General features: G+C 47.1%; 2 protein-coding genes and 1 pseudogene across 4 annotated transcripts; all 3 read left to right on the top strand.

Annotated features, from left to right (window-relative positions):
• Positions 1–1,005: 1,005 nt before the first annotated feature.
• On the top strand, positions 1,006–9,584 carry LOC130392395 (phosphatidylinositol 4-phosphate 5-kinase-like protein 1; annotated as a pseudogene).
• Positions 9,585–10,493: 909 nt separating this feature from the next.
• LOC130392020 (endophilin-B2-like) lies at positions 10,494–33,046 on the top strand. Of its 2 annotated transcripts, none has more exons than XM_056602415.1 (11): positions 10,494–11,245; positions 11,633–11,774; positions 14,720–14,848; positions 15,573–15,706; positions 15,948–16,040; positions 21,783–21,845; positions 23,808–23,831; positions 25,025–25,129; positions 25,237–25,337; positions 31,434–31,581; positions 32,123–33,046. In XM_056602415.1, exons 1-11 carry the CDS (start codon positions 11,183–11,185, stop codon positions 32,228–32,230), a joined length of 1,110 nt encoding a protein of 369 aa, XP_056458390.1. In that variant the 5' UTR covers positions 10,494–11,182; the 3' UTR covers positions 32,231–33,046. The 2 variants fall into 2 exon arrangements, with proteins under 2 accessions (XP_056458390.1, XP_056458391.1); XM_056602416.1 differs by having other exon boundaries at positions 25,040–25,129; positions 32,123–33,045.
• A 16,480-nt stretch (positions 33,047–49,526) lies between these two features.
• Positions 49,527–52,370, top strand: LOC130392445 (uncharacterized). 2 transcript variants are annotated; one of them, XM_056602938.1, is made up of 4 exons: positions 49,527–49,893; positions 50,161–50,194; positions 50,613–50,663; positions 51,192–52,370. In XM_056602938.1, exons 1-4 carry the CDS (start codon positions 49,765–49,767, stop codon positions 51,608–51,610), a joined length of 633 nt encoding a protein of 210 aa, XP_056458913.1. In that variant the 5' UTR covers positions 49,527–49,764; the 3' UTR covers positions 51,611–52,370. The 2 variants fall into 2 exon arrangements, with proteins under 2 accessions (XP_056458913.1, XP_056458912.1); XM_056602937.1 differs by having other exon boundaries at positions 50,610–50,663.
• Positions 52,371–58,289: the final 5,919 nt, after the last annotated feature.

Here is a 58,289-nt window from a genome sequence, read left to right as displayed (position 1 = left end):
CCCCCCCCCCCCCCCCTCTCTCTCTCTCTCTCTCTCTCTCTCTCTCTCTCTCTCTCTCTCCCCCCCTCTCTCTCTCTCTCTCTCTCTCCCTCTCTAGCCACACCCTTCAGCGCACACACCTGGGCTCCTTGTCCGTCCTGTCCTGACTCACCTGCCTGGAATGCTGTCCTGAGTGGGAGCTCTGAGCCACAGGTTGGGCGCTGGGTTTGTTCTCCACGTCCTCCCCTCCAACACCAGCGGCTGAACGCAGCACCGGGTAAGGTCGTCTAACTTTATACCATCAGGTTCGATACGGGGGCTAATCTCTGCCCTAAACAGGACTGAATTTATTATTTTCTATTCCCCTTTGAAATTCTTGCAACTTGTATTTCAGGTTGAACCATTTCAAAACCACCATTCAAATATTCACTGTTCACAAATTCAAAAATGTGTGAACATTTGTGATATTCAAATATGATATTCATTATCATAATGATATGTAGGCTAAATGCATGTGCGTTTTTGTGTTTATCCTGAGTTTTACTGCTTCACTATTTTAATACAATAGCAGGTGGAACAGCTTGTCATCAAACCAGGAAGAGTCACACCCTCATGCTAATATGAGCCAATAAGAAACAGGTTGTGACAGCAGCTGCCTGCTCTGTGTAAAAAATAAATGGGATGCTGCTGCCCAGTCTGGATGCTATTTTAATTTCAGTAACATAGCCACTATTATCAACGTAGCATACAGTAGCCACTTATTATCAACGTAGCATACAGTAGCCACTTATTATCAAACGTAGCGTACAGTAGCCACTTATTATCAACGTAGCGTACAGTAGCCATTATTATCAACGTAGCATACACTAGCCACTTATTATCAACGAGCATACACTAGCCACAGTATGAAGGAGTCATAAGGAGCAGGTTGGGTTGTGGGCCATGCTCAGGGCGGGGCTGGGGTCAAACCCCTAACCCCCCGCCCCCCCAGTCAGTGTGAAACCAGGTCAGCGGTCAGAGGCGGAGATGCCGGCCAAGAAGAAGGCGTCAGCGTCTGGCGCGACGCGGCGGCGGCGTGGTGGCAGCGCGGATGCTGTGGAGCATGCTGGGAGTGTTCGAGATCAACCAGGACCACGACTTCTACGACCTGGCTGCTTCATCAAGACCGGACTACAGACGGCCCTGACGGACAACCTGGACCCCCCCCCCCTGGTGAGGCCGCCACCACACACAGGAGGGAGGGGGGAGGGAGGGAGGGAGGGGGTGGGGGAGGGAGGAGGGGGAAGGAGGGAGGGAGGGGGAGGGGGGAGGGGGGGAGGGGGGAGGGAGGGAGGGGGGGTGGGAGGGGGGGAGGGAGGGGGAGGGAGGTAGGGAGGGAGGGAGGGAGAGAGCGAGACTCACCAGAGCGTCCAATTAGTATGATAACAATGTAAATGTGACCAACCAAGTTAGTATTTACGGTTATTATTGTTTTATCATTGGATGAATTAAATGTGATTGGTGGTGGTGCAACATGTGACTCAGACTCCACCCTCCTCCCCACACACCCCAGGAACAACTGACAGCTGATTGTTTCAAAAAACAGGAAATCAGGTCCATGAGGTGAGTGACTTTACCTTCACAGGAATAAACATTAAGTTAATGAACTTAACTTGACAGTTTATAAACATTAAGTTAATGACTTAACCTAAGGTATTATCTAAACATTACCGTTTATAATCATTACAGTGATACTTAACATTACAGTTCATTCACATTACTACTATCCACAAACAATACAGTTTATAAACATGACAGTATATCTACTCATCATTAAAGTAATCTTAAACATTCCAGTTATATGAACAATATGGTAACTCCACTAGACATCCCTGTCATGTTATATTAACAGGGAGAGGTTAGGGTTACTTAACATGTCGTGTTCTTATAAAGGGAGAGGGTTAGGGTATTAGTGTAGCTCTCCTGGAGAGCTTCAGCCTGGAACTTGTCTCAGACTGGACCTTGTCGCTGACTGGACCTTGTCTCAGCCTGGACCTTGTCTCAGCCTGGACCTGTCTCAGCTGGACCTTGTCTCAGACTGGACCTTGTCTCAGCCTGGACCTTGTCTCAGCCTGGACCTTGTCTCAGCCTGGACCTTGTCTCAGCCTGGACCTTGTCTCAGCCTGGACCTTGTCTCAGCCTGGACCTTGTCTCAGACTGGACCTTGTCTCAGACTGGACCTGTCTCCAGGGCTTCCAGAGCGGACCTTCTCGGGCCCGGTGTTCAGCTCCTTGAGGAGGTCCTGGGTCTGAGCGAGGAGGAGTATCGCTCCTCCCTCAGCTCCGACGACTTCTACCTGCAGTTCATCAGCAACTCCAAGAGCAAGGCTGACTTCTCATCACGTACGTAGACCTCCCCTAGACCCTACAGATCAGGAACCGGTTCTTCATCACGTACGTAGACCTCCCCTAGACCCTACAGATCAGGAACGGTTCTTCATCACGTACGTAGACCTCCCCTAGACCCTACAGATCAGGAACCGGTTCTTCATCAGTACGTAGACCTCCCCTAGACCCTACAGATCAGGAACCGGTTCTTCATCACGTACGTAGACCTCCCTAGACCTACAGATCAGGAACGGTTCTTCATCACGTACGTAGACCTCCCCTAGACCCTACAGATCAGGAACCGGTTCTTCATCACGTACGTAGACCTCCCTAGACCTACAGATCAGGAACCGGTTCTTCATCACGTACGTAGACCTCCCCTCTAGACCGACTGGGACGGTTCTGAAGAGCTCACTCAAACACGCGTGACAGCCCATCTCCTCTGAGAACGTCTGGGGGTCTTCAGCTCTTTGGAAGGAGAGCGTATGGTCAGGTGAGCCGTGGCTCCTCCCCGTTCTGCTGGGAGCTCAGCGAGTTCTACCAGATGTTTCAGCTGGGCGGTCAGAGGCCTGCTATCGTCGTTTCATCATGGTTGGTTTGACTGTGAGTTGCTCTGGATGAGAGCGTCTGTGAACGTCAACGTTAGGAGCACATGTGAACCAGACGGTCAACACTTGTCTGAACACGGCTCTCTCAGGAGCGTGCACCTGAGCTCTACACCAGGAGTAGAAACCAGCCACCGTGAGGTCCTCACGCCTGGTGTCTCTCTCCTGCAGACACGACAAGAGGTTCTTCTGAAGACCCAGAGCCATCGAGAAGTGAAGTTCCTCCTGTCCAACCTGCGCTGTACGTGGACCACCTCAACAGATACCCCACTCCCTACTCGTCCGCTCCTGGGTACGGCTATATCTTCTGTATCTTCTGTGTCCTCTATATCCTCCATATCTTCTATATATTCTGTATCTGCTATATCTTCTATATCTTCTACATATTCTAAATCTTCTATATCTCCTGTATCTACTATATATTCTGTGTCTTCTATCTCTATATACTCTATATTATCTATATTCTATATCCTATATATCTTCTGTATCCGCTACATCTTCTGTATCCTCTATACCTTCTGTCTTCTATATCCTCTATATCTTCTGTATCCTCTGTATATTCTGTCTCTTCTATATCCTCTGGTCTATATCTCTTATTCTGTCTCTTCTATATCCTCTATATACTCTATATCTTCTGTATCCTCTATATATTCTGTCTCTTCTATATCCTCTAGTCTATCCTCTATATCTTCTGTCTCTTCTATATCCTCTATATCTTCTGTATCCTCTAATATTCTGTCTCTTCTATATCCTCTAGTCTATATCTCTATATCTTCTGCCTCTTCTATATCCTCTATATCTTCTGTATCCGCTACATCTTCTGTATCCATCCACCTTCTGTCTCCTATATCCTCTATATCTTCTGTATCCTCTATACCTTCTGTCTCTTCTATATCCTCTAGTCTATATCTTCTATATCTTCGTATCCTCTATATTCTGTCTCTTCTATATCCTCTAGTCTATATCTTCTATATCGTCTATATCCCCTTTATCCCTATATCTTCTATCCTTTACGTTGTGAACCTCTCTCCCTCAGGTGTCCATAAGATCACCGTCCCAAACCACACCAAGGTAACCAGTGAAACCAAGGTAACCAGGGTAACCAGGTAAACCAGGGTAACCAAGGGAACCAGGGTAACCAAGGGAACCAGGGTAACCAGGGTAACAAGTGAACCAGGGTAACCAGAGTAACCAAGGGAACCAGGGTAACCAGGGTAACCAAGGGAACCAGGGTAACCAGGGTAACCAGGGTTACCATGTAACCAGGGTAACCACTGCTCCCTCAGCATGTCTGTACACTGGCTTCTATTCTCTGCTGGTATTCTTTACTACAAACTACGGTTTTCTACTGTATTTACTGTATACTTCTATATTGTAATGTATAATACTGGAAAGGGCTGCATTGTTCTGTATTTTATATATACTACTATGTACTACTGCAGAGTATTGTAGTTACTGTGTAAGACTATATACTATACACTCATATACTACTACTACTATCTACCCCCCCTGTCTCCCCAGAAGTACTTCATCATCATGCAGGTGTGTCTTCCCTGACGACAGAATCAGCAGCAGGTAGGGGTTAGACAGTACAGAGATGGGTCATTAAGGAGCAGGTAGGGGTTAGACAGTACAGAGACAGGTCATTAAGGAGCAGGTAGGGGTTAGACAGCACAGAGCCAGGTCATTAAGGAGCAGGTAGGAGTTAGATAGTACAGAGACAGGTCATAAGGAGCAGGTAGGGGTTAGACAGTACAGAGACGGGTCATTAAGGAGCAGGGGGGTTAGACAGTACAGAGACAGGTCATTAAGGAGCAGGTAGGGGTTAGACAGTACAGAGACAGGTCATTAAGGAGCAGGTAGGTGTTAGACAGTACAGAGACAGGTCATTAAGGAGCAGGTAGGGGTTAGACAGTACAGAGACAGGTCATTAAGGAGCAGGTAGGGGTTAGACAGTACAGAGACAGGTCATTAAGGAGCAGGTAGGGGTTAGACAGTACAGAGACGGGTCATTAAGGAGCAGGTAGGTGTTAGACAGTACAGAGACAGGTCATTAAGGAGCAGGTAGGGGTTAGACAGTACAGAGACAGGTCATTAAGGAGCAGGTAGGGGTTAGACAGTACAGAGACTGGTCATTAAGGAGCAGGTAGGGTTGAGACAGTAAATAAACAGGTCATTAAGGAGCAGGTAGGGGTTAGACAGTACAGAGACAGGTCACTAGGGAGCAGGTAGGGGTTAGACAGTACAGAGACAGGTCATTAAGGAGCAGGTAGGGGTTAGACAGTCCAGACACAGGTCACTAGGGAGCAGGTAGGGGTTAGACAGTACAGAGACAGGTCACTAGGGAGCAGGTAGGGGTTAGACAGTCCAGAGACAGGTCACTAGGGAGCAGGTAGGGTTAGACAGTCCAGACACAGGTCACTAGGGAGCAGGTAGGGGTAAGACAGTACAGAGACAGGTCACTAGGGAGAGCAGGTAGGGGTTAGACAGTACAGAGACAGGTCACTAGGGAGCAGGTAGGGGTTAGACAGTACAGAGACAGGTCACTAGGGAGCAGGTAGGGGTTAGACAGTACAGAGACAGGTCATTAAGGAGCAGGTAGGGGTTAGACAGTCCAGAGACAGGTCACTAGGGAGCAGGTAGGGGTTAGACAGTCCAGAGCAGGTCACTAGGAGCAGGTAGGGTTAGACAGTACAGAGACAGGTCATTAAGGAGCAGGTAGGGGTTAGACAGTCCAGAGACAGGTCACTAGGAGCAGGTAGGGGTTAGACAGTACAGAGACGGGTCATTAGGGAGCAGGTAGGGGTTAGACAGTACAGAGACGGGTCATTATGGAGTAGGTAGGGGTTAGACAGTACAGAGACAGGTCAGTAAGGAGCAGGTAGGGGTTAGAAAGTACAGAGAGGTCACTAAGGAGCAGGTAGGGGTTAGACAGTCCAGAGACAGGTCACTAGGGAGCAGGTAGGGGTTAGACAGTACAGAGAGGGTCATTAGGGAGCAGGTAGGGGTTAGACAGTACAGAGACAGGTCATTAAGGAGCAGGTAGGGGTTAGACAGTCCAGAGACGGGTCATTAGGGAGCAGGTAGGGGTTAGACAGTCCAGAGACAGGTCACTAGGGAGCAGGTAGGGTAGACAGTACAGAGACAGGTCATTAAGGAGCAGGTAGGGGTTAGACAGTACAGAGACAGGTCACTAGGGAGCAGGTAGGGGTTAGACAGTACAGACAGGTCACTAGGGAGCAGGTAGGGGTATATAACCTGTATCTGACCTCCAGGTACGACATTAAGGGCTGTGAGCGGGGACGCTGGACGGCGCCGACCCACAGGGCAGCCCGGTCATCAGCGTGCTGAAGGACAACAACTTCAGGGACAGATCACACTGGGTACACTTTACTAAACTACTGCACTAGATCACACTGGGTACACTTTACTAAACTACTGTATAGATCACACTGGGTACACTTTACTAAACTACTGCACTAGATCACACTGGGTACACTTACTAAACTACTGTACTAGATCACACTGGGTACACTTTACTAAACTACTGCACTAGATCACACTGGGTACACTTTACTAAACTACTGCACTAGATCACACTGGGTACACTTACTAAACTACTGCACTAGATCACACTGGGTACACTTTACTAAACTACTGCACTAGATCACACTGGGTACACTTTACTAAACTACTGCACTAGATCACACTGGGTACACTTTACTAAACTACTGCACTAGATCACACTGGGTACACTTTACTAAACTACTGCACTAGATCACACTGGGTACACTTTACTAAACTACTGCACTAGATCACACTGGGTACACTTTACTAAATACTGCACTAGATCACACTGGGTACACTTTACTAAACTACTGCACTAGATCACATGGGTACACTTTACTAAAACTACTGCACTAGATCACACTGGGTACACTTACTAAACTACTGCACTAGATCACACTGGGTACACTTTACTAAACTACTGCACTAGATCACACTGGGTACACTTTACTAAACTACTGTACTAGATCACACTGGGTACACTTACTAAACTACTGTACTAGATCACACTGGGTACACTTTACTAAACTACTGTACTAGATCACACTGGGTACACTTTACTAAAATACTGCACAGTACTAGATCACACTGGGTACACTTTACTAAACTACTGTACTAGACACTGGGTACACTTTACTAAACTACTGTACTAGATCACACTGGGTACACTTTATAAACTACTGTACTAGATCATACTGGGTACACTTACTAAACTACTGTACTAGATCACACTGGGTACACTGTTCTAAACTACTGTACTAGATCACACTGGGTACACTTTACTAAACTACTGTACAGTACAGTAGTTTAGTAAAGTGTCCAGTGTGATCTAGTACTGTGCAGTAGTTTAGTAAAGTGTACCCAGTGTGACTAGTACAGTACTAGATCACACTGGGTACACTTACTAAAATACTGCACAGTACTAGATCACTGGGTACACTTTACTAAACTACTGCACTAGATCACACTGGGTACACTTTACTAAACTACTGCACTGTACTAGATCACACTGGGTACACTTTACTAAACTACTGCACTACTAGATCACACTGGGTACACTTTACTAAACTACTGCACTGTACTAGATCACACTGGGTACACTTTACTAAACCACTGCACAGTACTAGATCATACTGCATACACTTTACTAAACCACTTAACATACGCTACCATACTATACTGTAATCTACCGTAACATACTCTACTGTAACATACTCTACTGTACTCTACTGTAAGATACTCTACTGTACTCTACTGTAACATAATCTACTGTAAGATACTCTACTGTGCTCTACTGTACTCTCTGTAAGATACTCTACTGTACTCTACTGTAACTACTCTACTGTAAGTACTCTACTCGACTGTAATGTACTCTGCTGTACTGTACTCTACCGTACTCTACTCGACTGTACCGTACTCGACTATACTGTACTCTACTGTACTGTACTCTACTGTACCGTACTCTACTGTACCGTACTCTACTCTACTCTACTGTACCGTACTACGTACTCTACTGTACCGTACTCTACTGTACTGTACTCTACTGTACTGTACTCTACCGTACTCTACTGTACCGTACTTACTGTACTGTACTCTACCGTACTCTACTGTACCGTACTCTACCGTACTCTACTGTACCGTACTCTACTGTTACTGTACTCTACTGTACTGTACTCTACCGTACTCTACTGTACCGTACTCTACTGTACCGTACTCTACCGTACGTACTTACCGTACTCTACTGTACCGTACTCTACCGTACCTACTGTACCGTACTCTACTACCGTACTCTACTGTACCGTACTCTGACCTTACTCTACTGTACGTACTCTACTGTACCGTACTCTACTGTACTCTACTGTACCCTACTCTACTGTACCGTACTCTGTGCAGGGCCGGAGCGGTCGTGGTTCGAGGAGCAGGTGGAGCTGGACAGCGCGTTCCTGCGGAGCCTCAACGTGTTTGGACTACAGCCTCCTGATTGGCCAGCAGGCTCTGCACCTTGACGAGCTGGACCAGAGGCACTCGCTGGCCACGCTCGTCAACCGGACCACAAAGTAGGAGCTGTGGTGTCTGTGTGTGTGTGTCTGTGTGTCAGTGAGTGTGTTTGTCTGTGTCTGTGTGTGTTTTTGATGTTCATGTGTGTGTGTGTGTGTGTGTTACCGTGTGTGTGTTTGTCTCTGTCTGTGTGTGTTTAATGTTCATGTGTGTGTGTGTGTGTGTGTGTGTGTTACCGTGTGTGTGTTTGTCTCTGTCTGTGGTGTGTTTATTATGTTCATGTGTGTGTGTGTGTGTGTGTGTGTGTGTGTGTGTGTGTGTGTTACGTGTGTGTGTGTGTTGTCTCTGTCTGTGTGTGTGTTTATTATGTTCATGTGTGTGTTTGTGTGTGTGTGTGTGTGTGTTACCGTGTGTGTGTTTGTCTCTGTCTGTGTGTGTGTTTATTATGTTCATGTGTGTGTGTGTGTGTGTGTGTGGTGTGTGTGTGTGTGTGTGTTTATTATGTTCATGTGTGTGTGTGTGTGTGTGTGTGTGTGTGTTTATTATGTTCATGTGTGTTTGTGTGTGTGTGTGTGTTACTGTGTGTGTGTTTGTCTCTGTCTGTGTGTGTGTTTATTATGTTCATGTGTGTGTGCGTGTGTGTGTGTGCGCATCTCTCCCCCCCCACGAGCTCATACTGATCATGTGACCGCAGGTCTCTGGATCTGGACGAGGGCCCCCCCACCCGGCCCCTATGAGAGGCAGCGCTCCCTGGATGAGGAGCAGGACTCGGGGGTTCCCGGTGGTGGGGGGGTCCCCCTGGGGACCCTGCCAGGCGGGGGGGCAGAGGGGAGTTCCACGCTCGCCACCGCCGGCTGCTGCCGGACTTCCAGAACGCGGTGCACGTGCTGGACGGGCCGCAGCGGCGCTACTTCGTGGGCATCATCGACGTGTTCACGCAGTACGGCTGGAGGAAGAGGCTGGAGCACTGGTACAAGGCGCTGCGCTTCCCCGGGCGCAGCTTCAGCACGTCAGCCCCCACGCCTACTCCCTGAGGCTCTGCCAGTGGGTCCGCAGCCGCACCCAGTGACCCCCCGGGCCGCCCAGTGACCCCCCCGGCCACCAAGTGACACCGGCCACCCAGTGCCACCCCCCCCCCCCCGGCCGCCCAGTGACCCCCCGGGCCGCCCAGTGACCCCCCCCCGCCGCCCGCGACCGACCCCGCCCAGTGACCCCCCCCGGGCCGCCAGTGACCCCCCCCCCGGCCGCCCAGTGACCCCCCCGGCCACCCAGTGACCCCCCCAGGCCGCCCAGTGACCCCCCCAGGCCGCCCAGGGACCCCCCCGGCCACCCAGTGACCCCCCCGGCCACCCAGTGACCCCCCCGGGCCGCCCAGTGACCCCCCCGGGCCGCCCAGTGACCCCCCCCCCCGGCCGCCCAGTGACCCCCCCAGGCCGCCCAGTGACCCCCCAGGCCGCCCAGGGACCCCCCCGGCCACCCAGTGACCCCCCCGGGCCGCCCAGTGCCCCCCGGGCCGCCCAGTGACCCCCCCCCCGGCCGCCCAGTGACCCCCCGGCCCCCGGTGACCCCCCCCCCGGCAGCCCAGTGACCCCCCCGGGCCGCCCAGTGACCCCCCCCCGGCCACCCAGTGACCCCCCGGGCCGCCCAGTGACCCCCCCGGCCACCCAGTGACCCCCGCCCGGTGCACCCAGTGACCCCCCCCCGGTGCACCCAGTGACCCCCCCCCGGCCACCCAGTGACCCCCCGGCCACCCAGTGACCCCCCGGGCCGCCCAGTGACCCCCCCCGGTGCACCCAGTGACCCCCCCCCGGTGCACCCAGTGACCCCCCCCGGCCACCCAGTGACCCCCCGGGCCGCCCAGTGACCCCCCCCGGTCACCCAATGAGCCCTGCTGAGGCAGTGACCCCACTTCTGAATATTATTAATATATCTATATCTATATCTATATATCAAAGTATGTATATAAATAAATAATTTTTGGACTGCTTAATAATACACTGCATAATCTAACATCATGTTATCATTAAGTCTCTGAAAGTGACATTAGAAGAGGAGATGGTTTTGTAATCTGATGTTATATGTCTGTTCTTACATTGTATGTTATCTTTTATTATATGTTGGTCCGGGTGTTGTTTAACAATAAATGTTGTTTTAGTTTTTTTGAAGCCAAACTAGTCATCTTGTCGACCGTAGTAGTTCATAAAAGATAAGAAAAAAAATAATCTTGAATTAAAAAAATTAATAACTACAGTAATATAATCATAACAAAAAATTGTCATTTAAAATCCACGGCCATAGGACATTTCATTGCTATGAACAAAAAAGTAATACTTTACAATTACTAGTATTATTTATTTAATTTGTTTTTTTCCTGACTAAATGTTAAAACTTGGTTCCTTGTACTTCCTTTTCTTTATGCATGTAAAGTTCCAAATAAGGGCAGTGGGTGGCGGAAATGCAACAATGTGCTCCCACTGCAATAAAGCAGAAGACTAGCTAGCCGTCCGCGGTGTAGCCTGGCGGCTCACCGTCCGACTGCAGCCTGACCGCGGCGCCCCCTGGAGGCTCACCGTCAGACTGCAGTCCGCGGCGCCCCCTGGCGGCTCACCGTCAGACTGCAGTCTGCAGCATCAACAGACGCAGCAGAAACAAACTTCCAGTCGCAGCATGGATTTCAACATGAAGAAACTGGCTTCTGGCGCCGGGGTGTTCTTCACACGGGCGGTACAGGTAGGAATAAGGACTTCATATGTTTCGATTAGACAAATGAAGTCCTTTGCGAATGCTATAAAACGAAAACCTTTCCTTGAGCATTAGCAGGGAGCTAATCACGATCTGTCTGGGATTTGAAACACATCTGGATCATATTAATATATTATGGGATGTTAGACTGCGCTGTCCTTGCTTACTGTACACCACAACAAGTCGTTTTATAAAAAAGGAGCATCTTATAATGTCTATGGAGTCAATAGTTGATGTTCTGACTGCAGTAGTTCTCAGTCCCATGGTTGTAGTTTTAGTAGAACTAGATAATGAGACCCAGGTTGAGTTTGGGGTCTGGTGTGTTATCTGTTCTCTCAAAGTACTGCTCCCTTATTTTATGGTCCAACTGTCCAGTTCACGGAGGAGCGGCTCGGTCAGGCCGAGCGGACCGAGCCGGACGCGGACCTCGAGCGGCTGGCGGGCCGCGCCGACGTCACCCGGCTCTGGACCGAGAGGATCTGCCGGCAGACCGAAGTGCTGCTGCGGCCCAATCCCGGTACGGAGCCTTCCTCCCCTCGGTCACTGGACTAATAACACATAACAGCACGAAGGAACCTTATCCACCTTATTGTGGAACATGGGCGGCATATGGTTCAGGAGGTAGAGCGGGTTGACTGGTAACCGGAAGGTTACTAGTTCGATCCCTGGCTCCTCCTAGCTGAGATTTTCCTGAGCAAGTGACCCCCCCCCTCCCCCTTGACACACCCCCCGGTGAATGTGAGGCCTTATTGTAAAGCACTGAGTGGCCACTGGTTAGAAAAGCGCTGTATAAATGCAGTCTATTTACCATAATTACACATGGAACATAACATATGGTGAAGGATAATAACACGTCATACCAACACCGACTGCCCCTAAAGAGAGGGATCTGGAAACTAAACATCCTGTCTGCTCCCTGAACCCTTCATGAAAGAGGCTCCCTGATTGGCCTAAACTAGGAGCCGGGGGCAGTCCTCAGTTTGACTGGCAGCACATTCCTCCATTAATGGCTGACGGATGGCCTGCCCTCCTCATCCAAACCCACTCACAGAACGGCCCAAAAACTACACACAGCTCTTAAAGTGGTAGTTCGGAATTTTGGACATAGGGCGAGATTCCCAAGTTAGCCTTGGTGTTCTTTATCATTGGCGACAGTTTGACACATTTCATTCAGTCCTTCTAGTTGCAGAGTTTGCTTGTGATAAGCTAGCGCACGGTAACGGGCAATACTAGCCTGCTAATAAAACAGTCTTACCCACTCCGCAGTACACCCGAGGCAAATCTACTATAACGCCAGACTATAGATGTAAATGTCTGTGTTGATGGAATAATGTTAGCAATAAAACCAACCTTGCATTGCGTTGCATTTTGGGGGACTTGCTGTGTCTCAGCAGCAGTGTTATACTCCTGGTAGTAGGCTACGGCAGCGGCGGACTGATACCTAGGTTAAATTCCGCTGCTGCTGAGAAAGTAGTCCCTCAAAATGCGATGATTCATGCAATGCAAGGTTGGTTTTATTTCTAACATTATTCTATCAACACAGACATTTACATCTATAGTCTGGCGTTATAATTGATTTGCCTCGGGCGTACTGCGGAGTTGGTAAGACTGTTTTATTAGCAGGCTAGCATTGCCCGTTAACGTGCGCTAGCCTAGCACGAGCGAACTCTGCAACTAGAAGGACTGAATGACATGTGTTCAAAACTGTCTCCAATGATAAAGAACACCAAGGCTATTTTGGGAATCAGGCCCTGTGTCCAAAATTACAAACTACCCCTTTAAGTATTAAATATGAGGCTTCAGTCTTACCTACTGCCACGTGATCCGATGCTATCATAGTTGTCGTTATTCAGTGATTCATCTAACTTGTGTTTTAATCTCCACGCTTCAGTGGACTACACTGGTGAGTACTGCTCTGATGATGTCAGTGTTCTGATGATGTCACTGCTCTGACGATGTCACTGCTCTGATGATGTCACTGTTCTGACGATGTCAGTGTTCTGATGATGTCACTGCTCTGATGATGTCACTGCTCTGATGATGTCAGTGTTCTGATGATGTCACTGCTCTGATGATGTCACTGCTCTGACGATGTCACTGCTCTGATGATGTCAGTGTTCTGATGATGTCACTTCTCTGATGATGTCACTGCTCGGACGATGTCACTGTTCTGACGATGTCACTGCTCTGATGATGTCACTGCTCTGACGATGTCACTCACTGCTCTGACGATGTCATTGCTCTGACGATGTCACTGTTCTGACGATGTCAATGTTCTGATGATGTCACTGCTCTGGTAATGTCAACACCCAACATAATTCCATTCAATTTTATTTGTATAGCCCTTAATCACCATGAGGGCTTAACAGGCCAAAAATTATGACCATCAATCATGTAATGTTCTGATAATGCCCTTTTCTACACAGACAGACAGTGTGTACACAGGCCAGACAAACTGATTCCCATGAATATATTACAATATATATACATATATGTTCTTGCAATATCGATTCATAGGGCACGAGATTAATTTTTTTTGTTTTGTTTTGCTACCATTATTATTATTTTTGCACTTTAATAAATGCCTTAATGCAATTTGCAGTGATGGAATGTTGTAGTTCAAGTACACTTTCACTTGCAATTCCTTTCTAATTTCAAAATTGCACTTTTGAGGCTTGAGACAGTTTTGTTTACAGCTCAAGTTTAAACTGTCCAATTTACAAGTTTGCACTTAAAACCTGTTGTTTAAGATGGAGAGGAAAAAATAAAGTACATTTGTATTTTGTAACACAGTTGAGCCATTTTCATTATTTAAGAGCAGATTGAATTGAATCGTGATCAATCGATTCAGAACCTTATGAATCGAAATCGAATCGATTTAGGAAATTGGCCACGATACCCAGCCCTATACACATATATACTGTATATCTATATATATATATAGATATATATTAGTGCTGTCAGTTAAACGCGTTATTAACGGCGTTAACGCAAACCAATTTTAACGCCGTTAATTTTTTTATCGCGCGATTAACGCACTTCTTTCATTTTTTTTACAGATATATATATATATATTTTTTTTTTTCTTTGGCTCAAAACAAAGGAGCAGTAGCCTGACTGCTATGTTCAAGGCAGTATGTTTGTATGTTCATCGTTTAATTGATCAGTATATGCCAATGTTTTTATCCATAAAAAAAAATTTGCACAAGGCAAGCCGATGCACTTCTCCATGTTGATAAGAGCATTAAAATATAAATAAATAAATAATCTGATAAAGAAATCAAGGGATTTTTAGCATAGAAAAAACATTTGCGATTAATCGCGATTGCTCGCGATTAATCGTGAGTTAACTATGACATTAATTAAATATTTGAATCGCTTGACAGCACTAATCTATATATAACGGTGTGTTATGGCGCCACACCCCTGTGTCTCCTGCCCACCTCTGTTGTGGTTCTCCAGGTGTCCGGATGGAGGAGTTCCTGTATGAGAAGCTGGACCGCACGGCGCCGCAGAGGCCAGCCAGCGGCCAGCTGCTAGGCCGCCACATGGAGGACGCCGCCAGGTCCCTGGGCCCAGAGCTGGCCTACGGTGAGCCCTGCGGGGAAACTGTAGCGTAGCTCTTAGTAGCTTGTAGCGTAGCTTTTAGTAGCTTGTAGAATAGCTTGTAGAATAGCTTGTAGGGTAGCTCTTAGTTGCTTGTAGCTTAGCTTTTAGTAGCTTGTAGCATAGATTGTAGCGTAGCTTTTAGTAGCTTGTAGCATAGCTGTTACTAGCTTGTAGACGATAGCGCATGTAGCATAGCTGTTAGAAGCTTGTTGTGTATCTGTGATTAGCTTGTAGTGTAGCTTTTAGTAGCTTGTGGTGTAGCTGTTAGTAGCTTGTAGCTTATGTAGCTTGTGCCATAGCTCGTAGCGGATGGGGCTTTTAGCTTGCAGCGTAGGTGTAATTAGCTTATATCGTAGCCTTAAGTAGCTTGTAGTGTAGCTGTTAGTAGCTCATCGCTTTTGTATCTTGTAGTGTAGCTGTGATTAGCTTGTAGTGCAGCCGTTCATGCATAGAGGGTGCTGTCTAACCTTTTTTTTCCTTTTAGTTCTCCATATTTTTTCATCTCTGAATGAGAAATACTGACTCCAGAACTGAATCATCAAAATGAACTTTGTACACATAAACCGTGTGACCTTTATACGTACTTTCAGTTCATCCGGCGGACTGCAGTCTCCCATCCAGCTGTTATACAGTCTGTGTTTCGTCATGCTACTGCAGAGGTCTGGTGATATTTTGAGCTACATTAATGGTTAAAGAATGTGTGTAGGCCGGGGCCTGCTCCTGGTGGGCGCGTGTGAGCAGCGTCTGGGCCGGGCGGAGCGGGAGTTCTCCCAGGTCTCAGCCGTGGCTCTCATCGGCCCACTGAGAGACTTCCTGGAGGGCGACTGGAGCCTCATCACCGTGAGCAACAGACCCATTTGCCACATTTCTTTTGTTTCACCTTCTGTTCTGTACCTTCTATGTGACACCCACATATCTTTAAAGTAGATATTAACCTAACATTAAAGTTAAGGAGTGCCTGGATGGGTTGGGTTAAGGTCTGGGTTGTGATTGGACCTCATGATGGGTTGGGTTAAGGTCTGGGTTGTGATTGGATCTCGGTGATGGGTTGGGTTAAGGTCTGGGTTGTGATTGGGTGCAGAAAGAACGCCGTCTGCTGGAGAACCGCCGTCTGGATCTGGACGCCTGCAAGGCCCGACTGAGGAGAGCCCAGGCCGCCGAGAGCAAGGCTGCAGTGAGTCTGTCTGTCTGTCTGTCTGTCTGCCTGCCTGTCTGTCTGTCTGCCTGTCTGTCTGTCTGTCTGTCTGTCTGTCTGCCTGCCTGCCTGCCTGCCTGCCTGCCTGTCTGTCTGTCTGTCTGTCTGTCTGTCTGTCTGTCTGCCTGCCTGCCTGCCTGCCTGCCTGCCTGCCTGCGTGCCTGCCTGCCTGCCTGCCTGCCTGCCTGCCTGTGCCTGCCTGTCTGTCTGTCTGTCTGTCTGTCTGCCTGCCTGCCTGCCTGCCTGCCTGCCTGCCTGCCTGTCTGTCTGTCTGTCTGTCTGTCTGTCTGTCTGTCTGTCTGTCTGTCTGTCTGCCTGCCTGCCTGCCTGCCTGCCTGTCTGCCTGCCTGCCTGCCTGCCTGCCTGCCTGCCTGCCTGCCTGCCTGCCTGCCTGCCTGCCTGCCTGTCTGTCTGTCTGTCTGTCTGTCTGCCCGTTTGCCTGTCTGCCTGTGTGTCTGTGTCTTCCTCTCTGTCTGTCTCTCTGGCTGTCTGTCAGTCTCTTTCTCTGCCTGTCTGTCTCTCTTAGTGTTTGAGGAATAAAAAGGAAAAGCTAAGTAAAGTTAAATGTAAACTATTTTTTCAGATCTATCTTCTTTCTTGTTTAATCCCCCTGGCCCCTTTGGGAGCACAGGGCATCCACCGTGGATCTCCGCCTCACCCTCCTCAGGGCGATGGGCTTTGCTTCTGGCCAGGAGGTTCGTCTTGGTCAGTTCATCAAGCGTGGACCGCCTCCAGTTGGATCACTTCCTCTGGCCTTTGGAGATTATAGTCCAGAGCTTGTCTTGCTATATTCCTCGGATCCTTGCTAAGTGTATGACCGATCCATCCGCACTTTCTTGATTGATTTCAATGTGGATTTGCTCCTGGTTCATGCGTCTCTGCAGGTCTACATTTGATATATTGTAGGCCAAATCCTCAGTTTGTATCAGGGTGTCCGCGCATCCTTAAAAAAATCTTAAAAAGTCTTAAATTCACGTTTTAAATTTGAGGCCTTAAAAAGTCTTAAATTCGTTACAAATGTCATATGCTGGTCTTAAATACTGTAACTCAAGGTCTTAAATTTGTCGGGGCAGGACTATTTTTATTTATTTTTTTCTCAGAGAGCTTTTCAGGAAGGACATGTAGAGAGGCTTCTTTCTTGCTAACAGCATATACAAGGACAGTTTGCTGGAAGACGTCCGTTACCTGAAGTCGGCCCGCTTTTGCCAACCCCCAACATCGTGTGTTTTAGGTGGTATTAAAAAGGTCTTAAAAAGTCTTAAATTTGACTTGCTGAAACCTGCAGGTAGACAGTTGTTAATAATCACTTGTACTTGATGATTGGTTTGGTGGTTTTCCAGGTTTCACACCCATAGTGAAGGACAGATTTTACATTTGTGTTGAAGGTTCTGATGTTGGTGTATTTCTGGAGAGCTGGGAAGAGAGCCATACAGGTCAGAGTGCTCTAAAGGCATGTCTTGCTTTGCTGATGCGTAGCTCGACATCTTCATCAGCTCCTCCAGCTGTGCTGATGCTGCTCCAGGTATACCGACTTGGCCACGCCTTCCACGGGTTGCTCCTCGATCACGATAGTTGGTGGGTTTTGGTGTTGAGCATCATGGCCTTGGTCTTCCCAACATTTATCCTGAGTCCTATCTGTTAACTGTGTTCAGTATGTTATACTTCCCTGGTGCCCTGCCCAGATTCAGTTTTTTGCTGGCTCTCCTTATTTCCTCCATAGTTATCCTACCACAGTGGTCTTTTTCTGCTTCCTCTGTCTGGGGGCAGTCTATGGAGGACTTCTTCACAGTGTCCAGCTCCTGGGGGCAGTCTATGGAGGACTTCTTCACAGTGTCCAGCTCCTGGGGGCAGTCTATGGAGGACTTCTTCACAGTGTCCAGCTCCTGGGGGCAGTCTATGGAAGACTTCTTCACAGTGTCCAGCTCCTGGGGGCAGTCTATCTATCGAGGACTTCTTCACAGTGTCCAGCTCCTGGGGGCAGTCTATGGAGGACTTCTTCAGTGTCCAGCTCCTGCGTTGCTGTTTAATGGTCCCTCTTGAAGCTTTCACGGACCACCCTGTTCTTTTCTTGGAAATCTTGTCAGAGGCGTTTCTTCCTGTTATGAGCGTTGCTATGATTTCTCGCCTAGATTAGATCTCAATCCATGTTGCATCTGTCAGGGCGTTTTCGTGCTGAGTCATTATCCGGTAAATAAACAAGTAAGAACTCAACAGGGGGGTATACCACGAACCTCGCTGAACATACCCAGACTTTCTTGGGAAAACCTGGCTCGACAGAGACGCAACTCGCAATCAGAGTTAAATGGTTCCACAACGCTCACTTTAGATTCAATTAGTTGAACCAGGTTTTCCGCTTTAGGTTCAATGTGCGTTCACATAAAAGGGGCGATATCGCGTCATTTGACTCACTCTTACGCAAAATTAATCGAGCGAGAGCGGTGTGTTTCTCCCAAGGCGAGCAGTGTTATTATGAACTCCTACGAGGAATTCAAAGTTCAAATCACAGCCAAGGGGAACACGGTTGCCCATAATATGGCTAGGGTGGCGTGCTGGCAAAAAATAGCCGACCGTGTTAATTTGTAAGTGAGAGATTCTGCATATTGTCTAAAAAATATCATGTATCATCATGTATCATCATGCCTTTTACCCCCATAGATGTGGTGCCAGCACGCTCCTACGAACATTGGGCCAAGTCAAAAATATATATAAAAATATTATTCAATGTGGTAAATTGTAAGCATCCATTTGAATAATTTCAGGTGAATCTAGCCTATGATTTGGTTTTCCGACTATGGAGGTGATTTTTCTTAACAATTGTCACAGCTATAATATGAAGTTGTACAATTAAAAATGATTAGGCCTAATTGTGTCACTGACATAGCGGTTATATAAGGGATAATGGACAACACGGCACTTGACTATCCAAGGTTAATATACATGGAACGTTGGGCCACCTTCGAACTTGAAACACAGACACACTACAGACATACTACAGTACACTTATTGTTGCACGCAAATCTCTCATAAAGAATATCGTCAGACAATGCCAAGGGATCGGTTCTGTCCCAAAAAACCCTCTGTCTCCGGAGAGGCGCCTGTACGATAAGTGCGCCGAGGTCCACGGGAACACCCACAAATGGTGACTCCATTGTCGGAGGAGGGGCTAGGAAGCTGCGCACGCCGATATAAGTAGCCGATCTCCGGGTAGACTAAGCTGAAAACCTGCTCCCGACCAGGTTTGGTTGTGAACATAAGTCACCCTGGTGATACAGCGACGCTTAAAGAGATCGACTTTCATGGTCCAGCTAACCCAGGCTTTGAGCTCAACATACCTCGCTAACCCTCTAATCCAGCTTCGTAGTACAGGCCCCTGGACGTTTAAAATGCATGTAAACACCTTTACCTGATCAACTTCGGACAGATATCGGTACATGAACTGACAAGCGAGATCGGGTAAGAACACCTAGATAACTCGTTCATAGTCGGCTTTCTACCTGCATGTAAACCAGCATCGTATCGCACATCGGATTTCGCGTTCTGCACATGCGCGAGATCTTGCGGCCGGGGGACGTGAGCCGGAAGTAGAAGGAGACGAGGTCGTGTTGTTGTCGCCATAGACATTTCTTTTTTTTTTCTTTTTGTTTATGGTTGTCGCCGTCGGGAAACGAGAAACTTCGATTCATTAAAAAGCTGACGCAGAAGATGGAGGAAGCCGTGTCATGCCCTTATCGCCTGAGGGCCCAGCAGCTGGCGGAGGAGAGCCGTGTCATGCCCTTACCGCCTGAGGGCCCAGCAGCTGGCCGAGGAGAGCCCTGTCATGCCCTTACCGCCTGAGGGCCCAGCAGCTGGCCGAGGAGAGCCCTGTCATGCCCTTACCGCCTGAGGGCACAAGCTGGCCGAGGAGAGCCCTGTCATGCCCTTACCGCCTGAGGGCACAAGCTGGCCGAGGAGAGCCCTGTCATGCCCTTACCGCCTGAGGGCACAAGCTGGCGGAGGAGAGCCCGTTCTCCCCCCGCTGCCCCGGTCCCTCCGTCCCACCGCTCTTCTCCAGTCGGCGTTATCCTTTCCAATTCTGGCGTTCAGATCTCCCATTACAATCTTGTCTTTTTTGGGAGTGCTCTGGAAGAAAGCCTAGTGTTGGTAAAAGGTCTCTCTTACTTCATAAGCAGTGTTGGCGGGAGCATAGCATTGGATGAATGTGATACTGCGTCTTTTGATGTAAACCTGGCTGTGATGTCCTACTCCCTGTGTGTGTGGGTCTTCTTCTTTGGGGTTGCCTGAATAGAGAGAGGTCTCTCCAGTGGCATGTGTTACTTCTCCAAAGGTATCCACCCGGCTCTGACATACACCAACAATGCTTCGGTTGTACCGCTGCATTTCTTTGGTCAGTTGTGCCAATTTTCCAGTTTGGTATAGTGGTCTAACATTCCCGCATCCAATTCTCGATCTTGACTTCAGCTTCCGCAGACATTCCCCCCCTGGGGTCGCTGATGAGGTTGCTTCAGGCGGTGCAGGCATCCCACTTGTCGGTAAGGCAGTCAGAGGTACTAACTACCCGTCCCTCAGCCCATCGCCCAAGCCCCGACCTGCAGGGCCGTTGGGAGGGGTCGTTGTCTGGTCTCTACCCGGGGCCTGTTCAGCCCGGGTCACCCTGTCCGGGGTACAGGACTCTGGTCTCTACCCTAACCCTGTTCAGCCCGGGTCACCCTGTCCGGGGTACAGGACTCTGGTCTCTACCCTAACCCTGTTCAGCCCGGGTCACCCTGTCCGGGGTACAGGACTCTGGTCTCTACCCTAACCCTGTTCAGCCCGGGTCACCCTGTCCGGGGTACAGGACTCTGGTCTCTACCCTAACCCTGTTCAGCCCGGGTCACCCTGTCCGGGGTACAGGACTCTGGTCTCTACCCTAACCCTGTACAGCCCGGGTCACCCTGTCCGGGGTACAGGACTCTGGTCTCTACCCTAACCCTGTTCAGCCCGGGTCACCCTGTCCGGGGTACAGGACTCTGGTCTCTACCCTAACCCTGTTCAGCCCGGGTCACCCTGTCCGGGGTACAGGACTCTGGTCTCTACCCTAACCCTGTTCAGCCCGGGTCACCCTGTCCGGGGTACAGGACTCTGGTCTCTACCCGGGCCTGTTCAGCCCGGGTCACCCTGTCCGGGGTACAGGACTCTGGTCTCTACCCTAACCCTGTTCAGCCCGGGTCACCCTGTCCGGGGTACAGGACTCTGGTCTCTACCCTAACCCTGTTCAGCCCGGGTCACCCTGTCCGGGGTACAGGACTCTGGTCTCTACCCTAACCCTGTTCAGCCCGGGTCACCCTTTCCGGGGTACAGGACTCTGGTCTCTACCCTAACCCTGTTCAGCCCGGGTCACCCTGTCCGGGGTACAGGACTCTGGTCTCTACCCTAACCCTGTTCAGCCCGGGTCACCCTGTCCGGGGTACAGGACTCTGGTCTCTACCCTAACCCTGTTCAGCCCGGGTCACCCTGTCCGGGGTACAGGACTCTGGTCTCTACCCTAACCCTGTTCAGCCCGGGTCACCCTGTCCGGAGGTCAGGACTCTGGTCTCTACCCTAACCCTGTTCAGCCCGGGTCACCCTGTCCGGAGGTCAGGACTCTGGTCTCTACCCTAACCCTGTTCAGCCCGGGTCACCCTGTCCGGAGGTCAGGACTTGTTGATGTTGTTTCCATCTAAGACTCTATTTCTGTTTCTGTAGACGCAGCCTGACTTCCAGGAGACCAGACCTCGGAACTACGTCCTGTCTGCCAGCGCCTCAGGGGTAGGTGGTGTCTGACTCAGGGTAGGGTGGTGTCTGATTGGGGGTAGGTGGTGTCTGACTCAGGGTAGGGTGGTGTCTGACTCAGGGTAGGTGGTGTCTGACTCAGGGTAGGTGGTGTCTGACTCAGGGTAGGGTGGTGTCTGACTCAGGGTAGGTGGTGTCTGACTCAGGGTAGGTGGTGTCTGACTCAGGGTAGGGTGGTGTCTGACTCAGGGTAGGGTGGTGTCTAATTGGGGGTAGGTGGTGTCTGACTCAGGGTAGGGTGGTGTCTGACTCAGGGTAGGTGGTGTCTGACTCAGGGTAGGTGGTGTCTGACTCAGGGTAGGGTGGTGTCTGACTCAGGGTAGGGTGGTGTCTGATTGGGGGTAGGTGGTGTCTGACTCAGGGTAGGGTGGTGTCTGACTCAGGGTAGGGTGGTGTCTGACTCAGGGTAGGTGGTGTCTGACTCAGGGTCGGGTGGTGTCTGACTCAGGGTAGGGTGGTGTCTGACTCAGGGTAGGGTGGTGTCTGACTCAGGGTAGGGTGGTGTCTGACTCAGGGTAGGTGGTGTCTGACTCAGGGTAGGGTGGTGTCTGACTCAGGGTAGGTGGTGTCTCACTCAGGGTAGGGTGGTGTCTGACTCAGGGTAGGTTGTGTCTGACTCAGGGTAGGGTGGTGTCTGACTCAGGGTAGGTTGTGTCTGACTCAGGGTAGGGTGGTGTCTGACTCAGGGTAGGTGGTGCAACATGTAGAAAGTGTATCTGTGGAGAGCAGACAGGGAGTTGAGGTTTGTGTCATATTTCAATGACAAACTATTAATTCAAACGCACAACTTAAATCATTACACAATTGTATTTTCCATAGTTGGTTATCAGCCCAAACAAGTACGACCTAATGGGACCTTCTTCATCAGACCCCATCCTTGGTCTTCCTCAAAGGCTGCCGTGGTTTGTTATGCCGACGAGACTGGAAAAGGTTCTCTCCCCGGGGGTAAAGCGTGCATCATTTGGTCTGCGTGGTGCCTGGTATCTTATGTTATATACCAGTGTGTCTGGTCCTGATACCGGGGCTCCTGTTTGGTTAGGGTTAGGGCGAGGGTCGGGGTTGGGGTTGGGGTCGGGGTCGGGGTTGGGGTCAGGGTCGGGGTTAGGGTGGGGGTCGGGGTTAGGGTTGGGGTTAGGGTTGGGGTTAGGGTTGAGGTTAGGGTTGGGGTGGGGGTTGAGGTTAGGGTTGGGGTTGGGGTCAGGGTTGGGGTTGGGGTCAGGGTTGGGGTGGGGGTTGGGGTTGGGGTTGGGGTGTTGGAGCCATTTAGAGGTCTTTTGTGTTGAATATTTGTCAGTAAATATATTTTGAGTCTAAGGCTAAAAGTATGAGTTAAGAATTATAAAGTGTATGAAATATTAATCAAACTTTCATTCATATGTATATTTATGCATTTTGTGATTAGTCCGTTGTGTCACCTGGGGAAGTAGGTGTGTCACGCTCTACCTGGAGCCTATTGGAGGCCCTCACAGAGGGCAGGCTAATTACTGTTGTTCAGGTTTGGAAGGCAGAGAGCCAACAGTTTTCTGACCGCATTAGTTTGCATTAATTCGCATTATTTCGTATTATTGGACGCATTTTTGACAGATTATTTTACATTGAAAAGCCCTTTTTGTCCAATACGAAGGACCCTGTTTTGGCCAGTTTCAGTTACATTGTTTGGAGTTTTTATGTTTAGTTATTTCCTGGAAAGTCAACCGGAGTTATTGCTTAATAAATGAATCAACACCAAGTTAAACACTCTCTGTGCGTGCTTCCCAAGAAATGTGTGTCGGACTACCTCTGCCTCAGGAATACATAGGGCGAACAAAGGGTTCGCCACTTCAGTGGGGTTGGGGTTAAGGTCGGGGTTGGGGTTGGGGTTAGGTTGGGGTCGGGGTTAGGGTCAGGCTCCTCTTCTTTTTCTGAGAACTGCTCAAAATTCTTCTCATCCTCCAACAGCTCTGGACCCAGGAAGTTGAAAAGGTGAGTCTGACCCTGAACCTCATGCTTCAACAAAAAACCCTACAACAGGAAGGGGCGGGAACTACAACAGGGAGGGGCGGGAACTACAACAGGGAGGGGAGGGAACTACAACAGGGAGGGGCGGGAACTACAGCAGGGAGGGTAGGGAACTACAACAGGAAGGGGAGGGAACTACAACAGGAAGGGGAGGGAACTACAACAGGGAGGGGAGGGAACTACAACAGGGAGGGCGGGAACTACAACAGGGAGGGGAGGGAACTACAACAGGAAGGGGAGGGAATTACAACAGGGAGGGGCGGGAACTACAACAGGAAGGGGAGGGAACTACCACAGGGAGGGGAGGGAACTACAACAGGGAGGGAGGGAACTACAACAGGAAGGGGAGGAACTACAACAGGGAGGGGAGGGAACTACAACAGGGAGGGGCGGGAACTACAACAGGGAGGGAGGGAACTACAACAGGAAGGGGAGGAACTACAACAGGGAGGGGAGGGAACAACAACAGGGAGGGGAGGAACTACAACAGGGAGGGGAGGGAACTACAACAGGAAGGGGAGGGAACTACCACAGGGAGGGGAGGGAACTACCACAGGGAGGGGAGGAACTACAACAGGGAGGGGAGGGAACTACAACAGGGAGGGGAGGGAACTACAACAGGGAGGGGAGGGAACTACAACAGGAAGGGGAGGGAACTACCACAGGGAGGGTAGGGAACTACAACAGGGAGGGGAGGGAACTACAACAGGAAGGGGAGGGAACTACAACTGGGAGGGGAGGGAACTACAACACGGAGGGGAGGGAACTGCAACAGGGAGGGGAGGGAACTACAACAGGGAGGGGAGGGAACTACAACAGGGAGGGGAGGGAACTACAACAGGGAGGGGAGGGAACTACAACAGGGAGGGGAGGGAACTACAACAGGGAGGGGAGGGAACTACAGCAGGGAGGGGAGGGAACTACAACAGGGAGGGGAGGGAACTACAACAGGGAGGGGATGATAAACTACAGCGGGGAGCTGATAGGAAGGAAGTGCATTGATGATAAACTACTGCCTCAGGTGAAGACCGGTGTAAACTTTGCTTACAACCCAACCAATTGGTTGCAAAACGTAAACATTCTATGTAGCCCATTTAGTTAGTGCTGTAGGCACGGTTTATTATCTTCATTATTTGAGTGTGTTCTATTTCTAAAAGGCTTCTGGTCTGCAGGCTGGAGATGAGCTCCAGCGAGCGCAGGCGGAGTTTGACCAGCAGGCGGAGGTCACCAAACTACTGCTGGGGAACATCAGCAGCACACACGTACGTCTTACCCTCCAGGTGGTCAACCACCTGTCTGTTGGGTCAACCACCTGTCTGTTGGGTCAACCACCTGTCTGTTGGGTCAACCACCTGTCTGTGTCTGTCAGGTGAACCACCTGCGCTGCCTGCACGAGTTTGTGGAGGCCCAGGCAGCGTACTACAAGCAGTGTCACCTGCACATGGAGGACCTGCAGAAGGAGCTAGCGTGGTAGGACAGAAGCAGCTAGCACTAGCGTGGTAGGACAGAAGCAGCTAGCACTAGCGTGGTAGGACAGAGCAGCTAGCACTAGCGTGGTAGGACAGAAGCAGCTAGCACTAGCGTGGTAGGACAGAAGCAGCTAGCACTAGCGTGGTAGGACAGAAGCAGCTAGCACTAGCGTGGTAGGACAGAAGCAGCTAGCACTAGCGTGGTAGGACAGAAGCAGCTAGCACTAGCGTGGTAGGACAGAAGCAGCTAGCACCAGCGTGGTAGGACAGAAGCAGCTAGCACTAGCGTGGTAGGACAGAAGCAGCTAGCACTAGCGTGGTAGGACAGAAGCAGCTAGCACTAGCGTAGTAGGACAGAAGCAGCTAGCACTAGCGTAGTAGGACAGAAGCAGTACACATTACTAAACAGTACTACTCAGTAATACACAGTACTACACAGCACTACTCATTACAACTATTACTACACAGTAGCCTACTACTCATTACTACAGTAGGGGTGTAACGGTACACAAAAGTCACGGTTCGGTACGTAACTCGGTTTTTAAGTCACGATACGGTACGGTTAATAGTTAAGGGGAAAATTAAAAAAAACTGCTTGTTTCTCAACCGTAGATAGAAGCAATGAAAACACCAATAAACTTGGTTATGGCATTTGCATTTCTGAATTCCCAGACAGGGGTTGTTGAAATAGTGTTGTGAGCTCGGTTTGAACAGCTCGTTTTTTTTTCCACAGCAGCGGATAGTAACACCTGGATGGTGCTGTCATGCCAAATTTGTACCGGCTGCCAAATTTGTACCGGGCGCGTCATCCATACGTAATCCATTCCAAACCTGCATGGCAGCACACGATCGCGTCTTCCGTTGCCGGGCAGGTTTCCAAAAACATTCGCGCTCATGTTGCCAAAGACAAAATAACATAATACAGTTAACGGATCGCGAGATAACACTTGTTTTTACTTTATATTTGTATTGTATTAATTGTTTAATCAATCAATTGTATCGTGAGCCTACGTACTTCAGTGGGGGTTTCATTCCGTCTATACACGGCACCTTCTCAACGAGCACATGAGATCGGTCGCCCAATGACAGACTCTCTCTACAGTCAGCTCGCGCAAGAAGGTGGAACGTAAGGGAGATACCATTTCCAGAACTTGGAAGGCCGTAATAACCATAGACATATACAATGGTAATAACTAGTAGGTTATGTGAAAGACCCAGAAACACAAATATGCGACGAGGCAAAAAAAAAAAAGAAGATAATAATAACAATAATATATTTTTTTTTTTTTTTTTGCGACGAGGCAAAATACCGGACGTTTTTGGAATCCCTGCCGGACGCATTTTTTAGGTCTCGAAAAGAGGACATGTCCGGGAAAAAGAGGACGTCTGGTCACCCTAGTTTAAAGCGGGTTTCAAAAAACATTCGCGCTCATGTTGCCAAAGACTAAATAACATAATACAGAAAACGGATCGCTAGATAACACTTGTTTTTACTTTATATTTGTATTGTATTTAATTGTTTAATCAAATTTGGCAAGTTAACTGAGTGTTTAAAGCAGGTCAAGGACGAAATAGCACAATACAGATAACGGATCGCTAGATAGAAGGTTCGCGAATGTTCGTGAACCTTTCACGTCATTGGACGACGCGATCATCTGTTGCCAGGCAGGTTTGGAATGGATTACGTATGGATGACGCGCCCGGTACAAATTTGGCAGCCGGTACAAATTTGGCATGACAGTGCCTTTCAAAAGCGTGTGCATGTTAAAGTGCTGTACGTAGACACGGAGAGCCCTCTCCATAGCCGGAGAGCCTGTCGGAGACCCTCCCCGTAGCTTAGGTGCGCATCCAATATATTTTAACTATCCGTCGACGCCATGGACCTATTGGTCGACGCAACAGAGACGGCAAGGGCTGTGATTGGTCCTCCAACGAAATCATTTCCTGAATCAATTCTGTGGTTTGACTTTGCACCTTAATTACTTTGTTCATCGTTTACTTTGCACCTTAAGAACCAATAAAACACCAAATAAGATTTGAAAAGCTTTGAAAGTTTATTTACAACACTGCTTACATGGTTTGTAGTCAACATATAAGATCGATCGGGCGGCGAATTGCATTTCGTATCCGACATCCCGACGGAGAGCTGCTGAGCGGATTACGGAGTTGGAGTAGTATAGGAGTAGTATACTTTGGCTAAACGGCCCGGGAGGTGCTCCGACTTCAAGTTTTAAATCCTGCATTGCAAAACAAGCCTTTACCTTCGCCATATTAGCGCTATGTACGCCACATTTACGCACCGCGGTACACCTCTGTAACCGCACCGAAATGCCTGTACCGTGAAGGTTCGGTACTAATACTTGTACCGTTACACCCCTACTGCACAGTACTACTCAGTACTACTATTACTAATCAGTACTACACAGTAGTGATGTTATGCTTTGCATCGAGGCATCGAGGCGTGTGTCGAGTACCTTGGCTCCTCCCCCTGCGAAGCTCCGTATCGAGTTGATTCGTATCGGCGAAATGACGTAGCGTGTGACGTTCGAGGATTCATCTCGGGCTGTTCCGCGATATGGGTTCACAATTGGCACATTTTTAAAAAAAAGACACTTCCCAGTTCCAAGATCACTTTAATGGCTATGTAATTAATCACACTCATTCTCAGTCATCATTTAGTTATATTATTACAATTATTAGTAGGCTACTGTAGTTGATAAGACATTCTATTTTGCCCGGGATGACTTAAAATCTTTGTCAAATTATTTGTTTTCTACCATGAGCTCGGGAGATATTTATGAACGGCACACTCACACGTATCGCTGAAATGACTTTAATTCTCAAATGTTTTGATGTTGTACGAAGCAAACATCACGTCATCACAGGAAACTCTTTCTTTCATCATAATTTCATTCACCACTAGGTGTCCCTAGCGTACTCATTAGAAGCTTCGAGGTCGAACCACTTTGATGGTTCATCTGGCTGCGAGGCTTTGACGTTTCATGAGGCGTCATCTCGGCATCACTACATAGTATGACTCATACTACACAGTACTACTCAGTACTACTCATTATTAAACAGTACTACTCATTACTACACAGTACTACTCAGTCCTACAGATTAATATATAGTTCTACTCATTAGTACACAGTACTACACAGCACTACTCATTACTACTCATTACTACTCAGTACTACTCAGCACTACTCAGTACTACTCATTACTACTCAGTACTACTCAGCACTACTCAGCACTACTCAGCACTACTCAGCACTACTCAGTACTACTCAGCACTACTCAGTACTACTCGGCACAACTCGGTACTACTCAGCACTACTCAGCACTACTCATTAGTACTCAGCACTACTCAGTAGTACTCAGTACTACTCAGCACTACTCAGTACTACTCAGTACTACTCAGCACTACTCAGTACTACTCAGTAGTACTCAGTACTACTCAGCATTACTCAGTACTACTCAGCACTACTCAGTACTACTCATTACTACTCAGTACTACTCAGCACTACTCAGTAGTACTCAGTACTACTCAGCACTACTCACCACTACTCAGCACTACTCAGTACTACTCAGCACTACTCAGTAGTACTCAGTACTCAGTAGTACTCAGCACTACTCAGTACTACTCAGCACTACTCAGTAGTACTCAGCACTACTCAGTACTACTCGGCACAACTCGGTACTACTCAGCACTACTCAGTAGTACTCAGTACTACTCAGCACTACTCAGTACTACTACTCAGTACTACTCAGCACTACTCAGCACTACTCAGTACTACTCAGCACTACTCAGTACTACTCAGTAGTACTCAGTAGTACTCAGTACTACTCAGTACTACTCGGCACAACTCGGTACTACTCGGTACTACTCAGCACTACTCAGTAGTACTCAGTACTAAACAGCACTACTCAGTAGTACTCAGCACTACTCAGTACTAAACAGCACTACTCAGCACTACTCAGTAGTACTCGGTACTACTCAGCACTACTCAGTACTACTCAGCACTACTCAGTAGTACTCAGCACTAATCAGCACTACTCAGCACTACTCAGTACTAAACAGCACTACTCAGCACTACTCAGTACTAAACAGCACTACTCAGTAGTACTCAGCACTAATCAGCACTACTCAGCACTACTCAGTACTACACAGCACTACTCAGCACTACTCAGTAGTACTCGGTACTACTCAGCACTACTCAGTACTACTCAGCACTACTCAGTAGTACTCGGTACTAATCAGCACTACTCAGCACTACTCAGTACTAAACAGCACTACTCAGCACTACTCAGTACTACTCAGCACTACTCAGTAGTACTCAGCACTAATCAGCACTACTCAGCACTACTCAGTACTACTCAGCACTACTCAGCACTACTCAGTACTACTCAGTAGTACTCAGCACTACTCAGTACTACTCGGCACAACTCGGTACTACTCTGCACTACTCAGTAGTACTCAGCACTACTCAGCACTACTCAGTACTACTCAGCACTACTCAGTAGTACTCAGCAGTACTCAGCACTACTCAGTACTACTCAGTACTACTCAGTAGTACTCAGCACTACTCGGCACAACTCGGTACTACTCGGTACTACTCGGCACTACTCAGTAGTACTCAGTACTAATCAGCACTACTCAGCACTACTCAGTAGTACTCAGCACTACTCAGTACTACTCAGTACTACTCAGTAGTACTCAGCACTACTCAGAAGTACTCAGCACTACTCAGTAGTACTCAGTACTACTCAGCATTACTCAGCACTACTCAGCACTACTCAGTACTACTCATTACTACTCAGTACTACTCAGCACTACTCAGTAGTACTCAGTACTACTCAGCACTACTCACCACTACTCAGTAGTACTCAGTACTACTCAGCACTACTCAGTACTACTCAGCACTACTCAGTAGTACTCAGCATTACTCAGTACTACTCAGCACTACTCAGTACTACTCATTACTACTCAGTACTACTCAGCACTACTCAGTAGTACTCAGTACTACTCAGCACTACTCACCACTACTCAGCACTACTCAGTAGTACTCAGCACTACTCAGTAGTACTCAGTAGTACTCAGCACTACTCAGTACTACTCAGCACTACTCAGTAGTACTCAGTAGTACTCAGCACTACTCAGTACTACTCGGCACAACTCGGTATTACTCAGCACTACTCAGCACTACTCAGTACTACTCAGTACTACTCAGTACTACTCAGCACTACTCAGCACTACTCAGTACTACTCAGCACTACTCAGTACTACTCAGTAGTACTCAGTACTACTCAGTACTACTCGGCACAACTCGGTACTACTCGGTACTACTCAGCACTACTCAGTAGTACTCAGTACTAAACAGCACTACTCAGTAGTACTCAGCACTAATCAGCACTACTCAGCACTACTCAGTAGTACTCAGTACTAAACAGCACTACTCAGTAGTACTCGGTACTACTCAGTACTAGCTCACACTACTCAGTAGTACTCGCACTCAATCTCACTACTCAGTACTAACATCACTACTCAGCACTACTCAGTACTACTCAGCACTACTCAGTAGTACTCAGCACTAATCAGCACTACTCAGCACTACTCAGTACTACTCACTACTCAGCACTACTCAGTACTCTCAGTAGTACTCAGCACTACTCAGTACTACTCGGCACAACTCGTACTACTCGGTACTACGCTGCACTACTCAGTACTACTCAGCACTACTCAGCACTACTCAGTACTACTCAGCACTACTCAGTAGTACTCAGTACTCAGCACTACTCAGTACTACTCAGTACTACTCAGTAGTACTCAGCACTACTCGGCACAACTCGGCACAACTCGGTACTACTCGGTACTACTCGGCACTACTCAGTAGTACTCAGTACTAATCAGCACTACTCAGCACTACTCAGTACTACTCAGCACTACTCAGTAGTACTCAGCACTACTCAGTACTACTCAGTACTACTCAGTAGTACTCAGTACTACTCAGCACTACTCAGTAGTACTCAGCACTACTCAGTACTACTCAGTACTACGCTCTACTTAAAGATGTTGATGACCCTTGACCCCCACCAGCGGCTCCGCGGGGGGCTCTGGCCAGCAGGGGGAGCAGAGTGGGGGAGGGGGGGACCCCCCCAGCCCCCCCCCAGGAAGCCGCCGCGCCCGGGTCCTGTTTGACTACGACGCGGCCGACGCCTCGGAGCTGTCGCTCTACGCAGACCAGGTGAGGACCGGGGGGGGGGGACCGCAGGTAGAGCAGGACCCCCCCCGTAGAGCAGGACCACCTGGACCCCCCGTAGACCAGGACCACCTGGACCCCCCGTAGACCAGGACCACCCCCTGTATACCAGGACCACCTGGACCCCCCGTAGACCAGGACCACCTGGACCCCCCGTAGACCAGGACCACCTGGACCCCCCGTAGACCAGGACCACCCCCGTAGACCAGGACCACCTGGACCCCCGTAGACCAGGACCACCTGGACCCCCCGTAGACCAGGACCACCCCCTGTAGACCAGGACCACCTGGACCCCCCGTAGACCAGGACCACCTGGACCCCCCGTAGACCAGGACCACCTGGACCCCCCGTAGACCAGGACCACCCCCTGTAGACCAGGACCACCCCCGTTGACCAGGACCACCTGGACCCCCCGTAGACCAGAGTCTAAACGTGTGTGTGTGTGTGTGTGTGTGTGTGTGTGTGTGTGTGTGTGTGTGTGTGTGTGTGTGTGTGTGTGTGTGTGTGTGTGTGTCTGTGTTCTCAGCTGATTACAGTGTATACAGTGCCTGGGATGGATTCTGATTGGCTGATCGGAGAGAGAGAAAACCACAGAGGAAGAGTTCCTGTCACCTACCTGGAGCTGCTCAGCTGAACACACACACACACACACACACCACACGAACGCATACACACACACACACGCGCTCTAAGACTGATCCTAGTCAGCATGTGATGGGACTGATGTTAGCTAACATGTGATGGGACTGATGTTAGCTAACATGTGATGGGACTGATGTTAGCTAACATGTGATGGGACTCATGTTGGCTAACATGTGATGGGACTGATGTTAGCTAACATGTGATGGGACTGATGTTAGCTAACATGTGATGGGACTGATGTTGGCTAACATGTGATGGGACTGATGTTAGCTAACATGTGATGGGACTGATGTTAGCTAACATGTGATGGGACTGATGTTAGCTAACATGTGATGGGACTGATCCTAGTTAGGAACAGTCCTATCACATGTTAACTGACTTTTTTGTGTGCATTTGTCTTCAAACACAGCAGAGCCAAACTGCCCAGGTCCTCTTTTAGCCAATCAGAGAAGTCCACTAACCTGCCATGGGAGCGCTCTGTCTGGAGGGGGGGGGGGTATCCAATAATATATATATCATTGAGGTTACTAATAAGGATTATTGTTAATGTTATGTTTTATTTAACTTTGTGCCACGGATGTGCAGCCTACTTCTGGAACCAGACAGTCTGGTCATGTGATGTTTACATATTTATTTATTTTGCTGTTCTGTCTGTCTGTCTGTCTGTCTGTCTGTCTGTCTGTCTGTCTGTCTGTCTGTGCGTGTGCGTGCGTGCGGGCGTTTGTGTTTCTCCTGTCTGTATTGTATATGTATGTATTTTCCCGGATTACGCTTTCAATTAAAAAAAACTTACAAATAATAAACAATGTTCTCCATTCATCTCCAACTCTCTGGAACGGAGTTCTATGATGCAGGATCATTTGGTAATCTCTGCTTAACGTGTAAAAACATGAAGAGAACTCTGAACCTGCATGTGGGCCTGACTCACACCACGATGGTTAAACCCACCAACGTACACAACAACAGGAGACAATTCTGTGACCCGGTTCTGGCGTCGACTACACTGCCAGGAGCCGTCGACAGCAGAACCTCGACCAGCGAACAGTGGCGTCAATAGGCTGTTTCATTCGGGGCTAAAGCCCCGGATATTATTTAATTAGCCCCAAATCTTACAAAAAAAAAATAATCAACTTACTTTTTTTGTTGTTTGCTTTACATTAGAAACATGGGGATTCCAGGGGCTTCTCAAAATAAAGTAGCCTAGTCCTTCTAGATAGTCCTTCTGGCAAGAGAATAAACGGTTTAAAAACTAGATTTTTCACCACCTCAAGTGAATGAACCTATCCATATCTCCAGTCATATACAGTACGTATATAGGTATGGTCGGTCTCGCTTGTATTCATTTTACACTAAAACAACTTGAATGGAACTTTAGATGTCTGGGGATAAGCAGCCCAGCAGTCAGGAAGCTATTTAAATCTATAATAAACTGCGTATTTTGTGTAATTAGGTAAATCATCGATCTCCCCTGCCAGCGACCACCAGGTCAGGGGCAGGTCAGGGGCAGGTCAGGGGCAGGTCAGGGGCAGGTCAGGGGCAGGTCAAGCGGCAAATAAAGATTTATTATTTATTATCGGAACATTTACATTTAGGGCAATTAGCTGACGCTTTTATAGAACCAAGACAAGTGCAAAGAACTAATAAACGCTAGGTTAACCCATCCCCGTGTACAACAAAGATATATAGGATAAGATACTAGAAAACTAAGTAGCCTACTATAAGTAGGCCTACGAGTCACGACATGATGCAATAAGTGCGTACATTTAGTGCCAAGACGAAAAACATCGAGGGGTGGGACTGGTCTTTTGCAAAACATAAAACAATGTTACAGGTATATCCTCATTGTGGCTCGCTAACAACTAGAAAGCACACAGTTGATATATTGGTCATGACTGGTTCAGACTATCTCGGTGTGGCTACGTAGAGTAGGCCTACTTCCAAACTATTTCACAATCAGAAACTGTTGCTTGCGAACATGCCTTAACCGTAACGCGTTCCAACAGAAACAGTTGGATTCCCCCGTTTGTTCTGGGAATACACACTGTGAAGTTGTTGTTTTTTGTTTTGATAAGAAATAATATTTGTTCACAGACCAATCCTCTCCAAAAACGTTCCAATTTAAATATCCCAGTATAAGGTCACCAGTATACCGAGCGGGACTGTCCATGGGGAGGTTCGGGAGACCTCAGGCCAAGCCGGCCGGATAATAATTAAAAAATATATCTGTATATGTATATATATTTTTTATTATCAATAATAATAATGATAATAATGCATTTTATTTAGAAAAGCGCCTTTCAGGTCACTCAAGGACACTGTACATCACACACAATGAAATATACAAAAAACGTGATAAAATAGACATAGAAAGGACAACATAATAAGTTAAAATACATAGGGCAGAATGGCAGGAAGCATGGAGGTTAGAGAGAGTAGGCAGTCCGAAACAGGTGGGTTTTTAGTTGTGCTTTGCAAATGGGGAGAGAGTCACAGTTTAGGAGGTCGGGTGTTAGAGAGTTCCAGAGCTGGGGAGCAGAGCGACTGAAGGCTCTGCCCCCCATAGTGCTTATTATTATTTTATATTATTATATTTTATAACCTATAGAGATTTTTTTTAAATTGATTTAAGATGTAAAAAGATGTATTTGGGCTAGCCTACTGGATATTTGCAAACAGCGCGAAACTGGGCGAAGCCAAATTCCCAAAATGAACCGACTGTATCCGTGGGAAATCCAAGGTTGATGCACCCGTCAGCGAGACCAGCGATACATGGAGCGGGAACAAGACACAGCAGCACAGCTATGACAGGGGCACAAGCGGGCTTATTTCTGGATCAAGACGTTAAAACAGTAATTCAAAGAATGCAAAATGCAAAAGTACTTATTTCCAGCATGGTCCTTGGTGTTACACACAATAAACAAATAGACAAGAATCAGACAGACTTAAAAAATGCATACAGTAATTAAACAGTAAACAGTACATGTCAATCTTAACACCAGCATTTAGTGTCCTTTACAACATAGTAATTTATTCAGATTATATCAAAAAATAAATAGTATAAGACTGCAGTTACAGTTTAAATACAGCATGCAAGTATTAAAGTTTAAGAATATGGTCTCTAACTTTTATTATATTATTGTTTTAGTCAAGTCCAGTGACTATAGTGGAGGTGATGCTGAGACAAATGGTGACGCAGGTATGGTGGTGAGGAGGAGGAAGAGGAGAAGGAGGCAGGGAGCACAAACCAGAAAAGAAACAGTGAAAGGTACAAGGGCAGTGGGCAGGGTTGGATAGGCAATTGGTTTATGAATAGAAATAACAACACAAGATTATGTTTGAAATAATAAAAAACTAAATTAAAAGAATATCCACTATTGCAGATGTGGCCCTGTAGTCAACCCAGGCAGTGGCAGGGTCCAGCAAACGGGAGGCTGAGCTAGCTATACTACACACCCAACATGACAGAGGCAGTGCAGCCAGCAGCACCTCTAGCCTAGTCTACTACCAGATCATAACAATACTAGGCCTATAGCCTGCCGCGGTTCCACGGTCATCCATGAAGATAACTAGCCTGGTACTTCATTACTAGCCTGGTACTTCCTACCAGACCATCGTACTTCATTTCATTTGTACAGAAGGTCTGGAAGGTCTGCTCAATTGACAAACGTTCACTCACTTGGAGGCGGGTGTCTGTAGAAGTTTTAAAATGATTCGATCTGCCCAGTGCCACTCTGGATCTGCCATAACCAATCGCATAGCGCTTGGTCGTGACGTATGTCATGCGACGGGCCCGACTCCTTCACCACTAACGGAGCCAACTGGAAAATCAAACTTTTCCTGAACCCGGTGGGGAGAAGCGCCACAACATCATGGCCACCAACAAAACCCTGCAAAGCTTGTTCTTGCTCCGGCTTTAATTGATCGATTTTCGGCAGCGATCCCTCAACAGACCGAATAGGTTCTCTCGTATCGTTCTCCATTGACTTCCTCTGACTACAACTGAAACTGGCGCGCAACCTAGACGTCATCGTTCTCAGCAACTCCCTCTGTTCGCTGATTGGACCGCCAGAAATCTGGTTAACATGGAACGCATTTACATTAAGCAGCCCCAGACCTATGCTGCGTTCGAGTATTCTCTGCGAACCGACTCGGATCTCGGATCTGACGCCACGCCCACGCTTCAAGCGTTTTATTATTTCGCTCGGTCGTTGGAGGAAAACATGGACGCCACCCGGAAAGCTGTTTTTCCGCTCGAGACCCCGTCTCGAGCGGATGACAGGGGCCGAGGAAGAGGAAGCAGCAGGCACGTCGGCGCCGTCCACCACCCCAGGTCCCGGGGGTCAACGAGGTCGCTGGAGTCTCCACGGCCAGCGCGGGGCGCGGCGCAGGCGGACGTCCCCGGCGTGGGGGTTGCGCCACCTCCACCGGTCTGGAAATGTCCACGTTAGACCCGACCCGGCTATTTTAAGAGCCGCAACACGTGATTGGGATGTTAAATGAAAAGAATGGGAAACCATGGACAGATTCAGGTCAAATTCGGGGATTTAATCAAGTGAGAAGAGTGCACATGCACACAGAATTACAACAAAAGAAAACTACACGGGGTTAACAAAAGACACTGGCTGGAACCACTCCATTCACAGCCAGGCAATACAACGACATCAAAACTCCCATTTCCTAACCCACCACAAATGGTAGGCAGCAACAAAGAGGCGGACTGATCACTGGTTCACAGCCGCCCCGAACTGTGGACACACACGCTATTTATGCAGCTGGCTTGATTGAAGACTCGTGCTTGGTAGCTTCGATGGGATCCAGGAAGTAGGGAGGGGACCAATCATCGGGAAGGAAACCCCCAGCTGGATTTGCATACAGAATCATGGAACTTCAAATGTACATTAGACGGCAGCCGTAACACTCCCCCCCTTAAATTACAAGCCTTTGCGGCTTGCGTTAAGGTTTCCTGCATAACTCTAGCGCCTAGACAAAGCATCAGCGACCACATTTTCAGAACCCTTTTTATGTTGAATGTCGAGGTTGAAGTCTTGTACCAACAGAGCCCACCGCATGAGTCGCTGGTTGTGATTAAACATGCGGGACAGAAAACAAGGGGATTATGATCAGTGAACACCACAACAGGCAGAGAGGTAGACCCAACATAGACCTCAAAGTGTTGTAGTGCTAACAACAGAGCAAGGGTTTCCTTCTCAATGGTGGAGTAATTTGCCTGGTGTCGGTTGAACTTGCGGGAAAAGTAAGCAACAGGATGATCAATACCATCCTCCCCCCTCTGTAACAGAACCGCACCAGCACCCACTGCGCTGGCGTCTACCTCGAGCTTAAAGGGTGTGGAAAAGTCAGGGGCGAGCACTGGAGCGTGACTTAACAAACTCTTTACAGTATCGAATGCCACCTGGCACTCTGTGGTCCACACGTAGTCTACCTTAGGGCTGAGTAAGCTGGTTAGCGGAAAAGAGACACTAGAGAAGTTGCGAGAGTAACTCCTATAGTAGCCAGCCATTCCCAGGAACCGACGCAGCGCTTTACGTGTGTTTGGAATGGGGAAACCCCTAATGGCAGTGATCTTCGCCTCAACGGGGCGCACTTCTCCCTGTCCAACCTGCTGACCGAGATAAGTTACGGTGGCTTTTCCAAATTCGCACTTGGCCAAGTTTAAGGTCAATGTAGCGCAGGCCAAACGGTCAAAAACCTGCTCCAACACACGCATGTGATTCTCCCAGGTATCTGTGTAAATGATCAAATCATCGAGGTAAGCGTTACAGTTTGGCAGACCAGACAACACAGTGTTAATTAGTCTCTGGAACGTAGCAGGAGCGTTACACATGCCAAAGGCCATCACATTGTACTGGCAGAAATGATCGGGGGTGACAAACGCGGAAATCTCCTTTGCACGGTCCGTTAAAGGTACCTGCCAATAACCTTTTAGCAAGTCTAACTTGCTAACAAAATTTGCGGCGCCCAGGTTATCAATACAATCCTCCATGCGGGGGAGAGGGTACGAATCTCGAACAGTAACTGCATTTACCTTGCGGAAATCTGAGATAAACCTGGGGGAGCCGTCAGGTTTAGTTTCTAGCAAACACGGCGAACTCCACGGACTGGAACTAGCAGAAGCCAAACCATTTTGTAGGAGATATCTACCTCCTGCTTCATCAACTGACGTTTGGCCTGGTTGGCACGGTAAGCATGTTGTTTTATTGGGCGCGCCTCTTTTACCTCTATATCATGTTTCAGGACCGACGTGCGGGTTGGAACGTCGCTGAATAGACAATTGTACCGGCCAATCAGCACCTCCAGATCACTTTGCTGTCCAACAGTTAAGTGCTGAAAACAGCTTGACAGGTTTGCAAGCATCTCCGAATTTGGAAGTCGGACCGGCTGATGGGTAGGAACGCGCAACGGTGGGTCATCTCCGTGGGGAGCACCCACAGGGTCTGTCACAATGAGAGCAGCAACTTTAACGTCTGACGGTTCAGCTACTAAGGGCGAGGTAACAGCAGCGCTAACCCTGTCCCCGCAGGACTGGTAACATTTCAACATGTTTATGTGACAGACTCTAGTTTTACGCCTTCTGTCTGGAGTACAGAGTACATAATCAGTGTCACTAAGACGCTCTTTAACGGCATACGGACCGGAGAATTTAGCAGCGAAAACGGAACTGGTGGTGGGCAGCAACACCAGAACTTTGTCGCCTACCTCAAAACTGCGAGATACAGCGGAGCGATCGTAATGGCGCTTCATCTTGAATTGTGAGTCACTAAGAGTGACTTTAGCAAGTGCATTAACTCGTAGAAGACGCTCACGGAACTGGGTGACATAGTCCCACATGCTTTTTGGGAGCAGATTCACAAGTTAAGACTTGCTCGTGCAGTGACTTAAGCGGCCCACGAGGTGTGTGGCCGAAAACAAGCTGTGCAGAACTAAACCCAATTGATTCCTGCACAGCATCACGGGCCGCAAACAAGACAAAGGGAACTCCCTCATCCCACTGCTTCTCCGTCTCAACACAGTACTTCCTGAGCATCGACTTTAGTGTCTGATGCCAGCGCTCTAAAGCCCCTTGCGACTGGGGGTGGTATGCAGACGACACGACGTGATGCACACTCAAGCTCTTGAGTACCTGTCCGAAGAGACCAGACTTAAAATTAGAGCCCTGGTCTGTCTGGATCACCCGCGGTAATCCAAAAGTAGAAAAAAACTTAAGCAAAGCCTTCACTACGGCACTAGCGGTTATCGAACGGAGTGGAATAGCCTCTGGGTAACGAGTGGCGGCGCACATAATGGTTAACAAATACTGATTTCCACTTTTAGTTCGAGGTAGAGGGCCAACACAGTCAATAATCACTCGCTCAAACGGCTCTGCTATCACAGGAATGGGGTGTAATGGCGCAGACGGGACAATCTGGTTGGGTTTCCCCCCAACCTGACACACATGGCAAACACGGCAATGTTTGGCAATGTCCGACTTTAAACCTGGCCAATAGAAGTGTCGGAGGATGGCCTGATATGTTTTGGTTATGCCCAAATGTCCTGCCCACGTACTCTCGTGAGCCACTGACATCACATGCTGGCGGAATCCTACAGGGACGACTATCTGGTAAACAGAATCACAATCAGAATCACCCGTTACGAAGGAAGACCATTTACGTAACAGCAGCTCACCATCCATAATATAGGCCACCTTTTCATCCCTTGCTTTGTTGTTGCTCATCACCTTGACAAAACACCCTTGCAGGGTCGGGTCTGCTTTCTGCATCTGGCTCAATCGTGCCCGGTTGACTGGAAATGCCGTGCCTCCAGCTAACGGCATTTCCGGGCCAGTCGGAAGCGCTTGCGCAGCAGACTCCCCCTGAACGGGTAATAAGAAACTCCCAGCCTCTTTCTCCTCTTTGTCACCTGAGAGAACTGACATGAATAAACTGTCAGACAACGAAACTTCACGATCATCTGGGCTAATCTCATGGGAGCGAGCACGAGTTACAGCGCAGGCGGGAAATACATTTGGGGGTGTCTGATCTGATGGTTGGTTTCCCTCGCGCTGGGGTTGATCTAAAACTTCTAGTGTAGGAGTTACCTTACCCCCTGCGATATCGTTCCCCATCAGGAGTACGATACCGGGGATTGGCAGTTCAGTACAAACTGCTACTGGAAAGAATCCAGTAACGAGAGTGGACTGAATATGGATGCGGTGCACTGGCCGTGGTACGTAACCCATTTCAACCCCTCTAAGAACTGATTGGTAATGGCAAGCAGAGTTATCAGAAAAAGGAAGCGCTGATGCCAAAATAACAGATTGAGAGCAAGCAGTATCTCGCAAGATCCGTATGGAGTGTCTATCAGCTGCCTCACCAGACAGTGACACAAATGCATCAAACACAAATGGCTTAAAACAGTCATCAATTTTCTGATCAGATGAGTTAGTGTTCACCCCATGATCTGCGTTAATCAGTCCTACTCCTTTTGCTTGAAAGGAGCGTGAGGGCTGTTCTCTGCGTTTTAGTGCCAAGCAATTTGCAATGACATGGCCAACTTGGTGGCAGTAATAACATTCAATTTCCTCTTGCGACCCACGTGGGTTAAACGATCTAGTAGGAGGGGGATGTGAAACAGCTGAGACTGGAGAAAAAGCAAATTTATGAGTTAACACATACTCATCAGCCAGTACAGCGGCAGCAGAAAGTACTCCTGCTTTCTGCTCATTCAGGTACACAACAATATGCTCAGACAAACACCGCTTAAAGTCCTCTACCAAGATCAGCTCTCTCAACGCATTGAAATCATTAACTTTACATGTTGCACACCATTTATCAAATAGCGTTCCCTTCTCACGGGCAAACTCAACATAGGTCTGAGCAGAAGTTTTCTTGTGACCTCGGAACTTCTGTCGGTATGCTTCGGGGACAAGTTCGTATGCTCGTAGGATAGCCGTCTTAACAGTTGCATAATTTAAACTATCTTCAACAGGGAGTGCGCCCATAGCATCCTGAGCTTTACCATGCATTTTACACTGAAGTAGAAGCGTCCATATTTCAGGTGGCCATTGTAAAGCAGCAGATATTCTCTCAAACACATTGAAATAGGAGTCAACTTCACTATCCCGAAAGACACTAAAGCCACATGCTTACTAATGTCAAACACCACTTTAGGTGAACTGGTGGAGGTGGTGGAAGGTGGCGACATAGCTAAACCTCTATGAGCACTCCGCCCTGTTTCAGAAGCCTCAAGCTCGAGCTGTCTCAGCCTCACTGCCGTCTCAGCCTGAATTTCAGCTTTTCTTATTTCCAGCTTAAGCTGGAGCTGGGCTTGCATCTCCCGCTCATGAGCTTCCAGTTGCAGCCGAGCCAGACGGACTTTAAGCCGTGCCCCAGTACTGCCAGTACCGCTAGGTGGGGAAAGATCATACTTAGGCATAGTAAACGGGGTCTTCCCTCGCTCACCTGCCTGGTAGGCTTTCCCCGAGTCTGAGGGCGTCTCAGCACTTTGATCACTCGCTGCTCCTGCTGAGGAACGGGGAAGAGACACGGACTCCAACTGCTCAGTCATAGTAATCACACCCTGTTCCACCAATCCACTAATCACTCGTTCTCTAATTTCTTTTTTAAGCATGGACCTGATAACGGGAATGTTGAAGTGGATGGCTATCTCCACTAAATCATCCTTCCTACCATTATACACTTGTACAACCGTAGGATGCTCAACAAATGCATCGAAATTAAACTTTCTGCCATAGTTCTCATTTAACGATCCCGGACGAGCCCCCATTTATGTTACGACCCGGCTATTTTTAAGAGCCAACACGTGATTGGGATGTTAAATGAAAAGAATGGGAAACCATGGACAGATTCAGGTCAACTTCGGGGATTTAATCAAGTGACAAGAGTGCACATGCACACAGAATTACAACAAAAGAAAACTACACGGGGTTAACAAAAGACACTGGCTGGAACCACTCCATTCACAGCCAGGCAATACAACGACATCAAAACTCCCATTTCCTAACCCACCACAAATGGTAGGCAGCAACAAAGAGGCGGACTGATCACTGGTTCACAGCCGCCCCGAACTGTGGACACACACGCTATTTATGCAGCTGGCTTGATTGAAGACTCGTGCTTGGTAGCTTCGATGGGATCCAGGAAGTAGGGAGGGGACCAATCATCGGGAAGGAAACCCCCAGCTGGATTTGCATACAGAATCATGGAACTTCAAATGCACATTAGACGGCAGCCGTAACAGAAGCTTCAGCGAGACCTTCGTCGGGGTCACCAGTGTCGTGACGAGAGACGGAGTCGGAGGCGGAGTATCCAGCACAAAGTTTTAATGAACACAATACAAAAAGACGTTCATTCGTAAAGTCAAAACCGGACTAAACTGGACGGTCGTTCCGTCCGCTAAACGGGTCCGTGCTAAACACCCCCCCACCCATAGTTCCGTGGGTGAATTATGATAACCACCACAATGTATACCTTTTTTTTGAAAAAGAGTTTTCCTTCTCTTTGCTGGTGGAGGTGGTGGTGGTGGGGATGGTGGCGTCTTGTCTGCCATGGAAATTGTCTTCTACTGCTAGGTCCAAATGTGGATTAACTAGTTCCAGTAGCTACCGCAGGATAACAACAAACAGGAGCTTGCTCTGGGTCACGAGCTCTGGGTCACGAGTACTGCACGAAGGGTCGCACGGGGGAGGGGGATGCAGTACGACCGTTGATTGACGTACTTACTGTCAATGCAACTTCGGGGGCGCTGGAAATCATTGGCTGAAGTTTTTCCGAGCCCTGCCCGTTCCACAGGAAAAAAAATGATTGACTGTTGATTAAGTTCATGTCAGTATCTTCTAACCTCAGTGGCTGTAAGTGGTTATGAATAAGGATTTCAAGTAATTTGCAAAAAATGGGCAAAAAAGCGAATTCATTAACCCCAACTTTAATGTCGGGAATCGGACCCCAACTCATCGGGACTGGACCGCAAAACCGGGAGGTCTGACGTCTTGAGGTTAAGAGATGGTTAGTTAGGGTTATCAGGTTCGGTGATTGGTGGTTTGTTAGTGGTTAGTAAGGTGTTTTCATATGGTTGATGTATTAGGTTACCTAGTTTGTTCATCAGGCTTCATAATTAATTCGGGAGTTTCTCAGGACATAAGAGGTCCTGAGTCGTTCCTCGGTCGCAGACAGCAGACCGCCTTCATCGTTCAGTGATCCTGGAATTTTTTGTTAACCGTTGGGGTTTATAAATAGGAACGGTTTAAGTAATAGAAGTGCTAGGCTGAATCCCCATCTCCTCCTCCTCCTCTTCCTTCCTCCTCCACTTACACAATATCGAAATATCCGCTTCAACAACTGCATAAATGCTGTGCTTTAGTCCCATAGAGAGAAAAGAGTTGCGACACCTGATCCTTGCCGGGCGGGGTGGTCACATGGATCGTTAAGCCTGTATAGTTCAAACACAACCGTTGCTGCCATGTTCTTCTAGGGACTGACAGCAGGATTGCAAAAATAATTGAATGGTAATATAAAAAAAAAAAAAAACCATACCAAGTATTTTCTGACTATTGCTGCATATTGTGTAAATGTCAGCTTTACATTTCGAGTGGTAGGGTGATGAGGAACTGAAAAGCTACTTAGACACGTTTTTAACGTTTAGGGGCTTCTTACCTGAACTTTTACCTTACACAATCGATTTCGAAATCAAAGACTATTCAAAGATGTTTATTTTTGCACAAGTGGACTATTGGATTTTGCCTGTGATTTGGCTTGCTTGTGCTGTCACTACCCGTGGTCATAGAGCATTGAGAAAGCAATCTCCTTAGCATTTAGTTTCCAGGAAACTTCTCGATGAGGCAGGAGCTGACACACACCCACCATGATGACTTTCCGGACTAATCCATACACAGTATCAATATATTAAGATAACAAATCATTATGCGCGGAGAATGAAGTTGTATTTTTAATTTAACAATGAGTGATACAACAATAATGTGTGTGTGTGTGTGGTGTGTGTGTGGGGTGTGTTGTTGTGTGTGTGTGTGTGTGTGTGTGTGTGTGTGGTGTGTGTGGTGTGTGTGGGGTGTGGGAACAAAGAGAAGGGAACAGGGATGAATATTGTATATAAGTCTTACCAAGACAGGAATACGTAGGGAAAGGAGACAATTAAAACCGCAATACAATAAAATGGACCCCTGGTGATGAAAACCCCCCCACAGATGCAGTTTCCACCCTAACATCTGCACGCTGCAAAGGAGGGGATCATGTTAAGCTGTGACCGTGTTGAGATAGCTGAGTGTGGTTTAGAGAGAATCCTCTCCACATAAGATCAGGCCTGAGGTTTGTGGAAAAAAATGTGGGAACAAACAAGTAATGACCAAGAACAACGAAGCAAACATACAGTAAGTGAACTAGAACAAGCAAAGTAGAGCCAGGGGTATCAATAAATAAAACACAGTTAGTCATTGTGTGAAACAAGAACAACACATGTGTGAAACAGGTGTGTGGGTATATCTAACCTGAAAAACAAGAACAAAGTGAAGGAAGGAACATTATTAGTTATTAATAAACAAATAAGATACTCTACATACATCAGGATAAGGTTAAGGATAGCAAAGTGCATCAGTCCAAAGGAAGGACAGCAACCACAGCCGCCGCCACCAGCATCAGAAGGCGACAGCCGACATCCTTCGCCTGCCACCATCCAGCTCAAGCAGCCATCAGCCTCAAGCAGCAGGTGTTGGCCGGCACCAGCCAGCTCAAGCCACCAGCAACCACCGCCATCAGCATCCACCATCAGCCGCATGCACCATCAGCCGCATGCACCATCAGCCGCATACACCATCAGCCGCATGCACCATCAGCCGCATGCACCATCAGCCGCATGCACCATCAGCCGCATACACCATCATCGAGCAGCAGACAATAATAAGACAAGACCTTGAATAGCCTGTCAATGAGTTTCCCCACACATGGCCAAATTGCTGCCGACTTTGGGGAAGGGGTGGACAGAAGCATACATTATGAAAAAAAGAATGACACTTCTGTCTGTGTAACAACTTTTGAAAGCTCATTAGTGCTTATACTTTTTTGTGTGGAATAAATTGTTCATATATGAAATCCAACAGCCTTTTCAAGGGTTTAATAGCTATAGCATCAGACACACAGTTCTCAGATGACTAGCTAACACCGTCAGGTTCAGCAGATTAAGCCCGTCGTTAATCAACCTTATCGATCCTGGTAATCCTACATCAAATAACTAACTAACTAAATAAAAGTTGTCAGAGATTCACTACTTACTTCTTGTGCAGTGATGCCTTCACACAGGCGCACACTGGCTCAACCCTCCTGTTATGTTCGTTTGTCAGGAACAGCAATGGTGTTCCCCGGGTCAATTTGACCCGGGTGCATGTTTATTATCCAAAAGATGTCCAAAACCCAAAAAATCCTAACAAGCAGTGTGAACATGTGTCATTACTACTCCATTAGTAAGTATTCTATCAATATTTAGTGCAATAGTGTTCCTTACCTCTACAGGTAATGTTCAATTAGGATAATTCACTCGGTTTTTTGCATTAAAAAAAGATATTTGTTCAAACTTATTTTTTTTATGTTTCACCACTTTATTATGGTTAGGGCCGGAAAGGCGCCTCTAAATTAAATGTATTATTATTATTAGTATTATTATTATATTATACCTTTCATCCACTGTGATATTAGGGCCTGGGTTATAGAGTAGTGAAGAGTTGCTCTACCCACTTGTCCCACACTGTCCTAACAGCTGCCAGCTTGTCTCTCTCCCGTCTACCAGCCTTTGTCTCTCGATTAACAAATCTGATTACTCTGGAGAATATGTGAAAAGTCTCCAGAGACATTGTGGCTCGAAATATAGCCCTGCCTGTCTCTGCATCCCACAGACTGGCTGTCGATTCATCCTTGGACTTATAAACCCCAGCCAGGATGAGGAGCCCCAAACACGCATCTAAATGTGTTTTGTCCAGCTCCTTCCACTTCTCCCCAAAAACACGTCTCCCTCATAGATTAGTCATTTCCAGAATGATTTTCTGTATTGGAATTTGGCATGACCAGCTCAAAAGCTGACTTGATGTCAGTCACACGCGTCACTGCCATCCTAGTGGGCCCTGGCACTGTCTTTATTAGGTTTTCTGCAGACAGTTTCGCCTGACTCATATTTGGGGATGAAGACCACTGTATTTCACCATGTTTTGACATGAATGTCTTGCTCGGAGGAATAGGAATAGCAATTCCCTCATCTGGTTCAAAATCAGATTCATTAGAATCAGAATTTAGCTCAAGATCGTCTTCGTCTTCAGACACATCCTCCTCTATTTCACTGTCATGATCATGATGAAGTCCCGAGCCTCCTGGACTGTCATCCATTTGCTTCTGCTGCTCATTTTTTCAAGGTCTGCCTGACAGAGTGTAATGCAGAAAATATTTGATATGTTTTGACCCGGTCCACTTGTTGATATGTCTCACAGTTGTAAAGAAAGAAGTCTGACATTTCTGACACCCTTTTACCTCCAGTTTTACCTCCAGTTTTACTGCTGGGTCAAATTGACCCGAACAGTATCTATGTGATATAAACATGCAGGGGGTGGTTGCAATATGTGAGATGAACTATTTTCATATTATATGTTGATTACACTAATTAAGGCAACCAGAAGAAGTTTCATACTGAAAAAATACTTTTAACTATTTTTCCTAGATCTTCAAACTTTAAAACGGGTCAATTTGACCCGGAACATAACAGGATAATGCATTTGATAGTATTTCCCGTCGTTGCTGAGCAAGAGTTTTGTTCGAAAGTTCAGTGATAGAAACAAATAAAAGCCTGGGCTATTGACGTTTTACGGTACCACTGTCATGCACCTACCCGATGTCAGGTGGACCGGGTTGAATTAACTGCGGGTCTCTCTTCTTACATCCATCTTACCAAAGATAGTTTATTACTGTCCTTCTCCACACTCTCTGATCTCACTAAAAGGCTAGCAGCTCGAGACAGTAATATCGACAAGAATGATGCGCTATGCATAGAGAAGAAAGAATACCGACGTTGAATTTGCAACATTTTGCAATAAAATATTCTAAATCGGCCAATATATAATGGACACGTCAGAAATTTGCGGTTTCCACTGGCTACAATGTTGCATCTGTGGGCTGCTGGTGATTCACAAGAAAATCGCAAGAAAATCGGCTCCATGGGGACGGGGGCTTAATTACGATTCCGGTGCCCGCTGGTGGCTGTGAATGTTGAGTGTGTGGAGAGACATGCTGTCTGAAGACCTTCCTGTCTGCTCCACTCTTAGGGCTTCATCTGGCCCCCTCTCCCACGCTGCAGCTGTTGTGTGGCAATAAGACTGTAGCTTATTACTTCACACTCCTTCAGGTGTTTGATTGGCGGTGGTGGCCAGGTCACCACCACCATGCGTAAGGGCCATGCCTTCGTTGCCCCGCTATCTGGCCGTGATGCCCTTCTGAAAATCATGTGCGCATCGGCTCAGTGGCCTTGGTGCCCCGCGTCGGCCCGTTTTATGTATTTCTTCCCCCTGCCTCTCTGCCCTCTCCTCTCAAGTCCAGCCGGCCATGGAATGTTAGTAGCTACATGATGTAATTGATTGGTCAACACAACAGTACGTTTTTACCACCACTACCCCCACCCCCGCCACTACCACCGTGTTAAAAAAACGTAACTACCACCAATTTAACTAATCTATTTCGAACTATAGATTTCATAATGAAATTAAAAAGCTTGGATCCCCTTAGATGAGATCCTGTCAGACACCCCGGACAAGTTCTACAGACGCCCGCATTATGTTTTACGAGGATCCTATCTCTGCCACGCCCAGAGTCAGCGATCCTCCCATCTCCGGTAGGGTGGGTGGAGGAAGCCTGAGTCAGCCCGGTTGTTGTCTTTTCATACCAATAAATCAATTTCACAGCGTCACTGCGGACATGGGCTTGGAGATCCCCCACGAGGACTGCTTCCAGATTGTTTACGGAACCTCAGCGCCTTCAGACACCATTTGCTCAGTCACTTCAGAGCGGACCATTTATTGATAATTAAACATTGTAAAGACCCAAAAAGACGGACGACAACTGAGGAACTTAGTCAAAAGTTCGAGTTAAAGTCATTTGGGTGACGACCTGTTGATTAATTAATAAAATAGACCTACTGCTACTCCACTGCTACGATCAGCCTTTCCCTACTCACCATGACCTCATCTCAGTCCTATCTTTAAAGAACCAGAGCTCCTACATCAACAACACAGCACGTCTTAATTATACCATCAGGTGTGAGTGTGATTAGCTGTTAATGGCTGTTATCAGTCATTAACCCGGAAGACAGCTGAATATACAGGTGCATCTCAATCAATTAGAATATTGTGGAACATGTAATTAATTTAATAATTGAATTCAAAAAGTGAAACTCATATGTCCTGTATAGATTCATAACACACAAAGGGAAATATGTCAAGCCTTTATTTGTATTAATCTTGATGAGCTCATGAAAACCCCAAAATCAGTAGGCCTATCTCAGAAAATTTGAATATAGTTCAACATTGTGGTGTCACACTCTAATCATCTACCGCAAAATACCTGCAAAGGGTTCCTGAGCCTTGAAATGGTCTCAATTCAGAAGGATCACAATCCAAGACCGCTGACCTGACAGCTGTGAAGAAGACAGCCATTGACACCCTCCACATGGAGGCTAAACTCTACAAGTCATCGCTAAAGAAGATGGCTGTTCACAGAGAGCTGTATCCAAGCATATTCATAAGTGGAGTGGAAGGAGAAAGTGGGGTAGAAAAAGGTGCACAAGCAACAGGGGTAACCGCAGCCTGGAGTGGATCGTCAAGCAAAGGCCATTCAGAAATGTGTGGGAGCTACACATGAGTGGACTGAGGCTGGATGCAGTGTGTACAATGTCTTCATATATATTTAATATATTTATTTATTTATTTTTAACCTATATATATATAAACATGCATTAATACCAAACCTGGACTTCCAATCAAACATTTCTAAACACCATTCAAAAAACACTTGAATCCTGTCATAAGGATGGAATGCCCCGTCTTCCTGCTCCCCGTTTTTTTAGTCCCGATGTTTCATCTATGGTGGGTGGATTGTGAGTGTGCGTGCGTGCGTGCGTGCGTGCGTGCGTGCGTGCCTGTGTGTGTGTTTATCTGTGTGTGGCTAGACACAGCGTGATATCTTGAATTTGATCAAGGAGGAGCCATTTATTTATCGTCATAAAACACCGTCCTTGTAGGCTAACTTGTCACAGTATTCTACCTTGTCCCAGTGGCTACCTTGTCCCAGTATTCTACCTTGTCCCAGTAGGCTACCTTGTCCCAGTATTCTACCTTGTCTGAGTAGGCTACCTTGTCTCAGTATTCTACCTTGTCCCAGTAGGCTACCTTGTCCCAGAATTCTACCTTGTCCCAGTATTCTACCTTGTCTCAGTAGGCTACCTGGTCTCAGTATTCTACCCTGTCGCAGGATGCAGGAGGACCGCGGCCGCTCACAGCGCCCAGGCCTGGCCGCCGGGCTGCTCTGCGGGATTCTGTTTGTGGGCTCAGCGCTGCTGGTCCTCTGCTCGTCCTACCGCAGTCTGGACGGGAACCAGCAGGTAAGGCTATTATGTATTAACATATAGTAATATATATATATACATACAAATGATACTAATAATAATGATAGGCCTATATGTTAAGAACGATAATAATATTTATAATATTGTTATATAATGTTAGGGATCATTATAATCACAATAATACTGAATAATAATCATATTTATAATATTATAATGATAGGCTAATGTCACTAATAATGTTAACACTATGATAGGCCTACTAACAGTAATAATAATGTTGTAATAATGTTCCTGTCGTTGCAGCGTGTCGGCAGGAGTCTGGCTGGTCCAAAGACAGGTGAACCTTTTACCTTCACTTTAGCAGGACAGCGTGTCGAGATTAAAATCAGTGATAAAACAGTTCTCAACAAGTCTGAAACAAGTCTCGTTAATTTCCCATCGCCAACCAATTAACCAATATGCCACTTCGTTATGAACGGATGAGGGTAGTGGAGGCTGGAGGCCCCTGAGAAAGCTTCTCCAAACTCCTCATGAAACGAGTAGCGGGGAGACCTAAGACTAACGAGTCCGTGTAGCGGGGAGACCTAAGACTAACGAGTCCGTGTAGCGGGGAGACCTAAGACTAACGAGTCCGTGTAGCGGGGAGACCTAAGACTAACGAGTCCGTGTAGCGGGGAGACCTAAGACTAACGAGTCCGTGTAGCGGGGAGACCAGTCACTGATGTCATCAACATCCCGTGTTTCCTCCAAAGCAGGTCCCAGCTGCTACAGCCCTCCGCCGGAGAAGCCCGTCGCCTTCCTCAGAGGTGAGCCGACAGCTTCATTATACATTCAGACCCCATAAAACATAGCAGATCATCGTACATCTACACTATATATATATATATATATATATATATATATATATATATATATATAATATATATATATATATATATATATATATATATATATATATATATATATATAATATATATATATATATTTACATATATATATATATAATATTTATATATTTATACATATACACCTTATATATGGTCTACTGCTAAAGATTCGTGGATTTCTATATCTAAAAATCCATATATATATAGGTATATATATATATATATACATATTATCTATCTATCATATATTTATATTCATATTATGTATAGATAATCTATATTATATATGATCTGTATCATGTATAGGCCTACATATTATATGTAGGCCTATACATGATATATGTGGATTGATAGTTTATATTATAACTATCTATCCACCATCTGTATACATCATCCTGATTGCTCCACTAGTATAGGACTGCACTCATCCTGATTGGTCTGTGTCAGGCCCAAAGAAGGACCGGAAGTCGCCCAGCTGTGGGAGGACCGCAGTGGTGCAGTGGGCCGGGGAGCCGACGCTGCGCGGGGGGTTCAAGTACGACGAGAAGGACCGCCTGGTGGTGCCCATCGAGGGCCGCTACTGGGTCTACTTCCAGCTGAACTACTCCGGCGGCCTGCAGGGCATGCAGTCCTGCAGGCCGCTAATAATCACCCAGGGGGTCGTCTGGGTGCGGGAGAGCTACACCGTCAACCAGACCCTGTTACAGGCCCAGGACACCGTGACAGAGCCCCAGCACACCTTCAGCAAGACCCTGCAGGCCTCGGCCGCCTTCGACCTGGCCGCCGGAGACCTCCTGTTCGTAGTGACCAATTCCCCAGAACTGCTCTCCACCGAGGGGTACCTTGGGGCCGACCTGGAGCTGTAGACCTGGAGACCTGGAGACCTGGCCCTGGAGACCTGGAGCTGGAGACCTGGAGCTGGAGACCTGGAGACCTGGCCCTGGAGACCTGGAGACCTGGCCCTGGAGACCTGGCCCTGGAGACCTGGAGCTGGAGACCTGGAGACCTGGCCCTGGAGACCTGGACCTGGAGACCTGGACCTGGAGACCTGGAGACCAGGAGACCTGGAGTGGAAATTTGAGAGTCTGTTGCATTGCCTTGCCTTGCCTTGTTGCAGGGGCGTTTCTAGACATCAAACTCTCCTGGGAACAGGCCCCCAATTACTCTAATCCAACGAAAGATGCATGCTGCGTGTATGAAATGTGCTATACAATGTGCTATACAATGTGCTATACAATGTGCTATACAATGTGCTATACACCTGCTATACACTGGCTATATGACATCCCCTGGTTTAGTCAACTGTTACTGCAACTGCCATAATGCTGCTGCTGAAGCGGAAACTACTAATGCTAAAGTAAAATAATGATAATAATAATAATAATTAATGATCTCTATAATCTCTAATTAATATTTATTAAATTATGGACATTCTCAACATGTTTTTTAAGGAATAAAAGTCATACCCTGCATTCATATGCAAATAATAAAAATAAAACCCGACTCAAGTCATTAAACTGTTGCACATTTGCATTCTTCTCATTCCACAATGATATTAATAATTAATAAAAACGTGAAGTTGTGTTATCATTGCTCTATACTTATTTTTGTTTCGCGCCTCAATCCTGAAGGCCTAAAAACACCGGCGCCGAAGCGGCGCGTCAAAAAGTCTGCAGTTTTTGACGTGGGACCAGAGACAAGGGCATGGCTACAAGACACTGAGTTGGACCTCTGATGTTACACGAAAGAGAAAAAGTCTGCCCCCATTATTCCGGGTGTACTAGCCCACACCGGCAGCGGCTAGCCGCGCGGCAACGTCCGCGCCGCGCCGCCCAACTAGTCTTCGAGCCAATGTTCTATTCCCTAGCGTCGCCGCCCCTGAAAAAGCGCTTTTTAAAAGCTGGTTTGTACATCCCGGGTCCCGTAGGCACCTCTATATCTACCCCTCACCACTGGATGTCGCTCTCTTTCGTTTGTGAGAAACAATTACGAGAATGGACGATGAGAGACTGGTCGTCGAGGTGGAAAAATATGTCGAATTGTATGACCAAAGTTCCCGTCATTACAAAGACAACTCCAAAAAGGTCATTGCCTGGCGAGCCATAGCTCTGGAGATTGGATCTTCAGGTGAGAAATCAACAATGGTGGACTAAGTACCCAAACCATTAACCATAATGGGAAATAGACGAAATCAAGTCACATATAATCACACCATGTAGGTAGAAACCAGATTACTTGTAATATATATTTTTTTATTTAAGGCAAGGCAACTTCATTCATATAGCACTTTTAATACATGAAGCAGACTCAAAGTGCTTCACATAGAAACATTCTCATACAATAAAATAGATAAGTAAAAGGAAACACAGGCAAGCTCAAAAATGCATTGTCATGTATTAACTGTCTCTCTGGTATCAGATCATGTATTAACTGTCTCTCTGGATTTAGGGAAAAATAACATTAAGTGTCTCGAGCACTCAAATAAAATACACTGGCTACTGAATCCAGCACAGCAATAACATCACTGTATTTATCCCGAGGGATAAAAAAAAAGTATATATATGCAAAAGAGTATACCAGAGAGGGATAATAACTAGATTATAGGTCATCATATAGGCTGCACCATATGGTTCTGCCATTGCACACTTAGTGGCGAATTGAAATATTGGCGTGCCTCTCAGGATCTGCACGGAGCTCCTGGACCAGATTATGGCATACCCCCTGTTCTTGTCTCTGTTCATTGATGGGGTGCACCCAAACCCTTCGTCTTCTCCTTGCTCCTTGCAGGAGAAGAAGGGCAGCCCCCCTCTGTCTGGCAACAGTTATTTGTTCTGTTGAAATAAAAAAAACTCAATAAAATGTAAAAGAGCTTGCTCAATTAAAATGGATAACTACTGGCTGCATACATGTAAATGTGTGGCTATGTTAAGGATAGATAGATGGATAGATAGATAGATACTGTATTGGTCCCAATGGGGATCAATAAAGCCATCCAGGAGCTCAATACAATAAATACACACAATAACAATGACTGCAGTCACCAAAAAGGTGCAGTCACCAAAAAGGTGACTGCACTATATACTAAAAAGGCTTAATAGAAGGTCCTGCAGTTATTGAGATTGTTGATGCAGTAGATGAATAATTGCAAAATATAAAATAAATAAGAAATGACAGTAAATAAAACGATAAAGTGCCCTACAAACTAAGTTGATCTGATGCTTGAAAACATACTTTCACTGCGCAGATTATACTACATTTTTCCAATTATTCAGCCAAAAATATGGAAAATAAATAAACTAGGCTACAATAGGCTACTCACCCATTGCGTTTCGTGTCTTTGCTGCGGTTGATTGACAGGTGACTTCCTGATTTTATACTGCAGCGCGGCCGTCGCGCCGCCTCCTGTTGGTGCTAGGGGCGTGCTTTTGACGCGCGTAAAATACGCGACGCTGCGCTGCGGCGCGTCAAAAAGTCTGCCCCCATTATTCCGGGTGTACTAGCACACACCGGCGCCGACTAGTCGCGCGGCAGCGTTCCGCGCCGCGCCGCCCAACTACTCTTCGAGACAATGTTCTATTCCCGAGCGTCGCCGCCCCTGAAAAAGCGCTTTGTAAAAGCTGGTTTGTACATCCCGGGTCCCGTAGGCACCTCCATATCTACCCCTCACCACTGGATGTCGCCCTCTTTCGTTTGTGATAAACAATTACGAGAATGGACTATGAGAGACTGGTCGTCGAGGTGGAAAAATATGTCGAATTGTATGACCAAAGTTCCCGTCATTACAAAGACAACTCCAAAAAGGACTCCAAAAAGTGCCTCTCAGGATCTGCACGGAGCTCCTGGACCAGATTGTGGCATACCCCCTGTTCTTGTCTCCGTTCATTGATGGGGTGCACCCAAACCCTTCGTCTTCTCCTTGCTCCTTGCAGGAGAAGAAGGGCAACCCCCCTCTGTCTGGCAACAGTTATTTGTTCTGTTGAAATAAAAAAAACTCAATAAAATGTAAAAGAGCTTGCTCAATTAAAATGGCTAACTACTGGCTGCATACATGTAAATGTGTGGCTATGTTAAGGATAGATAGATGGATAGATAGATAGATACTGTATTGGTCCCAATGGGGATCAATAAAGCCATCCAGGAGCTCAATACAATAAATACACACAATAACAATTGGCCTTAAAAGGTGACTGCACTATATACTTAAAGGCTTAATAGAAGGTCCTGCAGATATTGAGATTGTTGATGCAGTAGATGAATAATTGCAAAATATAAAATAAATAAGAAATGACAGTCAATAAAACGATAAAGTGCCCTACAAACTAAGTTGATCTGATGCTTGAAAACATACTTTCACTGCGCAGATTAGCCTACATTTTTCCAACTATTCAGCCAAAAAGATGGAAAATAAATAAACTAGGCTACAATAGGCTACTCACCCATTGCGTTTCGTGTCTTTGCTGCGGTTGATTGACAGGTGACTTCCTGATTTTATACTGCAGCGCGGCCGTCGCGCCGCCTCCTGTTGGTGCTAGGGGCGTGCTTTTGACGCGCGTAAAATACGCGACGCTGCGCTGCGGCGCCGGTGTGTGGAGGCCTTTAACGCCCCCAACGCAACGCTTCAACGCTTCAACGCGTGTACCGCGCCTAGACCAATGGTTCCCTATGCAAAAATGCCGATTTTCAACGCCCCTAACGCGAGCAACGCGGTTGGTGTGGCCGTACCTTTACTCTTTATTCTGGGTGGAAATTGTAACATAGTTACGCCATTAAAAGTGTTTATGTAAACATTTTTAGCAAGAAATGTGCATTTTACTTTCATAATGTTCGCTCTGTGAATGTGAAGTATATTTGGTTTGACGAAGAGGGAACGCTCCATTCACTTGCATGGACAGCTTCTTTGGTTGCTAATAGGGATGGCTACGAGTAGTAAATTCCAAACTCGAGTGATCGAAGGAATTCCTCGAGGATCAATCGAGTACTCGTTAAATCAAATCTATTTTTAGAATGCAACGCATCTGCAGCAGGAATAGGCCCAATGATGAACGGCAATATTACCAACCAAACATGTAATGCTTATTCTCCATCAAAACAGTCAGAGTTATCAGAGTATTCATTATTTATTTTTGCAAACGTTCAAAACACATTTTCCTTATAAATATGCGTCTCACAATTTAAATCGAACCAAGGCCTGTAATGGTTTAAAAAAAAAAAAAACGAAACAAGTAGCCTAACCATTGCAAATAATTTAAAGCTGCAAATAAAACAGCAGCAAATGGACTATGGAAATACTCAGCGTTGTGATTTCTCTACACGCCCGGGATTACAGCTGCGTCTTGCGGCGGTGAAAATAGCCGACGCACTTGGTTGCTGCGGGTCTGCTTTCCCGAACTCACCGTTGTGTTTCAGGAGCATATGTTGCCGCATAGTACTTACTCTGGTAGCTCGATTTCGCTTGGCATATTTTACATTTCACCTTATGATCTCTGAGGAGAAAGTAATTGTCGCCGTTTGCGACTCCCGGAGCTCTATAAATAAGAGTATATAATATAATATAATATAATTGCATCTATAATATCACGGCCAACAGCTCTGTGCGCCTCCGGATGGCCGTAGCGCGGGGAGCTCTCATAGGGATTGGGCTTCTCTGGGTTTGTTCACCGGCATCTGATAAACTTTTTTCTTTCAGCATCTGATCAACTGTGGGAGGCGAAACCGGCGACAAGTTTTGATTTGTCGCACCACACTTTCGCCCTGCACAGGCGAGCCGTTCACGAGGATTTGTCGCGCGACAAATTCGCTCAAGTTGAAATATTTCAACTTTGACGCGACATTTGCGTGATGACAACCAATCGGCGTTCAACATTGGACGGTCGTCGCGACAACTTCAGCGACAACCCGAACGGGCGACAAATGTCGCGTTTGGTGTGAACGCACCTTCGCAGGGGGGGCTTTTTTCTCTTTTTCACCCTTGGACGTTGTTTAAAAAAAAGTGTGTTAACATGCCAGAAAAAGCCGGATCCATCTGGACGGTCGGCCCAGACGCACAAGACTTATGCGTTTTTACACAAAAATTGTTTCCGTGTGGACGGGCCTATAATAACCATCTCTAACCAAGTAGGCCTACCTATACCAACCATCTCCAGCTTAGCTTCGGTCAATATTCTGTACCTGCCACAAAGGGCGCTGAAGTTTCAGGACCGCATTTCTAGGACCCTGTTTTTCCTTGAATGGGCGAAGGAATCTCACGAGATACTCAAGAATAATGAATGAAAACGTGATGAAATGCAACACATATCTAACTATTACCTGAACTTAACCATGATAACCAATTCCAATTGGTTCAAATAAAACAAAGATGCTATCTTACAGTTCTGAAGTTCTTATACTGTTTTCGCAGAAACATTTCTGCCTGATTGATTGGGAATTCCTCACAATGAATCGATGGTCATTCTTTGTTATCTTCTAACCTCAGACCTCAGAACGGAGCAGCTCATTGCGGCTCACAATCAGCAGGTGGCGGTGTTGACCGAAAAAATTAACAACAACGCAACACTGCTGCTGAAGTTGGAACAACGACGACAGTAAGACTTGATCACATCGACATTCCTGTTCAACAGATCTATTGAGGCATTGTTCTCATCTGAAGTCATCTCGTTTTGAGATAAGATAAGATCATGCTTTTTAACATGCATTTTTTTTAATCCCTGTTAGAAAATGCAATCAGGGCCTATAATAACCATCTCTAACCAAGTAGGCCTACCTATAGGCCTACCAACCATCTCCAGCTTAGCTTCGGTCAATATTCTGTACCTGCCACAAAGGGCGCTGAAGTTTCAGGACCGCATTTCTAGGACCCTGTTTTTCCTTGAATGGGCGAAGGAATCTCACGAGATACTCAAGAATAATGAATGAAAACGTGATGAAATGCAACACATATCTAACTATTACCTGAACTTAACCATGATAACCAATTCCAATTGGTTCAAATAAAACAGAGATGCTATCTTACAGTTCTGAAGTTCTTATACTGTTTTCGCAGAAACATTTCTGCCTGATTGATTGGTAATTCCTCACAATGAATCGATGGTCATTCTTTGTTATCTTCTAACAGAACGGAGCAGCTCATTGCGGCTCACAACCAGCAGGTGGCGGTGTTGACCGAAAAAATTAACAACAACGCAACACTGCTGCTGAAGTTGGAACGACGACGACAGTAAGACTTGATCACATCGACATTCCTGTTCAACAGATCTATTGAGGCATTGTTCTCATCTGAAGTCATCTCGTTTTGAGATAAGATAAGATCATGCTTTTTAACATGCATTTTTTTTAATCCCTGTTAGAAAATGCAATCAAAGTTACCATAATTATTTTTTATGATTCTTTTCAATTTTTGTTGAAAGCATGCGGAGAGCCAGGAGTAATTTAATTATTGCCAAATCAAAGTACTGTATTCAGTCCATCCACAAAGATAGGCTCAGCTCTTAACCTAATCACAGATGAAGTGTGACACGCACACACACCATGACACGCACATGCACAACC

The sequence above is a fragment of the Gadus chalcogrammus genome, chromosome 11, assembly GCF_026213295.1.
Source record: "Gadus chalcogrammus isolate NIFS_2021 chromosome 11, NIFS_Gcha_1.0, whole genome shotgun sequence".
NCBI lineage: Eukaryota > Metazoa > Chordata > Actinopteri > Gadiformes > Gadidae > Gadus > Gadus chalcogrammus.
This window is presented reverse-complemented; position numbering and strand designations above follow the sequence as displayed.

Coding starts and splice junctions, on each gene's coding strand:
- LOC130392020 (XM_056602415.1), top strand. CDS start 11,183: ATGGATTTCAACATGAAGAAACTGGCTTCTGGCGCCGGGGTGTTCTTC. Junction 15,707..15,947: donor GCGACTGGAGCCTCATCACC/GTGAGCAACAGA, acceptor GATTGGGTGCAG/AAAGAACGCCGTCTGCTGGA. Junction 23,832..25,024: donor GGACCCAGGAAGTTGAAAAG/GTGAGTCTGACC, acceptor TATTTCTAAAAG/GCTTCTGGTCTGCAGGCTGG.
- LOC130392445 (XM_056602937.1), top strand. CDS start 49,765: ATGCAGGAGGACCGCGGCCGCTCACAGCGCCCAGGCCTGGCCGCCGGG. Junction 50,195..50,609: donor TCTGGCTGGTCCAAAGACAG/GTGAACCTTTTA, acceptor TTTCCTCCAAAG/CAGGTCCCAGCTGCTACAGC. Junction 50,664..51,191: donor GCCCGTCGCCTTCCTCAGAG/GTGAGCCGACAG, acceptor GGTCTGTGTCAG/GCCCAAAGAAGGACCGGAAG.